Here is a 57,128-nt window from a genome sequence, read left to right as displayed (position 1 = left end):
GGATGACACTCCACAATGACCACAAACACAGGGATGATGTGGAGGAATTAATATGTCATATTTAACTTAACTTAATCTAATAATACAAGCCGCCTAAGAATCAACAGACTTCATGCATGTAAACATGCAGCTTTCTATCCATTGACTATGTGGAAGCACAAGAGGGGGATGAGGGCTATAGTTCAGAACATGACTGTGTACACCATAGAAGCTTTATTGTCCAAATCCTACTTTCTCATACCACCCACTTTCCAGGCCATCCATTAATAGACAAAACCCCATTTGCACTCCAACAACATTATCTTCACAGACTTAGTATGGCATTATATGAAAGACCACATTACTGCTGAGAATAGAATAGAATTTGCTTGTGAACCAATGAATCATGTCATTGATTCTTTTGGCTTTTGCAGCCCTGAGTGAGCAGAGGTTATTCAATATCGCTAGACAGTGCATTGCATTGCAGCCATGCTATTGAAAACAGTGTTTTCACATATCGAGGCTTCGTAGAAATGTACTTTTTTTAGAAAAAAAGATTGATGGACAGCAGTGTAGAGAGACCAGATTGGAAAACAATCTGTTACAGCATGGACACCATCAGAGCAGAGGCTGTTTTCACAAGCTAGCACACTATTTCAGTAGTAAATTCATTTGCAGAATATGATTTGAATAAAACCTAATAACTGTAACTGTCTGCATCAACACAGTGCAACTCGCAAAGGATTTCACTGTCCCAAACTCTCTAATCAAATGCAGCGTGACAGTAATTAAGAACAGCATCTTTTCTGTCTACAGCACAGACTGTACACCTGCATAATCAAACATTTTCAGAGAAACATACGCTGTGAGCTATCTCGAAAGCATCACTCTGGCCTTTTTAATATAGTCAGCTGAAATTAGAAGTTGTTTAGAGCACAGACTCACTCCTCCCGCTCCACCGTTTGACTGTGTACAGTAGTAGTGTGTGGGCGTTAGCTGGCCAACACTGTCTCTCCAGGGTGCCAGCAAATTCTCCAGCGGGCCAAGGAGCCAGCTCGAAATAAATAAATATCTGTTTTCAGCCAAGGAATTTTGAGGGCCTCTTGCTCTTTTGGCAAGCAACTGCAGAAAACTCCAGATGTGACTCAAACACCCAGTAGTTTATCAGCAATTGAGGTCATGATCTCATAAGTTTCATTTGGCTTTCTCATATCTTGAGAGGCTGGCATGGCGAGAATGTGCAAAACAACACTGGATCAGTTATTTGATGATTTGCAAGATACCATTTGGGCATGTGTATTTAGTCTTCAAAAAAGAGCATTCACAGTTTAATTCACTGAGTGAAAATTGGTAGCTAACTTTAAATATTGGCTTTCTTAAAGACCCAGGCTGACTGTTTTGAGCTTCTTACTGTGGGTGGTATGATCATGAACAGGAACTTTGCTGACGAAGTTCAGACTGTTTTGGTTGTTTTACATGAGCAAGTTTATTTTAGTTTTGTGCATGCTCTTGTCGTCTGGTGTTGGCGTTAATTAGACATGGCTTTGTCTGAGCCCTGATTGATACAGTAAATATGAGGCTTTTTCTGTTGGTAGTGAAACCATAATTCCAAACTTCGGCTAAAAAAAAAATTTCTTCTCCTTTCAGTGTTAAAAACACAAAATTGTCGCAGTGTGCTCACTCTAAATGCAAATAGTGTTCCGTTTTTTTTTTTTTCTTAGCATGTTTTTCTGGCTTGTTAGTCTGTGCTTTAGGCGTGTTCAATAGGAGGAATACTCATTTTGGTGTTTTAATGTGGACAGAAATAAATGCAGAAATAAACAGAAATGCCTAGTGGGCAATGCATGTTCTTAAAAATTATCCAGCTTAATGTAGTCTCAGTGAGTGCTCTTTCTACAATGTTTATCCAGTCTGACCCATTTCACTAATATTGTTCCTTTTCATTATTACCTATGCAGTATCTTGTTTGTTTACAGGTTCCTGTTACGTAGGTTCCCTGATCTGACCCCCAGTCTGCCAGATACCATGAATCCATATCACAGCAGGTACTGAGTGCACATACACATACTAGAAAACAAAGCGCACTTCATTAGGAGAGGTCACCACTCATTGTATTGGCTTTATTTATGCAACTCAGTGTGTCCATCTGCTGGTTGTTAGTGGGCCTACCATGACATCATCTTTTGGGACAATGAAGACTACTAACAAAAAGACAGTAAATCATAGTATGTTATAGTAAAACTGTTTATTCAAAAGCATCCCAAGGACAATCCTTTATCATAGCTTACAAACATGGCATACACAGAAAAGGGAACACAGTGGGTGAGACGCTTACAGAGAAACATGATACCTGCTTTAATTTCTGGGACAAAAAGAAAAATTCCAAATTTATTGGCAAACTAGATAACATTAAAATATGGCCTTATGTGAGGAACCTGCTGTGGTCCAGCAATGTTCTTTGTAAAAGTGAAAAGTCTGACAGTGCTACAGGAAGGAGGGTCAGCCTGTACTGTCATTTGTTGGCTTCATAAGCTCATACTATAAATGTTATTTTCGCACCTCCTCCCTTTCACACCAAATAAATTCAACACATTATTTATTTGGAAATTGTATAATCTAAAGCTTAGTACAGTTTTTCTTCAAACTCTAGTTTATTTAAAAGTAAAGTTTCACATAATGACTTAAATCTTATTTAGATGAACTTGTGTAATACTTCAGGTTTTACAACTCAGTCATAGTTTCACCAGAAAAAGCAAAAAACAAGTTAACATGTGCATTTTTCACATTTATAAAAATGAATGTTTACACGTATGGCCAAATACTGTAATTACCAGCTCTTTGCATCATGCTTCCGGTTGTTCCCCACACATAAGATCCACGTTGACTGTTTGCTTCTAGAAAGAAGATTATTTTGGCATCTCCACAAAGGAGGCAACATAGATAGAAATCGTCTTCAAACTGACAAGTTATTTTTTTAGATTTAGACAATACAAAGCATTTACAGATTTCATTAGTGACAGACCTAGAAACTTTGCCTGAAGCTTCAGTTGTCATGGTTCTGACAAACTCAACATGTGTCATACTGAACTGTTTCCTCTATGCCTCAGATTATAAGACAGTAATGAGGATAGATTGGATTTCAAAATGGGACTCAATATGAGGAACAAGAGAGGCTCATGATCTTGTGAGCAGGAGAAGCAGTAATAATGTACAAGACATGTCCAGGTCCAGAAGTACTTAACTCTGCACTGTAAAGACATGTCGTATCCAATTTTTTCTTTTTTAACCAGGCAGTGATGTTTAGCAGATAATGATGGAACATAAACCTAGCAGATGTGGTGATGCCAATGACCTGGCTTTGAACACAGATGTTGTAGGTTAAAGACTGATTGGTTTTAAAAAAAAAAAAAAAAAAGAAAGAAATGTTACAGATGTAAAACATACAATTAACAGTCATTTTTTCTATTTTAACTAAGCACAAACTGACATCATAAAGCTTCAATAAATAAACAGGACATTTCACTCACTGCACTTCATTTTGGGAAGACCGATCTTCTGGTAAGGCTGGCGTAGTTGTTTTTACATTCATGGGAACAAGACTGTTAGCTAAGTACCACTTCATACCACAGGTGTGACCACACGGTGGTACGAGGCACACAAGACACAAAGTACTTGAACTGCTTTACAATCAAGCTAAGAAAGGCACTGGAATAGTGTTAAACCACATTAGATTCTTAAGCTCTCAGTTTCCATCTTGAAAAAGATAAAAATCTAAAAATCTTTTGTTGGACATCATTTGTTTTTGAAAAATAAAGATTGACATACTTAGAAAAATTATTTTTTGCACCTTTGACTCATTTCAGCGAGGACAGTATACAAAAAGAAATTTGCTATAAAAAAAGAAAAAATGCTTATGGCATTTTGGTCATCAAATAAACATTTGACACTATTTGCACTAAAACTTATAAGAACATGATGACATTAACTATTCTTTTGTGCTGAGAGGGGAAAAAGTGAGTCCTTATGTCTCACTAAGAAGAAAAGACAAAACAAATATAAATTTGTGCTCTAGGTTGACAAATACTATCACAAGAGAGCAAGGAAGAGGAAAAAAAATGAAATATACAGTATGTGTGTGTACGCAATTGAAGGAAAAAAAATACTAGGTGGGTCACAGTGCTGCCCACTCGGACAGGGATGTTTCTGTTACCATAGGTGAAAAGGGCAGCGCTACATCAAACAGTGCCATCTTCCATGTGTAAAAACAGCACTTAAGGAAGTCACAGTCCTTGGCTGCTTTTGTATGAGAGGAGTCATTGGGTGTCCAGTCTGCTGTACTTCACACCGCGACTCCACAACGTGCGCCATGAAAACGGCAGCTGATAGTTACGAGGTACTGTGCTGCTGACATTCTCTTCAAAGTATTGGAACAGTCTATACCACCACACCCGCGAGAACAGGTTGTTTTGTGACGTCTCCTTCAGGGACTGACACAGAAGAAGAAAGGTAAACTGTCATTAAATATCTAATAACATTTTATTACCAATTAATGATACGTCTACTTAAACATGATGTACTGTAGCTAAATAACCAGGTGCAAATATGTTTAAATGGATAATATAGCTAATTAAATACCTGAACATTTAAGATACTTTATCACATTTGATGCAAACAAATCCTCGTCAACTAGATTAGTAAGCATGCTGTCCAAACTGTTTCTTTAAAAAGATAAATTAGTATGATTAGGTCTCTGACAGCTGTTTCAGTCCTATACCATAATGGTATATGCATCACCCTATATACCCTATATAAAAAGGTATATTATTTAATGCCAGTGTGGATGTCAAAAATGTACCACTTCTCAGAAGCATAAGGTAAATACTTATTCCACATTGCAGACAATGCTCCACCTGTAGCATTGTGTTTGCAACTTGTACTTCAAAATCGATTAACTATATAACCGTATGATGATGATAACACAGGAACTCATATGGCATATTTTCTTCATTATCAGGTAAAAAGCATGAGGTCTATTTGGTAAATGCACTGAATAAACCCTTGCACTTAGTTTAGTTCAAATCTAACAGAGTAATGTAACTTGTGCAGTATATTACACTCACCTGCTGGTTGGCCATAGTGTGATACCACCAGAAGAGCCGTGTAGTTATGAAGTATGCCACTACCACATCCACAGTGTAGTGGTCATGGGCTAGAAGGATGCAGAAAATCCCTACAGCACTCAAGGACCAACACAACCAGTGGTACCACCAGAACCGCTTTGGGGAATCTGTCAGTCAAAACATAAACAAATCCAACAGTGTTAATATGAAAGATTTAGGGAAGAGGCTGAAGTAGATTCAACAGCTAAATCAAGCTATTGTCAGCTATTTGATAGAAAAACATTGTATTTAGTCACAAAAGTTCAGATGGGGGCGCTGTTGCTCTTTGCAGAAACGCAAACCAAACTCTTCTTCTTTTAGTCACTAGATGTCAGTGGAGTATCATTCAGGTTTGTCAACAGAAACTTACTGGAAAAGATGTGCTGTAGCATGTGATGAATCAAGAGGAAAGAACAGTTTACTCAAACTGCAGGAGACATAGTATCTACAAGTTTGACTAGACAGTTACAAATTTAGTTTGAAAATGACTGTCACGCTTAGTGGTGGATCAAATCAGTAAGCAAACCAAACGTGCGTATGTAACAGAGATGACAGATGTAGAAGTACCACAGTTATTTTACATTTCCTGGGCGTCTACATTTCATTACACAATGTAGAGTATTGCAAAAGTTGGACAGCACTACATTTTGTTGGTGAGATGCTTAAACATCAGTTATGCTCTACCACGTATACATTAATACATTAATTACCAATGATACTCCACATTTACATGTATCTGAGTTAGAACCAGTCAGTCACCTTTTCTAATTAGTTTCTTTCAGCATCTGATCTGACTTTCTGAAGAACGTTTTCCACAGAACGCTATGTTATGGCAGACAGTTTGTCAAAATCATCTTCTGTATATTAGCAAATGTTAAGCTGAACTTTAGAAAACAACCTTTTCTGTATATTCTTGTTTCAGCTAAAGTGTAGTCATGGTGGAACTTACATTCTTTGATGAAGAGGTACGTTAGTGTTAACATAACAGTGTGGCCACTGTACAAATAATCTCCGCACATAGTGTGGGAACCTGTGATAGACAGGCCCCCGCCAGCAATCATCTTCATTATTCTCCTCATTTGTGCCTCCCAGTTCCCAAGTAGCTGAAAGAAACAGGCATCATCTTTAGGTCATTACTAAATCTCTAATAACTGATAAGGTTACAATACCTGCTACAGAAATATATAAGGTTTGAAAGTAGGATGCAGAGGTAGGTGACAGACTATAGCAGCCCAATGTGAATTAACCCACATTGGGGTATCCATTTCTTCATGGCACAGGTGAGGATAGCTATTATCAAGTTCTCCACTGAGTCAGAATTCATCTGATACTATCTCTCGCTTTTACTTTGCTTTTGAGATCATTTTAAATGCATGTGCAGTTTTCTTTTTAAAACCCATGAAGACTATGAATGAAAAGAGCTAAGAGACACACAGGCTGCATCTATTTTATCATCTATTTTTACCAGGACTCATTTCTCAAGAAAACAATCTGCACTAAGTGGCTTTAATTCAAAGAATATTAAATTGCTTCCTTAGTAAAGCAGCACAATGTTATCTAATTATCTAATGGGAACTACAAATAATGCAAACACTCAAAGTTCCTCTTACAAAGAAAATGCACATGCACATGTCAGTGGTCAATGTAGAGCACTCAGAGGCTTTCAGCCTAAAACAGTATTTTTTTGTTGAATTTACCCATTCAGCACATATGTTCCAAAAGCAAAACCTTTCATGCTTAACCAATCTGCGGTGGTGAGAGAAAAGTGCATGTATTCTACTGTACCTTTGGAGAGCACTTGAAGTGCATCCCTGGAACTGGCAATGTGGTGATGTACATTGTAATACAACGATACAGATAGAGTGTGCCCACAATGAAAAAGAACCGCCTGCCTATAATTGACCTGAAAAAATAAAAAAGAAGATGAATCATGACATTTTCTGTTTAGCTGTTAATTTAGATTTTTACCTACCAACAAAAACCTTCTGGTTGACCAACCTAGAGCGTACCTGTGCTTTAGTAGAATCCACTGTATCAACCAGAGTCCCACCAGCAACATGCCATTAATCTCACAGATGGAGAAAGCCCACTCTACCCTGTCAAACAGGTCGAAGAACTTATCAGGCAGTGGTGGGGTGTGGTCCTTTGGTGGTACTCTCTCGTGGACAACTGAAATGATGACAGTGGTGGTAATGAAGCACACCAACGCATAAACAAATGCTAAGCCCGTCTTCCCCCACTCGGCAGGGAACGAGGAGCGTGTAGCTTCCATTATGGGAATAGGAATGTGGACCATCTCCGTCCTGAAGTCCGTTCTCCCCAGAGTACCATTCCTCTGGGGTGTGCTAGTACCATTAGGTAGCCCACCAACATGCCCGTTTGCATGGCCATTTTTGTGAGCCTCTATTTGGGTCTCTAGCTTCAGAGCCTCCACTCGATCCAAAATCTGCTGCCCACCATCAGATGAAACCAGTGAGAGAGGGGGTCTCTGGAAATCTGCCTTGGTGAGCCTGAGCAGTGCAGGGCCATCCATCTGAAGGCAGGAATCTACATACTCCACCATTCCCTTTTTGCTCAGCCAGTCAGAGACGTCCTCTGCTGTCCATTCCATCACCTTCTTCATCTTGGCCAGTGGACAATGTGGAGGATTAGCAGAGTGGACTCAGACTATGAGGGAAGGTTCACAAGAGGTCTGGCGGTCTTACGAGGCAGTGGTAAGTCCTCTCCAGTTTTGGCACATTGTGTTTCTTGCACCCAGAGGGAGCCCAGCCTCCTCTTTAAGTGATGTGCAGAAAGCAGGTATTAGAGCCACTTGGAATAAGGGCCAGTAGCAGGTGAACCACAGTGGTGTCCTTTGGTGTTCTTCACCTCATCACTTTGGTCCATCCACACACTGCTCTCCTGTTAAAGAAAAATCAAATGCTGTTAGTCACAAACCCATTAATACATGCCTTTTTCCTGTTAAACTATAGTGATAACTACTGCATTTACTTCCAAAACACAACTTGATGTAGTGCATGATTGGACCTGAAAGTTGGTATGTATGCTCTTCCGTCAAATGGAGAGTAGCATGAGACACAGACTGTTTGGCCAGTTCTGCAGATGAAATCACTTAAGCTCCATTTCACAAACATGAAACATTGTTAAATAATTGACATCTTTCTAAAGCTTTTACAAGAAGAGTATGGTATGAGGACTCAATCGATCAGACTTCCTCTCTTCCTCAGAGCAGGGCCAACATCCTGACTTTATTAGCTCATTTATAAATGGCATACCTCCACAGATAAGAGTGTGAACAGATAAACAGTTAAATTGAATAATAATAATAATAATAATAGGTGGGATATGTGGAGAGAGAAAACATGTATGTGAGGCAGTAATTAACTAAATAGAACTGACAGCACCAAACATAGACGCATCGAATTTCTAGTCTGATAGTTAACTCTGTAATTCGATCAGTTAAGTTTGTTTCTCAGGTTTCAACGAGCAGCTAAAGCTTAACAAGAAGATGACCGTGCACATCTGTTGCATATCATGTGTTTGTTTATACGCTGCAATGTCAGCGGTAGACCCAGGGCCCTTCTTGTGTTCAGGGGAGTGTGAAGTACAGCTGAAAGCAAGTTATGATCTATTGCATGTATGAGAGGGGAAAAAAAGAGGATGACAGGGAAACAGACTGCAAGGAGGAACTCATAAATTAGAGTGAAGGTCGTGCTGTGCACTGAGACAGCCCCTCCCTTTAAAGAGAACAATCAGCCGGCAGTCAGCTCAGTTCAGGCCAACAGCAGCTAAAGACACAGACAGGACAGCCGATTGGTAGGACAACAAACTGCACATCAGTACCTCAGCTCTGCTCAGAGGCCTGTTCATTCAGGCCAACAAACTAGATCCACGTAAACGGGTACGTAAGCTGGGCCATCTACAACTCTGACAACACATTTATTCCTGCTGAGGCCCTCAAAACAGTCTGACCTGCTAAAACCAAGAGTCTAATGTAACACACGAACACTAGAGCCAGTGTAAAAACAAGCATATGGAAAGCATGCAAAGAGTGCAGCATGTGATTCCTCATTGCAACAGCTTAGCTATGTGACAACCCAGCTGTGTACCTTAATAGCATGAAGAGTGCAAAGGAGAAAACCTGAGACAAAGAGCGTTCACTTCAATTTGTTAACAGTGCCCGACTGAGACAAATCGGAGATTAGCTGTCACTGACTCAGCTGTGTGCTGAGGACCTTTGGCCTACAAATCAGCTTACAGCCTGATGAGTGACATCATAATCTTATTCAACTGAACTGATGGGGGGGGGGACTAATCAAAAACCAATCCTGAAACCTATAGGCTAACGTGTACTATCCAAGCACCTCTTTGTCTGCTAGGTTTAACCGCACACCTGAAGGCCAAATAGCAGATGTTGATAAAATGGCTGTGCCAGAAGTAAACAGATGGATATCTGGAAAAAAGTGATCTCAGCACAATATTGTTTGAGGGCAGAGAACTACAGAAACAGAGGAAAGTATAGAAATGTCCTTGCCTTATGATGCTGTGAATTTTTATGCAAGATAAGGCTAAAAGGAAACAAAGAAGCTCCACCATAAACAAACAGTTTTGACCATGAAAGCTTTTAGTTTCCCTTCTGAACTGCTGTAAATACAACACCAGAGGAAGACAACACAAAAGAGGATTGCCATGTGCACAAAGATTTTATTTTCCGCGTTGGTGTGTGTTTACTCTTTATGGAGTTTATTTTGTTGTGGTTACTTGCTGGAGGCCACCTCCTACTTGTGTTCATGTAGCTGACTAAGGTGTTGGTGTTTGGTTTTTTTGTTTGTTTTTTTTTTAACAGAGACATGCAAACACACAATGATCACACCTTTTAAGGTTTTTAGTGACAACTGAATTTTGAATCTTCAGACTGCTCATACACCTGCACACACTTAATGAAGTAGTAATGTATGAGGCAACAGAATGTCCTCAAAGTTCATTAGCAGGACAGCAATGACTTGTTGCAGAGAGCACGCACTTGAACTGGAGTCAACAAGGTTTGCTTTTATTCTCTAATGCTCCATTGACAATGCATGGCAAAGCTAACTTTGTCTTGCTTTAATCATACATAGAAAGCAGTTAAGCTGATGCTAAGTACAGAAGTAAACGTACGTCAATGCAATGTACCCTGAAGTGAAGGAAACACAATTGTATGTGTAGCAGCTGATAGGGACGCATTTCAAAACCATAAAAATTCAGATAGTGTCACTTCTTTTCCTTCACAAACTTATGGTGTTTTTACTGTCATTTCACAAAAGTTCACTTAAGTTGTAGGTAGTCCTTGACAGTGTTGTGTGATGGAATCACAGCCTACCTTGTGTTTCATATTGAAAAACTAATGTTAAATATGCAGATTATTCATTGATTTTTGTAACTATTATGATTTGACATATACACATAACCTAACCACATACCCTAACACTGGCCTCAAAGAAACATACCAGTCACGCTACTATAGGACTCCTGCAACCACATCTTGGTGAAGCAGTCTGAAATGCAACCTGGTCCAAGCATCTAGCACAGAGATAGGCCTTTGATGTTTTTTTTGGGTCACCACTTCCTTTTGTCATGCCTACCTCTGCTCCACACACCTTAATCACGCATAAGTGCTACTATACATTTTATAACTCAAGAACTTGAATTTAGAACAGTATTATCCTAACAGAGCACAAGCAACAGCAGCACTTTGAGTGAGACTAAGATTAGCTGTGTTCGCTGGAAAAGTGAATTTGTGAATGGGGGGGTCAGCACAAGGCTTTACATGTGACACCACCAGAAACAGATCCCACCCAGGAGTGACAATATGTCAAGCTGACACAAACATAAACACACCATGTGTAGCACAACTTTGGCAGCCATGGGAAGGACCAGATGACTCATTTAGAATGATTGTCTTTAATTCCTTTCTAAGACATGGAGAGTCAATTCAGATTGGGTGTAACCACTTCGAATAAGAACACAGACCAGCATTTCAAAACAAACTGGCTCTGTCTTGCTATATATTTCCAATAGATCTGCAGTCATTAAAACATTTTCTGACGGGCTGCAGCTACTTCTGTAGAAGTACCAAGCAGCTGTACATTGCTACAAAAAACATTTCTAATTTTACTACAGAATTTTTTTTTTCACTGATCACTCACGGTTTCATGTTTCTAAATTCCTTCCTCATTTCATCTGCTCAATAGCACTGGCCTCACAAGGGAGAATTATTGTTTCTCTGACCTGTCACAACCTTCTGTCTGTATTTCCACCTCTTCCTTCATTCTCCTCTCTGCCAACACGATCAGGATCAGGCATCTATTGACTGTACTTCCTCACACTCTTTTTTTTTAATATTGCTGCACATTTGTTTCCTGTCTTTGATTCATTGTGTTGTCTTTTTCTTTGGTACCCAAAATAATAAATAGATCTTGTGAGAATTCAAATCTCAAAATCTTTGTGAAAATAGCAGAAGTGCACATAAGTGAATATATTAGTGAGATGAGTGCATCAATTCACACTCACAAATACATGCACAAACATGTCAGCTTGAGCACGGATATAGCTGGTCTTATCAGTATGAGCACATCAGCTGGAATATGCCTTCAGAATTGAGTAAAAGCCATTGTAGACAATTTCTGATGATGTAGAGCCCTTAAGGTTACAGTAACAATCATTGACCACTCAGATACGAAAGTCTTTATTCCAAGGTACAACAGCTTGTTTGTACTTGTGCTGGTTGCTTAATTCCCAGCCATTCCAGTGTTTGCAAAAAGGGACCCTGATAAATGTAGGGCAGCATTATCGTGTAAAACTAGACTCATTCGTATGCAATGAGCAGCATCGATTAATTCAGCTTATAGGATGAACTGTAAACAAATTTACACACTGCTAAAAACATGGACCTCAACTAAACTAAAACTAATTGGAAATTTACAAAGATACCGATTAAACAAGCCCAAAAAGGAGAACTATGAATGAAAACTGAACAGAACAAAAAAAAGAAAGAAATACTGTGGTGGTTTTGTACATACATGAAAATTTCAACCGCCACAGTAAATGAAAAGTGTAACTTACAACAGCATGCAAGCAAACAAATTAGAGATGCAACAATATGATGATAAAATTACTGACTAATCCATAGTTAGGCACAGGTACGTGGTTCTCGGTTATCCTTTGATTATTACTCCTGCAGTCTGATTCGGTTTTCTTTTAAATTGGTAGAACCAGCAAAACTGCCTCATTTAGAAGGGCCATAGGAGCACTCCTGTACATGGTTTCACAGATTATTCTCATCTTTAATAGCTTGACACTGTACAAGCTGCATACAATGTCATATTGCTGCCTCAGAACAGTTGCTGAAATAGTAGTATTCTTTTACAGATTATTCTTCTCTTGTGACACAAACAGAGGGGAAACATGTTCTCACCTGTATTTCTTTACACCTATTATACACCTTAGCGGTTGACAATGCTTAGCAAATATTTACACAACTGGGCCTGCCTGGTTAAAGCCAAAGATATTCTAGTTAAAATTTAACTGTTTATGTTCCTGCTGGGAACGACAGCAATTGAACCCTATAGTTAGAATGAGCTTGTATACTTACAATAACGTTTATCAAATGTGATGCTGTGACTCATCCTGCTGTTTCTGCAAGTCACTGACCGGAAAAAAATCATGATTATCAAACTGAGCCCTGACACAACCTAAATAGTGTCATGCAGTTTAAATTTCTGGGATGCTCAGTGACAAAGCACCACATGGCCAATCTTTACTTGAACTATTTGGGAGGGATGGATTCAGTGATTCAACGTTTGGCTTCAGTGAACACAGGAAGGATGAATAACATGCTTGGAATGTGCAGCATTTTAGAGACTAAAGTGTATGCTCACCTAAATCAATCACAAAACAAACAACTTTTTTTAAGTTTTGTTCATCAACCTTTGAAATGTATCCCTCTGAAATATCTCCTATGTAATGGTGAACTGGCACTTCTCTAGCAATGAAAAACTTCAAGTTCATCATTAACGTGTTGCTTACTAAATAGGCCCAATAAAAACTTTACAAAAGAGTCTGTGAAGAGGTCATGTTTCTCATTTTCCAACCTAAAAAACTTTCACTAAATCAAGTTTGGATATTTCTGTGTAATAACATATAGATGTTTATCTCATCATTCTTAAAAAATGTAGTAGCCCACTTAGCTGCAAAACAAAATACTGCTAAGTGGTATGCTTGGCAGTTAAATAGCCTTCAGCAACACCAAATCAATATTTAAACCAAAACAAATGGGTGTCAGTACAAGATTGCCTGTAAAAAGTAAGTTAAATTAACATAGGCGCACATTCTTTTTTAAACTAGACTTCAAAATGTTCTTTCAGATTTAGTTTTCTATTGTGAAAAAAAAAAAAGTTTAACTTCCAGTTCTGTCAAGCGTGTGTTCTTTACTCGAAAGCTTCCATAAGCAACAGATTACACGTCACCTCAGGGAACGATGACTCATAGGGGTAATGAACTGGCACTCTGACAAACATGTGCATACAACAGATATAAAACAGTTTCTAGAGACAATACCAAGCATCTTGTGATAGCACATAAATCGGTCTTTATATAAAAATCTTCGATTTACAATAAATGCCTTACAATATATATATATATGCTATTAAAGTCACTATCACTATTCAGGGCAAGAAAAATAGAGGGAATGGTCTGATGACATGGTCTTGACATAGTACAGTGATGAAGTATGGAATAATCAATTTGTTATAACAGCTGACAACAGAAGCTTCAGCATCTGCATTATATGACATCTTCCTAGCACTGCCTAGTAATATTGCACATTTATTTAATAGATCTTTTAAAAGAAATTTTTTAAACTATGGCTGTAGGAAGGTGAACATTTTGAACATTAAATTTTAAGATTTATTTCAATGATAGTTTTAAGGTACTAAATACCTTAATCACTAAATTATTATTTCATAAATCATTTAAGCTAAAGTTCATGAAATATTAAAGGCTGACGCAACATTTTCCACTATCATGTCACAAAACCAGTATGCTTTTATTAAATTATGTTACTGAGATGAATAATATAAAATATACAATGTCACGTAAATGTATACACAGCAGTATATGTCCAATAAGTCTATAAATTAATACACCAAGGTGTTTGGCCAAGGGTAAAGATGAGACGGACCATAAAACACTGACAGCTCTTGCAGAAGCCTCTAGGGAGCCGAGGTGCTTGGCACAATGACTGGTAGTTATCTACTAATGAGAAAACCACCCACTACTTCACTGATGAGGGGGTCGGGCCCCCAGAGGACCGACATCCAACTTATCTGGACTCAGTTCAGTTTAGAGCCCGACAGATAAATTGGCATGCTGATAAAATAGGTCGATATGATCTTTCTGTGGATAAATTGCTATCAGCGTTCAATGTCATACTTCAGTGTCATTCAAGTACTATTCAAATATCTTTCAGTGCTGTTCAATATCAACCAAACAAGTTTAGTTTTTCAATCTGCATTATGTCATGTTGTCTTGGTGAAAGGGAAAAAAATATTATTAGCCATTATATGAGCATATCAGTATTGGTATTGGTCTTAAAAATCATATAAGTCAGACTCTAGCATTTGGTGCAGACACCTTAGAAATATAGAACAGCACAAATGGAATTTGTCAATGCGGAGTAATTGAGTGTGCAGCTCAATATGTAGCCCATCTTTTCTTATGTCAACAATCTGATCTGCGAGGGACTGTGGTAAAACTGACAGTTTAACATCCACACCTTTACATAAACACACAAGTGTTTATGTAAGGGTGACAAAGGGAGTAAACCTAGAAACCCTTCTTTCCAACAATGTTAGCACTCTTGAATGATCACTGAAAAACTGTAACAAGGGCTGGTAATAGTATTATCAATAAATACTACGATTTACTTTCTTTCACACAATACAACTCATCCTTTTTGTTGTAATTTTTATATGAAGTTGCAATCTACTGTATATACTTAGGTACAAATCCCACAAAAACACCTGTTTATATGCACCACAGAACCTTACTGTTGTCCCAAAGAAAAAAAAAAACACACACACACAATTGTTTACAATATAAACTATGTTCATAAGCATGCACATTAACCTGACTTATAGGAACTACCCTCCAGACCCCATGAAAGTCATTGTTAGTCTGTGGAGCTGTTTAAAGATAAACCATAGTGCCAATATTTTTCATAATAAGGAAACATGTTACCCAGTTCAACAGTGGAGCCTATGGATGAGTTTTTAATGGTTTTTGGAAATAATAGCGCTCTACAGCACAGACAAACCAAATTTGTATCTGGATACAAAGAAAATACTTGTTGAAGAGATACAGTCATCCTTGCTTTGGTCTTTTCATGAGATTTTTTGACAACAACAACAATCACCATAGTATGAAAGCTAAGGAGAATCCTCTTTCTCTAATAAGCACAGAAATAAAACTACACCAATAGTTAGTAGTTCACCCACTCGTGGATGGAGGCACATTCATGCAACTGGAACACTGCGACAGTGTGTAACTTGATAAATGTGATTGTGTCATCAATGTTTCCACTTGTTTCATTCATGTTATTCAATTATGTAAACATTCATGCTGCATTTAAACATGCTGCATTCTTTTCACAAAGCATAATCAAGACTTAAAGGGGGTTAGTTGAGCAGAGTCAGGGCAATTCCTGCAACCACAGAGAAAGGTATTACATCACATACACGCATACACGCTTTCCTAATCTCTGAGTTTTTTAGATCTACATATGGAGCAGGTCTCCTTTCACAGAGGCAGCCATGTTGTGAACAGACAAACTAAACACTTGCTCTAGACAGAGAACTGGGTTTTGTTTTAATGGTGATGGTCATCATACTCTCCCTCACGCCTCAAAACAGGTGGGGTGTGAGGGATGCACAGAAGGTTGCGTTCAGCAATCTCACCACTAGTTGCCGCTAGGTCTATCAAATTTTTACGCATTGCATTTTAATGTGTGTTTTTTCTTCTAGTGCGATCAAGTCCAGCCCAGTCCTGGTGACCTTCTATAAAATAAGCAGTGTATCTAATGCATGGATGGATGGATGGTTTTCCTTTCAGGATGTCTGGAAATACAAAATGGAAGAATGGCCTGCCAGTCATACCGTTTACCCACAAGATATCACCATGTTTTTATTTGGCACTTAAAATAGGCCAATCCAGGCAAAAATGAGGGCAGGAGTGGGTCTTCAGCAAATAGCTCACTCAGGTGTGTGGTTTACTGCTTAAAATTGTCACACGAGTCTCCCTTAAGTTGAAAATGCTTTCACTTTATCTTTATCTAAACCAAAAATCTTGAAAAGCCTGAAGTGGAATGCAGCATGATGTCAGAATTAGTTGAAACAGGTCAACAGTAGAGGATGCCCAGCTCATGTATAAACAAGATAGACAGTAGCACAAAACAACAAAAGAATCTGGCTTTATCGGGGCTGGTTGTACTACTTAAAATTCCCAGCAACCCCCACACTCCACAACATGCATTTGTTACATACCTGCATCCTCTAGTCAAAGATAAAACCTTACATCCTCATTTTTTAAGTCAAATTGGGCCAGATTCATTAGACAGTCATTGATTCGGCTATTTAACCACTGCCCTTATGACGCATAGAGAATATTCAAATTTAATCTCATATTTTGACATAATTTCTTTTTTGAAATGAACAAAATAGACTATGTTAAAGTGCTACTAGCCTAGATATTTTAGTTGTAGGCCATAGGAAACTGGGGCATCCTGTGATGAGTGGTAAAGCTTCATGTGTTTCTAATTATGGCAGAAACAAGATTAAAAACATTCCATATTTTTTCTCTGGAGGCAAACCTATGATGGATAACAAAATGATCAATGGTTCCTGGCTGGCAGTAACACTGCACAACAACAAACAGGCCAAGGCCATTGGGTAATAGCATTATAGCTAACCTATTTAGACTCAAATACACTGAAGAGGCACAGATACACACATTTGCAAATGTCACTTTAGAAATGTTCAGTATGTATTTCAAGTATCAAACATATATCAATTTTAGAATTTAATTAAGACCCCAAGAAGTATTTTACCTTTAGTATCTAAGGCTATTTGACCAGTAACCTATTAAAAAGCAAATTGTGCAACAATAACACTTACTAGGGTGTTGCTATGCATTATTTGTTAAAAATAAAAACATTTTTAAATAGAATAATGTACCACTGGTGGGCAAGGACTGTAGAAACATATCTAGAACAGGTCTGAGTGTTACCTAAACCTAGTTTGAATACAATTTTTCCAAACTTTACAGAGCGCAGTAAGATTTTCCTAAACCAAACCACTTCACTGAGATAACATGACTAAATTTCTTTGGCATTATTTCATCATCTTTAAATGCTGCAGCCGCTATTACTCAAAACTCACACATGCAGGTGTCTCCACAGAAACGACCACAGCTTAAGTTACTGCTGTAACTACAGAAAACCACTAACGCAGGCATTCGGGTGACAATGTTAGTCTTGATTTCCCATCATTCAAACAAGAACTTTAAACAAATCTGAAATATAGTGCAGCCCTACCATTAACCCAAGTACATTACTAATGGTCCGATTACATCTGTGGAGGCAACACTTAAACAGGACAATAGCACACAACACATAAAATAAACCTGTTTTAGGTCAAATGATCCAACGTGCACTCAGTGGCCATTTTATTGGGTACATGTGTAAACTCTAAAGCAATATAACTCTTCTGCCATAAGTCCACTTTTATGATTTCGATAATGTTCACTACTGGTTAGAGGTTAGAGGTGTTTATTTTATTATACGTTTTAGCACTGAGGTCTTGGTAGGTGGTGGCATTGTACTGATGTGGATTACGATGCCGTATGTCTTCTGATAGTCTTTCCTGCTCATTAATGTCAATGGGAAGGACAACAAATTAGAAACAGGGCTCAGTATAATCTAGTCCAACATACTTTCCTGTAATTTACACACAATATCAGCATAAAGACACATGGCATGGCACAACTGTTGGACTCGATTGCTTTACAGGTATACCTAATTCTCTATTGCATAGATCTCTATTATTGTCAGTGAATTTATTTTATTTTTCTCAAATATCTGGGTATTTTTAAACTAGCTTTAAATGTGGAAAAGGCCACTTGAAAGTGTAATTTACATTATATTGAAGTTTATGGTGATGACTAAAGTAAATGATTCACTGAACTTGAAGTTATTAAATTTGCTGAGACAGTGTTTTCATCTAAATGTTAGGTAACCATGGCTAACATTTAAGTGCATTGCTCAAGTGTGTTCTGCTCAAGCAGTGGAGAAGTGATTAGTCAAGTGTTTAGGGCATTTGTGGGCACCATGAATACATCATAATGCCCTCAGATTTTTACTCACCTATATAAACGTGTAGTTGTTTTTTTTTGTTGTTGTTTGTCAATAGACTACATTTGTATAAAAATCTGTAGTGTGCAATGACCCTTTTCCTGTCTCTCTGCATCAGCTCTCATCTGTTTTGGTATCTCTCCCATGTCCAAGTTGCTATACAAGTCTCATCTCTCTCCCTCATTCCATCCTGAGGAGATCTGTGTCTTGTAATAGCATTCCTAATTTCCTTCTACTGTTTCCATTTCTTTTAAAAAAACAAAAGAAAAGTCAGCAGTCTGCACAAGCTGCCACTAACATGATGCACACATCACTAACAGGGCCTCACCACCTAACATTATATCTGAAGCTCCGATTTTGTAAGTGGTACCTGTAAAGACATGCAGGTTCCAGTCATAAAAAATACATTTCTCTTAAATATCACTAAGTGATCTGCAGGTTATGAAATAAACCAGCAGCCTCCTGACAGAAGTAGGAGTGGGTGGACTATCCAGTTAGAGACAGGTGCATTTCAGAAGCACTTCTGCATATCACTCACAATGCACAGATTCTACTCTCTGCACACAATATCTTGATAGTGCTTTTTTTCCCCAAGCCAAAGGAAGCTGAAGCTCTAAGGTACTGGTGGTTAGTGGGTTTGGCTGTCAGTTGAGGTCAACACTCATCCTACAGAAAACTCCTTTTATCACTAAAAATCAAAAAACTCTGTTGTACCTTGCATGTCACACATACCCGTTTGCTTGACAGTCAGACATGCTTTTGCTTTTCTGCAACTGGGCTGCATGCAGGCACAACACTAAACCCTACTGGCTCACAGTAACACAGATCATTGTTTGTGTTGATTTATCTGGCTGTAGAGTTTAACCGTGACCTCAGGCAAAACGACACAAATGTTCAAACACAACACAGCTTTGCTGTGATCAATTTGCACCCTCTTCCCCCCCATAAATGCGAAAGAAGACGTGTGGAAAACATTGCAAAATCAGGTCACCCGCTCCGCCCTGTTCTTAGACGAAGAAAAGATATGTAATGTGATCCTGCCAACAGGCTCGGAGCAGGAAAAATTGTTTGACTACCGCTAATAATGTAGGTTAATATTTACAGAGGAGGATCACCTGAGAATACGGCTAAGTTATTCACTGCCACTGTAACGCTATCAGGCATAACGTTACCTGTAAGACAACATTAACTACAGAAAAACCCGGCCTGACACAGGTGGCTTAACATGCTAAAGCCATTCTTTCATTCACATTAAGGCCTCGACAGCCGCTGTATATAGTGCTGCTTAAGAGCTTATAGTCTGACCCCCTAAAAATAGACAGGCAAGCTGGCGTCTTCAGTATTTTAGCTACGTTAGCTAGGTCGCTAGCTAATATACTGCCTACACTGGGCTGTAGTAAGCTGTTTTGGGATCACTATTCGCTAATATGGCTGTGTATGACAATGCTGGAAAATGTTTATTTGTATATGGAACCTGAATTTTAACCAGCTATACGTTTTTTGCTCACGTCAAAATGTTTATACCGGGAAGTGGGTGTAGCGCCCCTTCCCATCACGGTGGATCGGGAATACGGGCCAATGTTTTAGGTGTTTCTCCGCTAATAAAATGTTTGAACACAAGGCCGGTGGCAGCGTTACTTAGACTTTCTTGTGTTTGACACCAAAGTGGCCAACTGGACTGACTAACGCTAAAGAAACGCAGCTTTAAGGATGATACAGCACAGCGCTGTTTATCTCAGTGCTACAGCATGTCACATTAACTAACCGTTACATTGCCACGACTTGGAGCCACAGTGTTGACTAACGAGCCTGAGGGGGGGGGGGGTCAGTGGAAATGTAGCTTTGCTTTCGACAAAACAGTAGTAAGGATGTGTATAATGTACTCACCTTCTTGTCGAAATGTTAAAGGCTGCTTTCTATAATTCGTAGTAGATATCGCAGCAATGTGGTACGCCTGTGTGAGTATGACTGCTGTTTTCATAGGTAGGCGGTTCGTGACTGGAGAGGGTATGATGGTCCGTCGTGGTGGTGCTGCCTTCAGGCACCATCACAAACCTCGGTGAAACAATAGATACCTCAGCCCCTCCGTACGACGAAGCGAGGGAATAACGCGCGGTAATAGGCAGCAATACTTTAGATCCCAAATAAAACGGTTCCACGAGGAACGGCATATTTCATTGTTTTTATTTAGAAGAAATGCGCCACAAAATTTTACATATTGGAACTCTAAAATCAGAGATACATCACACAGCGGGGGATTTGAACGCAGCAAGTGTAACGACTGCGCAGAAAATGCAGCTGTGGACAAGCATAGGCCAAGACCCTGACGTATATGAAGCCATCTGTTGGTGAAAGTTTGAAAATGACAAATATCTTTTTATATGGAAGCATATATGTACTGACTTTTCAACAAAGTAGGCCAATGCATCGAACACTAACGTGAAAGGTTCATACATATTGTTAGTTTCCAAAATTCAGGGGGAAGAATAAGAGTCAAGGAGTGGGTAATGTATTAATGTGGGTAATGTATTGTGGGTATGTATGTAATGATTGAGCAGCAGTATGGTTGAAATAAATACCACAATATTGATAAACTTTTTTTGCAATATACATTTAGTAAAGACAATCCAATCCAAATCATAATAAAAACTGGTGTTAAATGCAAACATCTGTGTTAAAAACGAAAGCAAAACATTAAGTCACTAATTTTTTGTTTGGTTTCAATTAGAATTTGCTTTAAAGTATTAAATTAAACTTATGTAAAACAGTAGCATGTGTGATGAAATCAACATGAATTACACTGTTGATAAATGATTACACAGAGTTAGGTAGGGCAGTATTTTCGAAGGACATTTTAAAAGTCAAGGTCCTAAAAAGTCTTGAATGTAGTAAACTACAATAAAATGAAGTGTAAAATACAGTCTGACCTTTCACTAAGTTCACATTTTATTTATATGTTTCTGCTCTTCATCCATTCCCTTTTTGATAACACTGATCTACTTATCCTGCTTGATGAGCAAAGATAAGTGGATTGGCATATCTTCAAAGCCTAATGAGTACATTTCCTTCTGCTTAGTCTGACAGAGTATCCAGTTTTTCTACAGTATGTATCAACATTCTTTTCAATTTTCGGTGATGGGTGACCCCTTCATGGAATATCAATGGGTCTGTTTTATTTATCACTGAGAACACCATTTGTTTAGCATGAACTTGTTTTCTTTGAAATCTTTTCTCTGTAATGCAGGTAATGCCACAATGACCTGCACAGGACAGCTTTTGTCTCAGTGAAATCACTGTTGTCCTGACAAGCAATAGAAATCAAAACCAAGCAAAAGAATAGTTCTACCTACCAAATACAAATACCTTCATATTGTTATCACTCATATCCTTTTCTCACCTATGGACATTTGTTGATTGACTTAAGGAAAGCAGACCCAATAATCCCAGTACTTATTTCCCCTTATTGACTACTTCTATGGTTATTGAATGTGACAACCTGCAGGTCACTGTAGAGTTTGTAGTTTTCCCTGTGTAGACAAAACTGATGATTGGCGTAGTAAATGATTAATACCAGACTAGTATTTTACCAGTAATATATAGGTCTATGGCCAGAAAAGCAGACTTATAACAGAATGTACCTTTAAAACCAAATTATTACAAAAGAGCATATAGGCAACGTAAGTATAACCACAAGAAAATAAGAAGTGAATCACCAATAATGTTGAGTGTATGAGGAAGGAAATGACAAAATGGAAGTGTAGCTACAATTTTTTGCATAAAGACATGTTTTACTAAAATGTCCATATCATGCTGCATTTTCACAAGTTCTTATACAGGCAATTTTAATTCTGTATTCTGTTCTTCTATTTTCTGTTACCTTCTCCAGTTTTCCTTTAGGGTTGTTAATTAATAGCTATGGTGTAAACACAAAACATGTTTACTTTACATTTTAGGAAATCCTGTGAGGAAATTAGGCTAAACAAGCTGGACTGGACTCTGCTCAGCCACGTAGATGTTTTGTATTTGAAAAGGTTTGGTGAACAGCTGCTATAAAAGCCTCCTCCTGGGTGCATCATGCTGACTTTTCTTTGGAAATTCTCTGTCTTTTATTTCTTTATCATCTGGGCTTTATTTAATTATGTCAACCCTGAGGACAATCTGGATATACCAACAATCGCCAAATACTTCAACACAAAAGGGAGGTATGAGGAGGTGAACCCTTATCTCAGAGAGGACATACTTGCTGTTAATCGATCTATCCTACAGCCTCCATCTCCACAATGTCAGGAAATTCACCTGATTGCCATCATAAGACATGGCACAAGATACCCGACGACCAAAAACATCAAGGACATGCAGCAGCTTTACAACATTGTTATGCACAATGCCTCAGGTGAAGCAAGTTTTCTGCGTGAAATCCAGACCCAGTGGGCGATGTGGTACACTGAGGACATGGATGGTCGACTCGTCCAGAAAGGTGTGAATGAACTCAAGCATCTGGCTGTCAGGCTTTCAAAGCTGTTCCCTTCACTGGTTTCAGAGGAGAACCTTCGAGGTGGACGCGTCAAATTCATAACCAGCTCAAAGCACAGATGTGTCAACAGCACATTGTCCTTTAAGGCAGGACTCACAGAGCTATGGGCTATTAAAGGTAAGACCATGGTCACATAGTATACTATTATGGACTACCACTTATATGCATTGGCAATAACAGTGTTTTTTCTCCCCAGATCAGGAGTTCGACCACGAAGTGAATGATGCTTTGATGAGGTTTTTCGACAAGTGCGCCAGGATTGTGCAGGAAGTGGATAACAGCCCCTTGGCTCTGGTGGAGATCAACAATTTCAAGAAGGGACCAGAGATGAGGAGGGTCCAAGAGAAGATAGCAGTCCGTCTTAGAGTCTCATACAGTCTCATCACACATGGTCATATCTCCAGAAAGACTCTCTTTTTAGGCTGATGACTGTGTTGCATTACCATTTATTATATCTCCCATCTCCGCTTTCAGTGATCCCATACAGTGGGTTTAAAATGACTGATGAAGACTTTATATGTATCACAGGTCTATTACAGTCACCTATATGAAAAGAGTAATTCCATATTTTTGAGCATTTGTCTTTAATGCAAGCATATGAAACATATTTAATCTGCACTGCAGCCTAAAAGAGTTATACTGAACCTTTGTTACATTCATGTCCTAGAATTAGTATTAAAAGCTTTAAATAGGTTCAGTTATTAATGCAGACATACTGTAGGTGCTTCAGTTTTAGACTTTGGGAGGACCAATTCTAGTGTTATTTCATAGCAGAAGATGTACTGGTGTTTATGGTGGAATTATGCACTCTCTCAGTGCTTTCTAGTGTGAGAGAATATTACTTTTCAGGCATCTTCCATTTTAAAAATATCTCAATTTCCTGTGTAATCTCAACACTAATCATTTTATGCTAACCTGTCCCTTGCAGATATGGCTGAAGCCGCATTTTACTTGTGTGCTTATGAATTTGCTATCAAGGCAGTGAACTCCCCCTGGTGTCAGCTCTTCGATGAGGATGATGCAAAGGTAAAGGGGATGAGCAGTCAGCTATATGTACATTTAGTACTGCAGTTTATTTTAATTGGATTATGACATTAATATGACTGACAAGTTATCCAGGAGATATTTGTTATATGTTATAATGTCAAAATGTCTATGTTCTGCAGCTGTGACAGCAAGTTTAATTTCTATTTTGCTTATTCCTGGATTGAAGAATCTTCAATCTAGGAACAACCTTTCTTAAAGGTTTTGGCGTTACGTGCCCCCAGTAGCAAAGACAACCTCTAAAATACTTGAACCAACAGGTTATGGAGTATGCAAGTGACCTAAGGGAATTCTGGAAAAGAGGCTATGGTTATGATATCAACAGCAAGTCAAGCTGCATTCTCTTCCATGATGTGTTCAGCCGACTGAACAAAGCAGCCAGCGAGAACAAGTAGGTGATCTTTAAATGCCCTTCAGGTTATACAAATAAAATTTATGTTTGCTGAAGACTACCTCTCCAGGGTGTACCCCTGCCTTCCACCCGAAAGAGAGCTGGGATATGCTCCAGCAGAGCCCCGTGACCCTGGTTAACCCCTTATGTCCTGTAACCGTCAGATCTGGCCAGCAGGTGACTGAAGCTGTGACAGTCCAGGTCGGCCATGCAGACACCTTGCTGCCACTACTTACCCTGCTGGGCTTCTTTAAGGACAGCGAAGCCCTGACATCAACCAACTATGCTACACAGACCCAACGCTCCTTCCGCACCAGCCACATGTTGCCCTATGCAGCTAACTTACTCCTGGTGTTATATGACTGTGGGGCAGGAGACCTGAGGCTGCAGCCACTGCTCAATGAAAGGCCTGTCACATTCCCAGGTTTGGCTGACCAGCAGGTCTCCATGCCGCTCTATGAAGATGTCAAAGAGCACTACAGGGAACTGCTCCAAGGCTGTGACTTTGAGAATGAGTGTCAGCTGTTCAAGCATCCTGCTTAAGTTCAGACAGGAACAGTAGATTCTGGAAACAATTATAGGCATTGTGGCTTTATCCTGTTTTGTTTGTAAAAACAACAAACATTATGCTCTTACAGTGTGAGGTTGTCTGTCTTTGTGTGTCTATATGTGGCCCTGCGACAGACTGGTGACCTGTCCAGGGTGTACCCCTGCCTTCCACCCGAGAGAGAGCTGGGATAGGCTCCAGCAGATCCCCGTGACCCTGAACAAGGAAAAAGCGGGTATAGAAGATGGATGGATGGATGGATTATGCTCTTACAATAAAAATGTCAGTAGTCCAATAAGCATTTCCCCTAACTGTTCTGCTTTAGAAGTATAAAGTATGGATGTCTTAAAGGTGCAATGTGTAAAATGTAAACGATTTAGCGGCATCTAGTGATTGAATTACAGGCGTGAGGGAGGGCATGGTGGCCGTTACCCTTAAAACAAAACACAATTTCATGTGTAAAGCCAGTGTTTGATTTGTCCATTCTGTGTAAACATGGCAGTGCAACATGGCTGCTTCCTAGAAAGGAGACCAGTGACAACATATTTATGAATACTATATTCCGTTTCTGCTAATAGATCACTCTAAATATTATTATATTGTAGCTATTAAACCTTTAATTTAGCATTTTGCTGCTTTCCTTTTTCTTTAATCAACATTTTCAGGAAGGTCTAAAAGGTTTTGTGAACTACTGAATTCAAATTAAAAATATATGTATTTTGAGATGTGGTTTTGATACTTATAGATATATTTCATATATGACTAGAGAAAATATAGTAGGAAAGTTAACTTTTTCCATTTAGATGCCTAGAGCTGTCAAAGATATTGCAGGATATTTCAAAATAACTAATTGTTAATATGAACAGAGTACTGTGCAGAAGTTTAAGGCATTTAAAAGTTTTAGATCCTTATTACACAACACCATCACATGTCTGATTGATCCCAGGTTCATTGTGCAGCCCACTGTGCAGGACAACAAATTCATGAAGAACCCACTAGAGTTCATTACTTTGAGAGGCAAGTAGAGCCAGGGGTTCTGTAGCAGATGGTCCGACCCCCACAGGGCCCTGATCTCTGCAGCGTAGAGTCAGTCTGGGACACGAAGAGGTAGAAGCGCACAGGGACAGCCTGAATCTACAGTAGAACTGCAGCAGCTTCTCCAAGGTGCTGCAAAGTCCCAGGACAAACTGCGTGCAGGTCAAAACAAAGAGAACTGCTGCTGCTTTAAGGACAAAAGGAGACTGTTGCAAATACAGATTAGATTTATGTAATTTATGTTAAAATTGACCCTGAGTATTGTTAGTGCATAAACCCTTTGCACAGTACTGTACATGTGTAAGACTAGATATTTTTAGTTCATATGCAGTAGAGTTTTAACTAGTAGAGAAAATTGTAGCCTGTGAATTGACTGAACTGGCTCATAAAGCACAAATTGTTGTTGTTTACCTACTGAAGTCGCTATTTTTACAGTAAACATTAAACAATAACAAATGGCAGAATAGTGACAATATTTCATAGTTGACAGCCAGGATCATTTTTAGTGACTCAACAAAAGAAAAAGAGGATATGCTAAAAAAAAAAAAAAAAATAGTGTGGTTTTTGTCCATTTAGGAGCTTTAGTCACTCAATGCTTTTCAGATAAAAGTTTACCAAAATTTATAAGGCTTATTTTGCTACTACAAAATGTTGTATGGAGCTGGTGTCACACCAGCTCCAACATTTTGTATGGAGCAACGTCACTCAGTGTTTTTTTTTTGGGGGGGGGGGTTGCACACGGCACACCAGAGCCTATAAGCTCTTTGGCTACATAATGTCGATCATATTATGGAAAGTCCTTGTTGTTCACCTCACTACTGTGATTGGTTTTTCCTGCGGTTTCCGGAAGAATCCCTGGGACAACACAGAAATACCAACAATCGCCAAATATTTCAGCACGAAAGGGAGGTATGAGGAAGTGAACCCGTATCTCATAGAGGACATACTTGCTGTAAACCGATCTATCCTACAGCCTCCGTCTGCACAGTGTCGGGAAATTCACCTGACTGCCATCATAAGACATGGCACAAGATACCCGACGACCAAAAACGTCAAGAAGATGCAGCGGCTTTACGATCTCGTCAAGAGCAGGGCCACGGGTAAAGAAAGCTGGCTGCGTGAAATCCAGACCCAGTGGACGATGTGGTACACTGAGGACATGGATGGTCGACTCGTCCAGAAAGGTGTGAACGATCACAAGCATCTGGCTGTCAGGCTGTCAAAGCTGTTCCCTTCACTGGTTTCAGAGGAGAACCTTCGAGGTGGACGCGTCAAATTCATAACCAGCTCAAAGCACAGATGTGTCAACAGCACATTGTCCTTTAAGGCAGGACTCACAGAGCTATGGGCTATTAAAGGTAAGACCATGGTCATATAGTATACTATTATGGACTACCACTTATATGCATTGGCAATAACAGTGTTTTTTCTCCCCAGATCAGGAGTTCGACCACGCAGTGAACGATGCTTTGATGAGGTTTTTCGACAATTGCGCTAAGTTTGTGAATGAAGTTGAAAACAACTCCTCGTCTTTGATGGAGCTGGACAAGTTCAAGGAGGGACCAGAGATGAGGAGGGTCCAGGAGAAGATCGCAGACCGTCTCAGAATCCAGTACAACAACATCACAGATGGTCAGTGATGGAGGAAGTATTCTGATACTTTAAGTAAAACAGACCAATTACAAGTAAATGTCAGGTTTATATTAATCACAGGTAATTATATTTTTGCAGAAACCCACCAGAGAAATTATGTGAGGAAAGTCAAAAACTAAATTATCATTATTGAGGTGTAAGAACTAGTTTTTTGAATAAACGTAGATTTTGTACTTTTAAGTGATGCATTTACATGTTAAATAAATGAATACAAATGATTTTATATGGAGGATAATTAAAACGTGGAGCGTTATTAATTGAGGTCAACATATGTTCTGTTTCAAAGGAATTTCCATAAAAACTGCTCAGTTTAAAGCCATAGTTGATTACTCATTACTGAAATGTTTTTCCATAAATGTGGAGTCATATGCATGCCCGTCAACAAATTTCACATCCCTACATGTATACAATATATTTTAGGGAGTAGTACATGTCACATGTGATCAGGTGTATCTGAACAGTAGGTGGAGCCGTTTTCCAATGTGAAAAATGCCCTTGCTCCAAGTTATCAATTCAATGAGCTTTAGTGTGTGTTCATTCAGTGCAGTGATTAAATAGTACATTCTGTGTTTAGGTTGCAGGATGAACAGGGCAATTTCACAGAGCTTTTGACTGTGTTTTAATTAACTGCTGCCTGACCTGTCTGAATGCTCTACTTAACATTTTAGTGCAACCTTTCCCCTACAGATATGGCTGAAGCTGCACTTTACTTGTGTGCTTATGAGTTTGCCATCAAGACTGTGAACTCCCCCTGGTGTCGGCTCTTTGATGAGGTCGATGCACAGGTACGGGCCTCAGCGGAATTGTTACCTCACATTACTAAAGACTAAAGGATTACTGTGTTTTTTACTCTTTACGTAAAACTCACCACATATCTAGACTGCCCATGGTTTGTCTTTACCTATTCAACAGGTTATGGAATATGCAAACGACCTGAAACAATTCTGGAAAAGAGGCTATGGTTATGATATTAACAGTAAGTCGAGCTGCATTCTCTTCCATGATGTGTTCAGTCGACTGGACAAAGCAGCCATTGACAACAGGTGAGAAAAACCTTTATGCCTCTCAGCACATAAGAGCGGAGGGTTGTGGTTGTGTAACTCTATATTTTTCTGATTGTCCAGGAAATCCCATGAGTAAAGAGCAAAACCAGCAACGCATTAGTCTTCTCGAGTGCTTACCCTAACTCTGGCTGTCTGCCTAGAAACATTTGTTCCTACTAAAAACAAAAACTGTTTGGGCATTTATTAGGGACACTGCAGTGTGTACATGGCAGTATGTGCAAAAATCTGGCTCACTGATACATTTGAATACATTTTAGGCAACAATGAAGGTCTACAGAATTAACTTTTTTTATATATGTGCATAATACATATTAGTAATATCAATTCATTGTGGTTTTTGTCTTTTCATGGGTACTGGAGATAATAAGAAAAATATATAATATTTCCAGCCATTTTTCCTGCACTACAAGTCTTACTCAATTAGTTGTTACATTTTATAAAACAAGAACACCACATATTCTGTTTCCAATTTCTCCAATTTGAGGATTTGTTGTTTTTGTTTTCTGTCATTGCAAAATGAATATCTTTGGTGTTTTGACTGCTGATTGCACAACTGAAGACTATGAACAATTTTACTTTACCTTTTTTTTTTTTACTACTGTCTGACACGGGTGACCCTGAGGACATTAGCAAATGAATAACAAATTGTGTTGAAGTTCATGAGGTCGTGCATGTGTTTGAGCATTTGAGTGAGTTGAACATCATAGATTTTTTTTTTTTTTTTTAACTCCATGAACATCTCTTTGGTTCAGCTGTTGCTCCTGCCAAGGCATTATATTCCTGCATGAAACTCTCTGTTTTTAGCCTAACACTCTGTATATAAACTTGCCATATCCCTTAAATATTACAGATGTACACCAATGGTGGTATCGTCATCTCAGTTTCATGTATGTGTTTTCTTACACTGTGCATTTTCACCTGTTAAAATAAGTCTACATTTTCCTTAAAAGTATTTTTTTAATGTGAAATTAAGCAGGCTGGAGAAAAACATTACAGTTCTTTCCTTCATGCAGATATCAATATGAACCATTGGAGTATTAGCTGCTAAATGTATTCAAACTTTTATTTGCTCTTCTCTTTAGATTTTCAAGAAACTACTGACCAAAACCTGATATTTGAGCAATCTGACTAAATATAAAGTCATAAATAGGCATGTTTCACGTGATAGGTACTAAGGTCAGAATGATTCTTTTCATTATTGAATAATCATTGTTTTAGGTGAATTGTTTAATCTACAATGTCTTATGTGATATTTTAAGATGTCTTGTTTTTTCAACTAAATGGTTGAAACCCTCTAAAAAGCAGCCACATTGTCTTGCGAGTGCCCCATCCCGTCCGATCTTGAACGATAAGCAGGGCTGAGGGTGGTTAGTACTAGGATGGCAGACCACCTTGGAAGACCAGGGGCCATTAGCCTCAGTCACAGAGGTTGCACAAGCCAGTGTGGTCTTAGTGTTGGTCGCAGCCCGAGTCAATGAGACTGGTTGCGTCAGAAAGGGCATCCAAGGTAAAACCTGTACCAAGTCATTCATGTGGATCAATTGATCTGCTGGCCACCCCTTGCAGGAGCAGCTAAAAGAAAGCTGAAACCCTCTAAAATGTAAAATTTTCAAATATTAAAAAATGCTCACATTTAAGAAGGTGTAGACAGAGATTTTTGACACTTTTAAATATTGTTGATTGTTTGTTAGACCTGAGAATAATGTATGTGCTGTACGGCAGATCTGGCCAGCAGGTGACTGAAGCCGTGACAGTCCAGGTCGGCCATGCAGAGACCCTACTGCCACTACTTACCCTGCTGGGCTTCTTTAAGGACAGCGAAGCCCTGAAATCAACCAACTATGCTACACAGACCCAACGCTCCTTCCGCACCAGCCACATGTTGCCCTATGCAGCTAACTTACTCCTGGTGTTGTATGACTGTGGGGCAGGAGACCTGAGGCTGCAGCCACTGCTCAATGAAAAGCCTGTCACGTTCCCCCTTTTGGCTGGCCAGCAGGTCTCCATGCCGCTCTATGAAGATGTCAAAGAGCACTACAGGGAACTGCTCCAAGGCTGTGACTTTGAGAATGAGTGTCAGCTGTTCAAGCATCCTGCTTAAGTTCAGACAGGAACAGTAGATTCTGCAAAAGAAGGCTTTATAGTGGCTTTAATGTGCTTTATTGGCAAAAGGGAGTGAAAAATGGAAGCATCTAAGTCGGACATCTCTAACATAAACCATGAATCACTGTTTGAGGTGGACTTATCCGAATCAATCATTTTCACTCCCTCTGTCTTATGCCTGAGAAAAGCGTGTTGTCTCTGAAAAGCACCATTATCCCAGCCTTGGAATTTAATTTCAAGTTCACCTTTATCTTTGCAGTATTACTGCTATTGCTTAGCTTTGCAAGGTTTCTTTCCATTATTGCATAACTTAGAGCACAAATTAGAGAATTTATTTTTGCAGTGTACATATTTTATATAATCTGCATCTGAATTTTCTACATCCATCTGCAGTATTTTGCTTGTTTCTGTTTTTCAATAAATGCATTTCCTTTTAACTCTGCAGGCAGACCAGAGTCCCACATTCTGAGTGCAGAGCATTGAATTGAATATAAGATTTAAGGAAACCAGAAAGGATTGAAAGCATATGACCATTTAGCATTTCATGTCATTAGAAATATGTTATGGTCTGTCAGCTGAAGTCAAAAAACAAAACTCAGCCTGCTTTTATAACTGTCCTTAAAAGTTAAATGTGTAATATTTGGAAAGATCTATGATCATAAATGGAATATAGTATATTCCATATAGTATTCATAAGTAATTTGTCATTAGAGTGTAATCACCAGAAACTATTGCGTTTTCTTAATCTAGGGATGAGTCTTTTAAATCTTCTAGGTTGCCTAAAATGCATTTATTAACATTTACAACATAAAACTCTTTGATGACAACAGCAAACCTGATGGCTTATTATATAGATCTTCATTTATCAACATGTATAACTGATATCAAATAGAGGATCAGCACTTGCCACACCACTTGTCGTTACTATATGAATGGCTTTACTACACAGAACTAATCATTTACTACCCATCTGTACCATTACTTACTCACATCATAATATTATTACTATATACCTGTTAATCATTTGCTTAGAGATAAGAGTCTGAATCTGTTGACAAATGTAATAATAATATGAAGCAGCATCCAGACAGTTTGTGGCATGTCCATTTATGACACAACAATATGCTGCATCTAATGTACTAACGTTATGAAGCTGCTTGTGTTATTGTAAGTTATAACCTAACTTTCAGAGCTGCTGTTTTAATATAGGCTCAGTGGTGGAAAGTCATTGACCTTTAACAGTTGGCTTTAATAAACATAATGCATAATCCATGTAAGCCATGTAGAGAGTCGGACCTGTAACCCCAAAGTTGCGGGTTCGAGTCTTGACAGAATTGTCGTTGAATAGCCAGTGGCTTTCCACCTTCAATACCATGCCTGAGGTGAGACCCTTGAGCAAGGCACCAAACCCCCAACTGCCTGGACTGTTCCAGGTGTGTGTTCAAGGTGTGTGTGTGTGTGCGTGCGTGCGCGCGCGCGCGCTGTGTGTGTGTACTTTGTGTGGGTAATGCAATTTCCCCATTGTGGACTAATAAGGGTAAATAATAAAGTAAATAAAACGATATATACAAGTTATTATGTAAGTAAATACATGTAAAACATGTAAGTAGTGGAGAGGTTAAGATGTCAGATGTATTTTCACTCTTCTGATTGAATCTCTGCTCCTGCAGTTTTCTGTCTGCCCACCTGCTTCTTGAGCACGAAGGTTGCATTTGTTTTAAGTCTCCGCGCAGCACGAATGGGTGGGCGGTTGATACTCCTTATTAAAGCGACACAGTGGCGGTGAAACGTGGATGCGCTAGACAAAAAGGAGCGCTCCCAGAATTTGTAGAGGAAAATGAGAAATGGAGGCTCGTTTTGTCGCCGTGAACGCCCAGTGGGGAGGGAGGGAGTAGTTAAAAAATAAGAATAACAACTAGCTAGTGGTAACTGTTAGTGTCGATAACTGGGGAATAAATCCGCTCACTCCTTTTAGTAACTTCGGCTAAATAGCTCGAGGTATTTCCAACCAGAAGAGAGTTGCCTTAACTTTCTGCCATTTTGCTAGCTGCCAACTACCCAAACTGACATGAGCTATTTGAGGTCATTTAGCCTAATTTACTACAGTTTAATTGAGGCTGACTAATGTGTTTATAGCGATTCAGCTTCAATCTGGCAGCCTAGACAGATTTTCTAATCTGCTCTGACAGGGTTTCCTCCAGCGGAGCCGACCAAGCAAAATGTGAGCAACAAAAGCTACACTTAAGATTTCTTGGATAGACTGTTGCTTATTTAATACAAGGCGCTCCCAGCTTGACATTGTAAAGAACGTTTTCAAGACTAACCTCCGACCTAGTCTTGCCCCGGTTTAGTTGGGTCCTCTCCCCCGGCATGTCGTTATGCCTCGGTATTGGCTGCCGTCCGCCGAGGTAACGTTATGCAGATTTCTGTGTCTGAGGAGGAGGGCTGGAGGCTGGCCCAGCAGATTGCTACGTGTCTCGGTAGTCCCTCTTAAAACCCCTCATCTTCTTCGACAATCTTAGCCAAAAGTTTGGTGGTTACACCTCGAGACACCGGCAGACTCCACCACCATCGACCCAGGCCCGTGTGCTCGAACCCGGTGCTCGAACCCGGTGCTCAGCAGGCAGTCGGCGGTGTGAGACTCCTTCGAAATGTCCGGAGTTAAAAAGCTTCGCTCGGTAAGTAGATCCAGAGATAACGGGGGTGAAATAGCTCAAATCCAGTCTGTCATACAGATTGGCTTTATCTGTTTGTTAAGCGTCTTATTCAAACACAATAATAGTATTTGGGATATTCAATGTTCTCCATTATTAACCTTATTTTTTTGCCACTGATGTCTGGGCTGATCGCACAGGAAAAAACCCTTAGGTTAGAAAACTTCTACTTTCTCCTTCAAAGTAAGATTAGCTGTGACTTGCTGCTTTAAAGCGCGTTAACGCCGATTATTATTGATTATTATGCCTCTTTACTGTATTTCCAGGTGTGATGGTTACAGACATGCTTTGACTCTGAATAGGCTGCTTGTCCATGTCAGCTTGGCCCATTCATAACACAGGGTGTCCTGTGAGGGGGAGAAAGAAGCCTCTGTGACACGGCAGACCTCCACATATGTGGACTTTTCCCAAGCAAGCTGCGTTTTGTGTCCACTGTTGCAGACAACGTGACACTGATCAGTCATATAGTTGCAGCTCTAAAATCAGCTATGTTTAATACATACTTTGGTGTGGGGTTGTTCCCTTACCCGAAGTGCTGAAAAACTGTCCTTATCATTTCCATGATTGCATGAATGTCTGCACAACTTACCTTTATCTGTTGTGATTTCCTGAGGAAGAGGATGTGTGCTCATTCCAGAGCCAGAGAAAAGAGTGACAAAGTTTTTTTCGTGGTTAATGATAAGCATTAATACAATACATGTAGTTGAAAGTGCTTTCCATCATGGTTAATCAATGTTAAAGTAAGTGAAATGAAATGATAAAAAATTGAAAAAATAAAAATTAATCAAAATAAAATAAGATTAATATGTTAAGTAATGGTTTTGGATGGAGACATTTCTAAACAAAAAAAAAGGGATGTTGAAGTTTTCTCTTAAGTAAATCTCTTAAGTGCCAAATAATACATCATGTTCCCATGATGTTGTAAGGAAGGAAGGGAGGATAAGAAGCAGTATATTACCAGTTGGAGTCTGTGATGGAAGGAGAGAAGGCTCCTCTTGTGTTGGGAAGAATAGGGCTGTTTGTCTATAGCTTACTTACACTGTGGGGTATGTACATACCTGTAGGCTGTCTGTGTTTTGGGGAAGATCATGCTCGTCTTTAGAGCAGCAGGTTACCTTGAAATGCTGTTCAAGTTAGATCAACAACACATTTTTGTTTAACTTTGTAACTTATTAATTTGATCATGTGGTGTAAGTTCTTATAGTTAGTATCAGCAATGGCCAGATTGGTTATGTATAAACCCAGCAGATTTATGAACTCCCCACTCCCCAATACAAACACAGTTGTGAAGTATAATTTCATGTGTTGAGCTTTCCACATCCTTGATCGAAACACACCATGTGTGCTCTGTAAACGTCATTGATTTTTATTGTCATGCCTCTGTGTGTGTGTGTGTTTATGAAGAAGAGCTTTTTAAATGTGAACTCTTAAATGGAAACGGAAGCCCTGCCAGGTCAAGCAGCAGAGTCCGACAGGTTAAACTGCTGTAAAACTAATAATATGTACTGTAGGTGTTGGAAGGCACGTTGTTAGACAAAGGGGATACTGAGCGTGAGGAGGAAGGACGATGAGTATGCAAAAAGTGAAGCCATGGGATGGATGCAGGGAAGAAGGGCAAATGAGCACAGAGGGTGAGCGTGTGTTCGCGAGCACTGCCACATCATCGCTGGGCTGCCGGCAGCACACTGGACACATTGTCCAGTCAGTCCTCTCCCTTCCATGCCTCCCTCTTCTCCTCCTCCCCTTTACAAGTCAATACAGTCCCATTTATCCCAAGCCAGGTCCACACTGTCACTTTGAACAGGGCATGGAAAACCAGTCATGCTGTGCTACACTTGTAACTTGTAATTGCTGTGTAAAGTCCCATGATGTGAGCTTGCATGACATGACAGTAAGTCTTATAGGCTCAGGCCTGATGATACTGTACTGTATGTCTCTACTGTTCTTCCAAGTGGTAATGTGTTAGCGTGCAGATGTTACTGGACTTGAAAGACTGAGCAGGGCAGACGCAGCAGAGGTGGGACCTATGTGTTGCATAACATAGTTCACATGATCTGAGCTGAATACATTTAGATGTAGCACAGAAAGATTGCTCAATCCCTATTTGTTACATCATGCTATCTGTATCAAAAGTAACACCCCATAACCACTGTATTTTCTCTGTGTCTGAGTCTGTGTTCTTCTACTTCAGGATCTTAACAGGTCAACCAATGTGGTGTACCAGGCCCATCATGTAAGCCGGAGCAAGAGAGGCCAAGTCGTGGGCACCAGGGGAGGCTTCAGAGGTTGTACCATCTGGCTCACTGGTAAGTCTAGATAGATAGATAGAATTTGAAAAGGAAATGTCTGCATCTCCATAGTCTCCATAGTATTAAGTCTCTGTAGTATTATATGGTATGCACCCATTGGTAATAACGTGGTTTATTCTGGTGTGGACCCCTTTAAACACAGTTCCTCATTCGACCCACCGCTGTGCTGCTTTGTTTGATATCTGCTTATTTAACAATTTTCCCACTAGGTTTATCTGGTGCAGGGAAGACTACCATCAGTTTTGCCCTGGAAGAGTACCTCGTCTCCCATGCTATCCCTTGCTACTCACTGGACGGAGACAACATTCGCCATGGCCTGAACAAGAATCTGGGCTTCTCTGCTGAAGATCGTGAGGAGAACATCCGTCGAGTTGCCGAGGTGGCCAAACTGTTTGCTGACGCTGGACTTGTTTGCATCACTAGTTTCATCTCTCCTTTTGCCAAGGTCAGAAAACATTAACAGTTATAGTTATGTGTCAGTACATGTCTTTGCATTTAAATGACATTATCTGCTGAAGATGAATACCAGGCATTAAAAGTCAACGCACTATAATGCTTTAAACTGTATAAACTATATTATTTTCTTGCACAGGATCGAGATGAGGCAAGAAAGATCCACAGAAATTCCGGACTACCATTTTTTGAGGTGTTTATTCATGCTCCTCTTGAGGTGTGTGAGAGCAGAGATGTAAAAGGACTCTACAAGAAGGCTCGTGCTGGAGAGATCAAAGGTCTGCCAGTGTTTTGCAGGCAACTACTCTATCAGTTATATAAGTAATGCCCAGCCTGTCCTAACCACAGGGTAGTTCACTTTTTGTTATACTGTGTCTTGACACAGAAAATGAAATCTAGAGGCTGATAGGGTTTCATTGACACTTATTTTTATGGTTTTACATTTGTCACCAGGATTTACTGGGATTGATTCAGAATATGAGCGTCCTGAGGCACCAGAGCTTGTACTGAAAACGGGAGAACTAACAGTGAACGAATGCCTCCACCAAGTATTGGAGCTGCTCAGGGACCAGGTTGGTGTGAGACTTCCTAAAATCAAACGGTGATTCTCAATACATCAGTACAGATTTTCCAGTCTAGTCATGAAGACTGTAGCATGAAATGGGAGGGCTCGTAACAATTTGCAAGAGATGAAGAACGTCACGTCACAAATCAGATGCTGTTTGGTTGATTACGGCAAATAATGATTTCACAGTTGCAGAAAAAAATAATGATTCAGCTGAGGTGAGACAAATCAACTGATGCATTATTATTACATCTACAATTAGCAATAATAATAGTTTTTTAAAATTCTTTTGCTGTAGAATGTTGTAAATTAACCTACAGGAAGTTATTCTTGACATAAACTGACGTTCACATGATTGCACCTTTGTTTTGTCACTAAATCGCAGTAAACTGGACAGACAGGTATAATAATGAGCAAGAGTCATCAAATTAAATATTTGTTCTTCAAAATGAAAAGATTAATTGGTCTATGTGACTATTCAGTCTGCACTGAATTGTCTATTATGACAGAGTGAAAATGTTTTTCAAAATCCATTAAATTTATTCAAAATCAAACACTGAACTTTGTAAATTACACAAGTGTTCAGGCCTTGTGCAGTGGAACTGTAAATTGTGGTCAGTTAGATTCTGTTTGGTTAGATTACCCATGAGATTTTATAGAACTTGGCTGAAGTCCACCTGTAGAAAATTTAGGGTGTACCCACACTAGACATAGTTGCCTTGTACCATGTCTAAACACAATTGCTCCCCCTCCCTACTCCCCCGCTGGCCTCTACTCACACTGCACTTCAAACAATCCGGGCCAGAGCAAGCTTACATCACTATGATATAGCTGAAGAGAAACACTCTGTTACAGTACATAGTGTTAGTGTTCCAGGTCCATGCACGGTTAGGGATCACACTGTGTGTATCATGGCCAAGTCCAAATGAGCCATGCCCAGCTTCTTCAAGTGAGCGCAGCACAGAGCACTCACACTAGTTAAACGAACTGGACTTTGAGCATCAAACATGCCTTGTCATCATAAATATTTGCTAGTTTGAGTATACCCCTATTTCACTGGATATTGTTTTGAAAGCCACACACCTATGCATAAAAGGTTTCACAATTCCCACTGCATGTCAGAACAAAAAAACAAATCAAAAAGTTGAAGGAAACTTCTGTAGTAATTGTGCTAAGGTACGGATTAGGTCAAAAAGTGTTTTATTAAATAGAAAACATTTGGAACCACCAGGACTGAATTAAGTGTCTGAATACTTTTGCAAATGAGAGACTTCAATCTTTGATTACATTTGCATTAAAAAAAAAAAAAACATTTTCACTTTGTTGTTGGTGGTTATTGAATGTGAATAAATTTAAAATGAAACCTGCAAAACAATAAAATATGCAAGTGATAAGGTCTGAATATTATACCACTGTACAGCAAATACAAATACATTTGAAGGGCAAAAAGTCATTGCTTTTGCTGCCCAGGTTTTGCTGAAGGAAAAGTTACTGATAAGGGAAATGTGGAAACATAAGTGTTTTACAGAGCTGTCACTGAGGCACAGGTTTCAAATAAAACAAGTTTCTTAGAAGACTTTCTAAAGTTGGCCCCTGTCCGTAGTAGTTTATAAGATTTATTTGCACTATTTTATAAATGAATCTCCCCGTGTTCTGTTGAATTCCATAGTATGCAATATATTATTCAGGTACTACAGACAGACCATCGCTGAGATGTATTTGCAAGCACCTGTTGAGAGGTCCACATTTAAAAAATTGTAAAAGAAATTGAGATTGTAATTGCAGTTTTTAATTCAACAAGAAGAAACAGGATAATGTATTTAGTGTATTTAGTAGGGAAATAGTTCACAAACATGCTTTTACATGCCTCTAATTGCGTTGCTGGTAGATGCCCCAAGCAAAGCTTTGTCATCCTGTGTCACAGTAGATTTCTATGAAGTTGAGTAATTTCCACGTCTTCCTTGTTCTTGGGGCACTCCATGTTGTGTCTGATGTGCTTCATTACGTCAACGGTTCCTGTTCCTTTTGAAATTTCACATGTAGTGGGAGAGAAATGACTCAGTGTAACTGTAAGATTCAAATGCTACATGCTGTCATTAAAGTAATTGGTAAATGCTTATTTAGCGCAATAGCCTATTATAAGGAAACTGTCGATATAAGTGAATTTCTAGAGCTGTGCATCCATCCATCCATTTTCTATACCCACGTATTCCTTAACCAGAGTCACAGGGATCTGCTGGAGCCTATCCCAGCTTTCTTTCGGGTGGAAGGCAGGGGTACACCCTGGACAGGTCACCAGTCCATCACAGGGCCACATAGAGACAAACAAAGACAAACAACCACACACTCACACTCCTATGGGCAATTTAGAGTCACCAATCAACCTAACATGCATGTTTTTGGACTGTGGGAGGAAACCAGAGTACCTGGAGTAAACCCACACAAGCACAGGCAGAACATGCAAACTCCACACAGAAAGGCTGGGTTGCAAACACAGGACCTTCTTGCTGTGAGGCAACAGCGCTAACCACTCAACCACCATGCTGCCCTAGAGCTGTGCAAATTTATTGAAGCATCTATTTGTGTGCTAAAGCCCAGTGCCAGTAATATGGTATGAAAGCCAGTGGTATAGGAAACTGACAATGGTTTGACCAAATTGCAGCTAAAGTGGGTGGTGGATTTTTGAAGTTTTCTCTGTGCCAGAGGATCAGCAGGGATTTTTCAGTGTAGGATTGAAAACTATCAATACCCTGGGGAGCAAAATTAGAGAAGCTACTGTAGCCTGAAGGTCATAGAAATATGTCACATATTGAGTGTATTGGCAATAGTACACAATAGAAGGATCAAATTCCATAAAATTTTATTAAACATTTGACAGTTCATTTTCCAGACCATTTATAAAAGAGCCATAGGTTTACAATAGGTCCATTGTAAATGTAAATATAACTTGACATATTTAATAATGAAAATCTGCAGGAGAGAAGATGGAAAACAGGTTAAGTTCAAGTCATTTTTGAATATACATTCATTTTTCTAGCAAAAGTTTTTTTTGTGTGTTCAACTTCCTAAATGTAAATATTTTCTGCTTTTTCTACACAGATGATATTAAATGAAATATGTTTGAGTTTTAAACTCCCTAGAATATTGTGATGTGCATTTATCTCTTTAAATAATGATTTTATATGCCAAGAATGAAGATGAAGAAATTAATTAATCAATGAAGACGTTAGTTATAAGATTATAAATAATTGTAAGTGATAGCTCTACATTATATAACCTTATCTTGCTGTAATATAAATACTCCTCTTTTTCTTTGTTTATAGAATATTGTACCAAGCGAGATCATGGAGGAGGTGAATGAACTCTTTGTTCCAGAGAACAAACTGAAGCTTGCTATGGCTGACGCAAACACGCTCCCCACCATCAGTATCACCAAGGTAACCCACTGCTCCAATATATACTGTAGTCTTCGTTTTTATCACAACGGGACAAGGGGGTCAATACTGGACTTGGCAGAGAGCTGTTCATGATGAGCCCATAAACATTCCCCAGTGCTTGGACCTTGCGTACTAATGAACTGCTCTGACTTCCCTGGGTACTAATAAAGACGTAAAAGCCTATCAGGCATGCAGCAGTGTGTCTGAAGCACTGAAACGCACACTAACAGGATTATCTTATCAAATTACCATTCAGGTCAGTTCCCAGGAGGTGAGTGAAGTTGTCTACCTGAAGAAGAATAGATCTTTGTTTGTGTTTTTATTAAGAATTTACCTGAGAGAAACTAAAGCATCACTCTAATACCTTTAGCAAAATAATGTATGACAGTTTATAATGACAGTAAAGCAATTTGATCATTCAGGGTGAAGCATATCTAAATACAGTAGTGAAGAATGAGAGTTTGTCCAAACTTTTGACTAGTAGTGTATGTGTATCTATGAGTCAATGAAAAAAATTAAAATAATGTATCAGAAGAATCAGGGCAGCACTTCAGCCTTGCCCACATGCACATTTGATAGAGGGTCAGGTTAAATTGTTATTATAATTTCAGTGTTTGAAGTGTATTGTTTTGACTATAGCTCTGATGCATTTACTGATCTGTGGTCTCTGTGGGAAAGTATAGCATGCTCAACTTACGCATGTGTTTATTCAGTCTTATTAAGTTCAGTGGACTTTGTACATGTAAACTAACTTTTATTTAAGCTGTAGTGTGGGCAAGTGTGTAAATATAGTAATCATGAATGTGATAATAGTAAGTTATTTTATTTGTCATAGGTCCGAAAACAACAGTCTGTCTTTCAAAGCTGTTCATGCATGTTATCTTAGAACATCTCATCGTGATTTAGTGAGGAAGTTAGTATACCGTTTTAATGATAAATACGTCAGCAGCAAGTGTTTGTTCAGACAAAGAGGCTTTTGCATTGTTACATAGAAAGGTCATAAGGGTTAAAACCTATATGTGTGTTTTTAAAAGAAAGCAGATGATTGGCTGCACGTGCTTTAAAAACATTCTTACATCCTTCATTGAATTTTTCATTTATAGTATAATTACAGACCTGCTGATTAGTTTATTTAACATTTGCAATATACTGAATGTCAGCCAACCAATCCATATCTTGGGCCTTCCTGAAGTGGAAACACATACTGTATATTGTGTAAATGTCACCAGGATCAATTTGTTTTCATGCTGATTATAATGAGTCATTATTCTTTGTCCGCAGTTGGATCTACAGTGGGTGCAGGTTTTGGCAGAAGGCTGGGCTAGTCCTCTGAAGGGCTTCATGAGAGAGAGAGAGTTCCTTCAGGTTGTACACTTTGGCAACCTGCTGGATGGTAAGAGACAACCACACTGGTTTCTTAATCCTTGTTCAATTTGTTTTTAAATAATGCAAAAATGTGTATGAGTGAATGAAACTATAAATAAAACTAAATTTAAAAAGTATGGCAATACGTGTATATTTATATATTGTTAAATGAAATAATTATTTATATTTCTTCAAAGTAATTATGACCCTACACAATCCCTCTGGTAACTGCAGAAGTGCCTGTTGGAGTCTAAAGTCTACTGTTTCTGACTCATTGCTCCGTATCCCCAGACATAAAACTTTTTATGGGTGATGATGAGTGGGAAGTGCATCATATTTGTTTTTTTAGTGTTCATAGTTTTCTGCACATGACATGTTTGAAATCACTTCATTCTCTTCTGTCTTAGATGGAGCCATCAACTTGTCTGTCCCCATTGTCCTGCCTGTTAGCACTGAGACCATGCAGAAACTGGATGGCAGCGCGGCTGTAGCTCTGGAGTACCAAGGTTCAAGAGTGGCTATTCTCAGGAACCCAGAGTTCTACGTACACCGCAAGGAGGAACGCTGTGCCAGACAGTGGGGCACCACTTGTCCACAACACCCTTACATTAAGGTAATAAAGCATACATCAGATGTCTACCGGAGAAAGACCCTGGCACCTACGTCACTGTTTATTTTCACTGTAGCAACACTGATCTGGTACTTTGCAATTTTATGGCAAACAGAAGATAAATCAAACCTCATTTTAATGCTCAGTTCAGGTCCAGGTAGATATTTTAGAAATAACTGTTATCCTCTGTTCATCACCTTGTGCAGATGGTTATGGAAGGAGGTGATTGGCTGGTGGGTGGTGACCTGGAGGTGCTGGAGCGAATCAAATGGAATGATGGCCTTGACCAGTACCGCCTTACTCCACAGGAGCTCAAGCAAAGGTTCAAAGACATGAAAGCAGGTTAGAAAATCTAAATGACTTACAAAACTAAAAGAGCAATCATGGAACACAAAATGGCATGTCGGTACTGATGTGACACAATTATCCATCAATCCATTATCTATACCACTTATCCTGCATCGTAAACCACTGTGCCGCCACCATAGTGATTAATACCATAATTAAAATATCCATCACAACTGGAAAAACAAACATGAAAGCAACATATTTAGCAGAGCACCATTTGTCTTTCAGAACAAAAGGACTGGATGAAAAAATATAATGGTAAATTTAAAGCTGCATGGTGATGTTTGTGATCTGTCTTCACCTGATTTCCTGTTTTTACTTTCTCTTACTCACTCACTCGCTCAATACTGAGCATATTGTATGTATTAGTATATGTTAGATCAGCACGAAATATCCAACAATCTTCATGTTCATGGTAAAGGTATTTCTACTATTAATGCAACAATGAGGCTCAGGGATGCTGTACAACAGAGGAATCTAGGCCTTACTGCACAGTAAATACTTACTAGGATCAGTTCATGCTTAGTCTTATTGTGAGATTTGTTGAAAAGTGCCAATTTGTCCTTTACCAGTGTAAAGTTACTTAGAATGTTACTACAAATACTATTTTGTGTTCCTCCATGTTGTCTTTCTTAGATGCAGTATTTGCGTTCCAGCTGCGTAACCCAGTCCACAATGGTCACGCCCTCCTGATGCATGACACCAAATGCTGCCTGCTGGAGCGAGGCTACAAGAATCCGGTGCTTCTGCTGCACCCGCTCGGCGGCTGGACCAAAGATGATGATGTGCCTCTTGACTGGCGGATGAAGCAGCATGCTGCAGTCTTGGAAGAGGGCATCTTGGACCCAGCTAACACCATTGTTGCCATCTTCCCCTCACCCATGATGTATGCTGGACCCACAGAGGTGAGAAGCAGTGGTGGTTTGTTTAGTCTGAGGTTGCCAACAGTTTAGCCTTTGATTATTTAACCATTTACCCATAATATACAGTATATGTGTAATTTAATATTAACCTTGATCCTTTTCAATTTCCCAATAGGTGCAGTGGCATTGTAGAGCTAGAATGATCGCTGGAGCAAACTTTTACATTGTTGGCCGGGACCCTGCAGGCATACCTCATCCAGAGACTAAGCAGGACCTGTATGACCCCACCCATGGAGGCAAGGTCCTCACCATGGCCCCAGGCCTCACCTCTGTGGAGATCATCCCCTTTAGGGTAGCTGCCTACAACAAGACAAAGAAGGCTATGGACTTCTATGACAAAGAACGGTGAATGAAAAAAGATTTGCAGATTTTTTTTTTTATCCTCAATTTGTAAATATTGAAATACTGGTAGAGTACATGACACATCTAATGAACTCCTCACTGTCTCCATACCAAACCTACTCCCTTCTCACCCTCTTAGACATGCTGAGTTTGAGTTCATCTCCGGAACCAAGATGAGGAACTTAGCTCGGAGTGGAGCCAACCCTCCAGATGGTTTCATGGCTCTGAAGGCCTGGAAGGTGTTGGTCCAATACTACACCTCTCTTCAAAAGGACCAGTAATCACTCTCAGATCATCAGTCAATAGAATACTATAATTTATATTTTATGCATTCATTTCATAGGAGTATTTCAGATATATTCATCTTTTATCATGGAGTATATAATCAGAACATAGACTGCTCACCTATAGTGATGAATTACTATTACAATTACTATGAATTCTGTCATGCTGGTAGATGTTTTGTCTTCACCAAAAGATACGGATAGATTAGACTTCACTTTTTACGGTGTTTTATGTCAATTATATAACTGTCTGTCAACTTATTGGTATTACCTGAATCAAAGTTACTGTTTTTAACAAATAGAGTGCCTATTTGGTTTAGATGTATGGGTTAATTAATTAAGCATTAATGTTTCATATTATTCTGTAATACAACATAGATTTTTTTATGTTGTTAAAGTGCCTTTCTCTCAAATTGTTACAAAATAGACATGTTTTTTTATTTCCTGCTGGTGCCTAAATTAAGATTTGTGTGATGTTATAAAGGGACCATGTTCATTCAGGCAATAAAGACCTGCAATTTTAGGAAAAGGCAATGAGTTTGTGAGTAATAAAGAAAATAGTTACTGTGAATCACAGGTGCCTTCCTACTGCTAGGATATTGTCTGTCATAACCTTAGCCCGATGTCCCTTAAGATAATGGATTTAAATGTTTTCTGTTATACCTCTGACCTGATTTTATCCATGTGCCACTGGTTATGCAACATACCTTAAAGTAATTTCTGTCTGTACAAGGTGCATACTTATTCATTTAAGGGTACAGGGTTAAAACTGTAATGTGGCCAGCTGAGGCCGCAAAGCCAAAAGTGCAATGCTGCCCTCTGCTGGTACGTATTGGAACCGGGAATCAAAAACAAGTAGAAACTAATGTCAAAGTATGTAAAAGGCCATAGGCACATTAGGTTTGTCTGACAAGAGGTAGGTTTGGTAACTGCACTAATTTTGATCATTCCTACAAAGAGGGCTTGAAACATGAATCCAACCTTTGCCCAAAAAAAAGTCAGATTTTCTGTTAGTGAATTTGGAATAGGACCAGCCGGAATCAAAAGTGGTGATGTTCTTTAAAATGGGAGGAAATATGCACATAATTTGTTTGCATTGAAAAATTCTGGGTTTGGCCCTGAATTGGCTTTGAGAGCTATATCTTTTATAAGAGATTAATGAGATCCTGAGATGCTTTCAAATTGCTCTTAAGAAATGGTTGAGTGAACTGATTAATTTTGGCAGTCATTAAGCTGCAAGAGCTTACATTGCTATGAGATGAGTGCACTATGAGAAGAACCCGTCTTCTCTGTAAGAAGCATATTCCTAATTAGCCTTACATGGGATCAGATCATTTAATCTGCGATGTTCCAGGTAACCCCATTTAAATCTGCTGAACTGCACCCTCAGGATGTTATGAAATCTCTGACTACTGTACATCCAACATGTAATGCCACTGAGAAATGGCAAGATGGCTACTGGTGTAAGCTAGTTGCTTCCTACAGACCTAATATTTCTGAATATATACTAACCCTAGATTATCACCCCCAAATGCGATGTTGTACCTGCTGGAACACACTCACATTTCCATTTAGGTGTTCAGAGCTATTATGAAAGTTAATGTGCAAAGCTGCTTATTTAAAGATGAAAATGTAAATGGGTTGTTGCAGATTTTATTTCGTTTGCACAGGTTGAGTAGGCCTTCTTGGTACCAGATCTAGGTTGATGTTTGCTCAAAGAGCTTGTGTCCTCAGTTATATGGCATTATGGATATGAAGATCATGGATGTGAAGCTGCTCTCGCTGGTGCTGTTTGACTATATTAGTAATGGGCCCACTCCCGGCCCACTTTCTGAAAGTTGAAACTCAGATGCAGTAATTTTAGCATGCGTCGTAGAATTGCGCCCATACTAGTACCACAGCTGACAGCTGTTTTGTTATGAATAATTTTCCAGATAGATAGATAGATAGATAGATAGATAGATAGATTCATTGATTTAGCACTTTATTAATCCTCATGTTACAGTAGCGATGAAAGTAGTTGAATAGTGGCAGATTATTCTAGGTTTCTGTGGTTGCTTTAATGTAATCATTACTTCATCGCTAATAAAACCTTTCCAAAACCACAGCGGGTACTTTGCATAAATAGACTCTTTGGTAGTATGTTCATAGTCAACATTTTTGATTGAAGGTTTGTGTATTTGTAAGCTGTTTGTGTTATTATTAGTGGTAATTATGGTATTATTGTCATTACAAATATTATCCTACACATTTAGAGTGTACGGATGAATCTTTTAATTCTATCATAAATACTGTTATGTTTGCTACTATCCGCTAATTAAAAACAATGTAAACATTGCTTTCTATGGCCCATGCAATTAACGGATTGATTTAACAGGATTGTATGAAGGAGGCATTAACGGTACTGTAAACATTTTCCACTGTAAATATAGTAAATGCACGATATATTTGCAGAGAGCTGCAATGACAGCTTAAACCGCGAAAAGTGACATTATGTTGGAAACTTCCCTAATTACAGTCACACGTGATCACTTTGACAGAACAGATCGTCACACGCGGACTCATTTTATCCTTCCGCCAGAAGCAGTAACGGGCTCGATTGTTGCGCTTTGGGCGCATTGAAACAATTAGATATGTAAGTGTGGGTTTGTTTGCATGTAATAATAATTGTTGAAATAATATTAATTCATATTGCATTTCCTGTTTTGTTTAGGTTGTGGAACTATATAGTAAAGGCGGCAGGATATTTGTTCTAAAATCCCAGCCTGCTCTACCTTCTTTTTTCCTTCGGCGGAGGCCATGATGGGAGCCTGAGTTCAGCTGGAGCGAGAGGAGCGAGAAAAGAAGATGATTTCCCCGGGACGGAGCTGTCAAACCAATCTGTGCACATTTCTGATTTTTGTATAGTCTATATACATCTGAGGTGGAGCCTGTCACTTTTTTCAGATGTGTTCCTGGCAATCAGTCGATGACAATGTTGAATCGTTAGGAGGCTTTTTGGGTCGAAAAAGGCAGCGTTAGCTATTGTTGCTAGCTAGCCGTGCTAGCTAGCTGCTTAGCTAGCGAGCTAGCTCCGTCTGAGTGACTGGATACGGGTTTCGGGAACCGGTGAGCGCCCTGTCCTCTCGCTGTCAATCGCAGCTGCGATTGCGCCATCGGCTTGGACCGTGCCTGACATTTGAAGGTTTATCTAAGGACAACTGCATGTGTTTTATTCGGGTTGGTTGCAAGACGAATTGCAGGATTGGGAAAGTCGGGCCTCCGCGGAGGAGCAGAGCAAGGCCCGTCTTTATGATCCAAAGGAAGCCTTTCTAATCCTACCCACATCCACTGCTAGCTCTGCGGGCTAGCACTTCTCTGCGAGGACCTGCAAAATTCAGAGAGCAGAACCGCTGACTGCATATACACGGCCAGAGAGCCAATACTAGAAAAACCTGTTCTCATCATTTACCCTCACAGACTCCTTCACCTGCCACAATGGCTGCGATTATAAAAGAAATAGTCAGTCGGAACAAAAGGAGATATCAGGAGGATGGGTTCGACCTGGACTTAACATGTATCCTTTCTTGTGTCCCTCATTTTCACAGCACCCGGGCCATTGATTAGTAACGTGCAACCAATGCATTGATGAGTACAAGTGGAAGCAGAAATGTCAGCTTCCCTGTTACTTAGTTCTGCTGTCACCCAGCTGGTTTGGACGATGGTGGATGTGTCACACCAGCAGGCATAAATGTCACAGTCATATTACAACTGGACAGCCCTGTTCAGTTGAACATTAGTGTGTGTCCTTGTAAAAAAAAAAAAAAAAGAGGGGCATTAAACTTGCATACCAGTCACCCTGCAGTGGACCTAGCTTGAGCTTGTGAAATCGTTGGTGACAATTGTGCTTTGAAGGCTGGGAAAGTTAGATGTCTGGTTTTTATCTTGGTTTGTATTTCTGTTTCCTGTTTCTTTATCTTAATACATTTAGTTCAAATGGTAGGATTCTTGTGACAAATTGTACAGATAGCTGAAATGATAGCATCCCTGTCTCTCCTCCCCACCTGGGCTTTCTGTGGTTGCATGTTCATTGATGGACAAATCAAATTAACATTTCCCTTTAACTTCATAAAGATCTGCTCATTTCCAGATTCAAGAATTACTTTTTCACTTCCTACTGCATGGCTCATTCTCATCTAATAATACTGATAAAGCTTGACCTGTTTGCCTGATGCAGTGTTGTTAGTACCTATTTGGCTGGTTAGAAACTAGATAATCAACTAATATGGTTGACCATGGCCATCTAAATGCAAACTGGAATGTATGACAGTGGTGAGAGTGGCTTGTGGTTGCACTGACTATTCGTTTTACACCTTTTGGGTCTTTTTTAAGGCCAAAAAGTAATTATCAAAGTAATTTGATATTTTTGGGTTTAGCTCGGTAATAAGTAGCTGATTAATCAAAGAGTCTGCTGGCAGAATATGAATCTATAGGGTTGTGAATTGAATGTTTCAATTTATTGCTGAAATCTGAAAGTGTTCTGATTTACTTGAACTTATACGAGAACTAAATGAATGGCTTTTGGTTTTGGCAGAACAAAATTGGGCTTTGAGATATTGTTATAGGTGCTTTCTACAATTACTGACAGATCAACAGAAAGGTGTTTGGCAGATTTGATTGTGAAAATAACCAACTTCCAGTCCTGTGCTGAGTGAGTTGCCTTGATTCCATCCTGACATAATAGATAGAAATATTGAACAGACCTAAGGCAGAGCTGTCAGCTGTGACATATGTGTGACTGCAGAAACATTTGCATCACACTTTTTTTCCTCACCTGGTTTTGTAACGTGGTAAAGCATGTGTTATGTCTGTCAGTGGTGGGGCTGTGGTCTATCTTTAAAGGTTTTTGCAGGTGTTAAGGGGCCACGCCACTCAAAACTGGTACCTTTCTTTCACTCCCCTTGCTCAGATGTGGGCCTTTTCAAACTATCCCTTTTATCATTTTTGGCATGTTGTCTAAAAACAATATGGGCTCTCTGCAGTTATGTAATGCAGTATCACAGTTCTGGGAATTGCCCTTAAAATAGAGTTGCCAGTGATCTTGTATCAGCGTTGCTGTCTGAGTGCTCTCTCTCTCTACCCACCACCTCTCCTTTGCTCTTTTTCTTTACTACTCCCACTCTAATTCTCCCTCCCTCCGCTTGCCCCCTTTCCTCTGCTCTCCTCCTTTCCTGTCCTCCCCACCCCCTCCTTGCTCAGCAATTGCCGGTTCCCACTCTCCCTTTTCCCCCCTCTCTCGCTCTCAGTTGTGGATTTGGCATATGTATAGAGTCAAGGCAGGGCTTTAAAGAAAAGGCGTGCCTAAAATGGCAGAATTTCTTTATTTTCCCTCCTACTTGGTGCTTCCGCTGGGGGTCCCGCATGTGCGTTTCCCCGCCAGCTGCAGAGACCAAGCCCCCCACGCACTGGACTAAGGCTCTCGTGGGATCTCTGGAGCTCTCTTAAAACACTTGGAATAGTCTGACTGAGATCACTTTGCCAGTAGGTCCAAAGGTTAGAGTAGCCCATTAAACAGCATTTTTACCTGTATTTGATTCCTAATTAGGTCTTTGAGGCATTAATGGATGGGATTATGGCATAGACAGATGTTTTATGAGCTATAGGGAAGTAGGTTGCCAGTATGCAAATAAATACCATAAATTTGTTATTGGACTGGTTCAATGCATGTTTCAAACCCTGCATTGAACATATCTTGGCTGTGCGAAGCTGCACTAAGGCACTTATTGAATTCCTCTCACGGGATTTTATTGACAATCACCATTTGGTTTTTTTGGGGTTTTTTTTTTTTTTTTTTGCAGCAAAAAATGGTTGAAATTGCGTTATTCTTTCCGTATGTGTTCTTAATAGAGTTGACCTCGTCTTCTTGTTCTGGATTCCAACATTTACCCATGCTAGCAGGTCTGCTGATTGTGTGTATTTTTACATGTGTAGTTAAAAACAGTGTTGTTACCGCACTTTCTCACCAGAGTTGTCAGGTGCACGTGTGAAATTTTTTTGACCAGGTAAAAAGTGATTTAACTCTCAAAATAAGGTCTACCCAAAGTGAGACAGACACATCCAATTAACAATATTCAGCTTTTCTATTTCTGACACCGTGGCACAGGAAGTGTAAGAAAAGGTTACCCTTTAGTCAGTGGTTGAAGTGTGAAATCCTACAGCTTATGGCAACAAGCAGACTTCAGTTACAGGTAGGCGTTGCATCTGAGCCTTGAAGACATGGATGCTAGCTCAATTATTCTTTTTGCTGCAACATGACACTGATGTGTACCTTTATGATTGTATGTATGTCAACATATGCTGGGCCATAACATTTTCTAGGCTGTTCTAAAATGTGGAGACAATGATGTGAGGCAACGCTAAACGCAGACAAGGTGTCGGAACGAGCAAAGTAGTGCAACCATAATTAAAGCTTGGAGTGGAATCTGGTGTGTGTGGTTCCACTTGTCTCGTCCTTCACTTAATGTCACAGAAACACAGCTGCTTTTTGCTGCACCTGCAATGGGGTGGTCACGAAACAAAGCATTCTTGTCTGATGCAATGTTTTTTTCCACCTGTGTATCTTTATGATGCCTGTATTTGATCTTACAGATATTCAAATTGGTCCAGTCGAGCTCGAAAAAGATAAGCCGAACATTTGCAATCATCCCAATATAACTTTGGGCTCTAAAAATACATGCGGGTCAGGGAGCGAACTCTCCTCATGCAAGTGGGCCTGGCTCGTGCAGGAGCGATGTTACTCCTGGCCCCTCTGCTTCTCACTGTCAAGACCATCTGTCACAACACATACACACCAGCGCACTCTGATCAGCGCTCCTCATATCTATGCATACATACAGTGACACCTTCGTTGTGACATTGGATAAAACATTTCCCTGCTAATCTCTACATTATTGTAATTGTGCTTTAATGGCGGGTTATTATACATTGTAAGTTCTTTTTAAGAGAAGCTTGTAATTTTAGTCCTGTTACATGTTAAAAGCACAGGTAGTAAAGGCTTGATTTACACAGGTATGGAAAATGTGCATTTTCTTGACCTCTCCCTGAACAGATATCTACCCAAACATAATTGCTATGGGCTTTCCAGCAGAGAGACTCGAAGGCGTGTACAGAAACAATATAGACGATGTAGTACGGTGAGTATTGTTGCCTCTGCTGCTGCTAAAAACTTTGTATTATACAGTCTGTTTTGCTCTGGAATTTGATCTCATATATTGGGCTAATAAATATTTTCTCTATCTGGGTTTGTTCTCGCCCACAAACAGGTTTTTGGATTCAAAGCATAAAAACCATTACAAAATCTACAACCTGTAAGTGGTCGACATATTTACCCTGCTTGAGCTGCTCTTTGTTTACTTGATTACTTCCTCTGTGTGATTGCTAACTGGGTTTTGTTCTTCCTATTTCAGCTGCGCAGAAAGACACTACGATGCTGCCAAATTTAACTGCAGAGGTAGGATGAATTTTTTTCTTTAACGTGTTCTCTAAATGGCTTCCCTCTTTTAACAGAAAGTCTGACTTTAAAGCCTGATGACACACACAAGGTCGCTAAAATCCGCCTTATGTCCTCTCTGTCTTCTCCCCATCCTGTCCCCTCTGACCTCTCTGTCACCGCGTTCCCATCCCACAATTCTTTCCTCTTGTTTAAACTTTGCGTGGGCCTGCAACCCATAACACATCAGTTGCACAGTATCCCTTTGAAGACCACAACCCTCCTCAGCTGGAGCTAATTAAACCGTTTTGTGAAGACCTGGACCAGTGGCTCAGCGAGGATGACAATCACGTGGCGGCCATCCACTGTAAGGCCGGGAAGGGCCGCACCGGAGTCATGATCTGCGCGTATCTCCTTCATCGAGGCAAATTCCTCGAGGCCCAAGAAGCACTTGACTTTTACGGCGAAGTCAGGACAAGGGACAAGAAGGTGAGATGTTGATGTCTAAACACAGCAGTCAGCATTATTTTCTTTAATTGTATTGTTGGTTTAATGTCATACAATATTACATTGGCTGCATAGAGTCCAACAGATTATAGCTTATAATGACATAAAACAATGAAAAGCAGAAAAGACTCAATTTGAAGAAGATGGTTCCATTTGGTGTTTTTGCATAAGTATATCAGCTATTGAACGGACACAGAAAAGAGAACACTACTTGTCCCTGCAGGATTTAAACATTGTTACTGTCATTTCAGGGAGTAACAATCCCGAGCCAGCGCCGCTACGTCTACTACTACAGCCACCTACTGAAGAACCAGCTAGAGTACAAGCCGGTGGCGCTACTCTTCCACAAAATGGTGTTCGAGACTCTCCCTATGTTCAGCGGGGGCACCTGCAGTGAGTCACGCTCATGTTCAACTTTAACTCCAAACTAGGGCGTAGGCATGCATATGCTGCTGTTCAAATGGAACGAGAGCCTTGGATGGTGTAGTGCTCACCCACGCTACAGTTCAGCACCACAGAACAGAGCAGGTCATCTATGGTTGTGTTGTCCTCTGTCAGGGTTTTTAGACTGTTTGGATTTGCTGCACTACTTTTGGACCTTTTGACAAACTAGGGCAGCTTCTTAATAAGTCATCTTGTTGCTTCTTCTCACAAAGCTGCACGAGAGAAGCGTGAGGGTTGATTTGGTTACACATAACCAGGAAATAACTAAACGTCAATATAAGAATTAATGTTTTGGTTGCTGAGTTTATTTTTACATGTAAAAACACAGTGCTCAGAATTAACAAGTCAGCACAGTTAATTTTCAGCCACTCAGTCACACATATTTACGAGTATCACTGCGTGTTTGCTGAGAGAGTGAGCAGCATGACTTGTAAATGTGAATGGTTGGTGTATGTGAAGGGTTGTACTTGTCCCCTGTGTTGAGTGGCAGTGACACAGACACCAAAGTATTCTGACTCGTGTGCTTGATTTTTAACCACACCAAACGTCATCAGTGTTTTACTCTATATAGAGTAATTGTTAGTGTTTTGATAGTGCTAAGTGCACTATTAAAACACTAACAATTACTCTAATGATGTCTAAGGCTTTAGGAAGTAAAAACAGTCAAACAAATCTTTCTTTTTTTTTTTTTTTCTGCTCAAGTCGCACAAGAGTATGCTTTTGTATCTGAATTTGTCAATTTTTGCCTGTTGGTCAGAAAAAGAACCTTTTCTGCTTTCATTTCTGTGGCTTTGTCACACTTAACACCTGACTCTTCTGAGCAGCCTTGACTGTATTGATCCTTCTTTCCTCCTCTCTCCCTTGAAAAAAAAAAAGGCCCTATTCTGAGTTTGACGTCTTGTAATACGTGAACACACACACATTACTCTTTCTAGCCTCAGGTTTTAGCTTACCACAACAGTAAAAAAGGAGAAGCTACTCTGATAATTCTTACAAATAATCCAACGTGACACATTTCTCTCTCACAGTTAAATACACCACAGAAACTCCAATGTTTTATGGTAATTTGGGATTTTCAGCAATATCAAGTTTCCCCTTTTTTCCTTCCCCTTTGTGTATGTCAAAGCACACTAGATCCTATGTCAAATGTATAAGATGCACACTTCTGCTTTAAAGCCACATGTTGTATGTTGTAAAAAAAAAAAAAAAAAAAGTCTATGTAGCTGCAAATATCTCTAAATACTTGTGTAGAGCTCTTGTGTTTGTGCCTGCTGTGCTGTCAAGCCCCTGACAGGCCAGCCAGGCCCTGAATGTGATAATCTCCTTCTTTCTCTCTAAGGGGACAGTACCGTTAAAAACAGGAGCGAGCCGACCCCTCAGGGCTTCAAGAAAGGGAATTGGCATTGGGGTAAATGAGCCTTTCATCCATTATTATCATTTCACTCATTTGCTTTTATATGGCCCCAGAGATCCACCAGGCAGGAGCAGTCTGACGTAGACATGTTGCCTAGCAGGATAGGACTAGCTTTCAGGCATATGAAGTCATCTCCAACACCACAACCCCCCCCCCCCCCCCCCCCCCAAATTTTGACAAGGAGAAGAAAGGGTTAAAATTCTTATTCTTTTATTTGTTGAACTGGTCCAAGACCAAACTGTGACTGTCTATCAGAATAGGGTCCTGTGTCTCTGGTTCTGGGTCTCTTTGGTTGTTACATTTTGTGGTCTGTAACTTTCCCTTTCACCTCCTTAATTTTAAAATAATGTTTCGTGACTTTTTTGCACTTATTCGGTGGGGGGGAGGGGTGGTGGTGTGCTGTTCCTTTGGTCAAACTCATGAAATAACACTGGTATCCTGTCTGGCTCTCTCAACTCACTCCCTGCTCCTCTGTCATTCACTCTCTTCTCTTCTCTCTCGCCACAAATCTCACAATCTCGCCTGACCCCTCCATACCCCCAAACCCCTCCCTGTCCAATGCCTACACTTTTTGCAGATCCCCAGTTTGTGGTGTACCAGCTAAAAGTCAAAATCCATACGTCGAACCCCACTCACACGCGGCGCGAGGACAAGCACATGTTCTTCGAATTCCCCCAGCCGCTGCCAGTTTGCGGAGACATCAAAGTGGAGTTCTTCCATAAACAGAATAAGATGATGAAGAAGGTTGGTTATGTTTCTGTGTGTTCAGGGTGTTATGTTGTAGCTTAATGTGCTCGGTCCTTGTCACTGAAAAATTTCTTGTCATTACAGCTGTTCATTTTCATGATGTCTAAGTCAAAGAATAGCAGGCACTGCAATTTACTAACTTGGCTGGATAACGATTATGCTGGCAATATCATTTTTTTGATATTTATTTTCTACAAATGCCATGGAAAGACCAAAATTGGAAATGTAGTATTTTACTGCAATCTGATAATTATTAATTTCTTAAATTAGCTGGTTGTTTTAGGATTTTTTGTTTTTAAAAACGACACTCTTTGTGAGCAATTTAATATTTACATCTTGACTGGAAGCGAAAAGGTGTGAGATTGAATGCAAAGTAGTGAAAGCAGAAATTGAGAGATAACACGTTGTTGGTTTTGGTAATTTATTGACGGTATAAAAAATATAATGGCAGCTTTAGTACAGAGGACTGATCCGTAAGCAAAATCAGAAAGTTAATATATTACTCACTGTTTTCATCGAATACTATTGTATTTTGGCTGCTTTCCTTTATATCTCCTTATCACCGCTGCCTTCCAGGACAAAATGTTTCACTTCTGGGTGAACACCTTCTTCATCCCTGGACCAGAGGAAAGCGGGGACAAGATGGAGAACGGTGCAGTGAACAACGCAGAGAGCCAGCAAGGAGGACCAGGCCAGGGCCAGCCACACGGCCCTGAGGTCAGGGAAAGTGACAGGGACTACCTCGTCCTGACGCTCACTAAGAACGACTTGGACAAGGCCAACAAAGACAAAGCTAACCGCTACTTCTCGCCAAACTTCAAGGTAAGCAGTGCCGGGAGCTGACAAGATTTCGATCGAATTTAGATATTAGTTGGATAAAAGAAATGATTATCTAACAGCACAGCACGTAGCTTCCTCAATAACAGACTTACCAATAGTCAGTATGTGATAATTTTCATTGCAAGGACTTAAGTCAGGTGTCTTAATTTGGGATTCCAGGTGAAGTTGTATTTTACAAAAACGGTGGAGGAGCCTTCAAATTCTGAGGCAAGCACTTCGACATCCGTCACCCCGGACGTAAGCGACAATGAGCCAGACCATTATCGATACTCTGACACCACTGACTCTGATCCGGAAAATGAACCTTTTGATGAAGAGCAGCACACGCAAATCACAAAAGTGTGAACTCTTTTTAAACAGGAAAAGAAGAAATTATACACAAGAAAAAAAAAAAAAAGGAGAAAACTTGAATATAAACTCAAAAGAAGTACCTTTGTCCCTTCCCTCCCCCAGATGGCAATAGAATATCATCATGTCAAATGCCAATTTTAGGGAAAAAAAGATAAATATCCTGACCAATATATTGTTTTTTTTTTTTTTTTTTTTTTGTTTTTATTTTTTTTTTTTTCTTTGGAACGGCCATGTACCATGTGCAAGGTATTGACACTGTTGCCCCATGGGAAAAGGTGCTGTAGCTATCAAAATGTGTTTTATATATTTATATACATAAATATATGTATGTACATATATACATGCATATATAAGCAAACTTTTGTGTCAAAGACAATGGAAAGAGTACCACAATCAGGAGACGGGAGTTGAAGTGTGGGAGAAGTTAGAATGATGTACCAGGACTATGCTGCTCCTTCTCCTGTCTAAACCAAGGCCAGTGCTGCAGTCACTTTGTTTCACTCTCCTCCTCTTCCTCCCCCTTCACCTCTCATCTTTTACTCTCCCTCCCCTCCATCCTATCCTCCTTTACTGTGAATGCTTCTTGTGCTCTTTGCAGGCTGTCTCACGTGACTTTTGGCCTTTGTGCAGTGCAAACTGCATGCGGGCAGTGGGTTGGGGGTGGGTGGGGTTATGAAGAGGCTGTGATGATGTCTAAAGCATTGCCATTCCTGTTCCCACTGTGTATACGTTAAATTATGCAGAACAAGGCATCCCATGTAATTGTTAATGTTTTTTTTATCCTAAGATAATAAAAATATAATACACAAAACAGCAGGGAGACAAGTGTTTGCAATAATGTCAACACTACTTTTAAAGGACAATGGTGATTTTGCATGTATTGGAATTGGCGTCCAGCCCTAATAAATGTATGCAATGTTGTCTTTTCTAAGAAATCCACTTTGAGATGGCTCTGCTGCGTGGGTTTCCCCAGTGCTTTGAGTCATGGTCAGAAAATTACATCGGCGGTTTATATCTTCTCCCTATTTGCAGTTAATGATCGTTCTACAGAATGAGA

At 39.6% G+C, this 57,128-nt stretch overlaps 5 protein-coding genes across 6 annotated transcripts; 4 read left to right on the top strand and 1 right to left on the bottom strand.

The window, feature by feature from the left end:
* Nucleotides 1-3,792: 3,792 nt before the first annotated feature.
* sgms1a (sphingomyelin synthase 1a) lies at nt 3,793-20,616 on the bottom strand. The gene is made up of 6 exons (XM_026309716.1): nt 20,467-20,616; nt 7,148-8,039; nt 6,924-7,041; nt 6,088-6,241; nt 5,100-5,266; nt 3,793-4,466 (listed from the first exon to the last, which is right to left on the bottom strand). The coding sequence occupies exons 2-6, from the start codon at nt 7,759-7,761 to the stop codon at nt 4,293-4,295; spliced, it is 1,227 nt and encodes a 408-aa protein (XP_026165501.1). The 5' UTR covers nt 7,762-8,039; nt 20,467-20,616; the 3' UTR covers nt 3,793-4,292.
* Nucleotides 20,617-21,896: 1,280 nt separating this feature from the next.
* Nucleotides 21,897-31,405, top strand: LOC113132085 (multiple inositol polyphosphate phosphatase 1-like). The gene is made up of 6 exons (XM_026309905.1): nt 21,897-23,230; nt 23,310-23,504; nt 24,042-24,139; nt 24,418-24,548; nt 24,713-25,110; nt 30,968-31,405. Exons 1-5 carry the CDS (start codon nt 22,654-22,656, stop codon nt 25,089-25,091), a joined length of 1,380 nt encoding a protein of 459 aa, XP_026165690.1. The 5' UTR covers nt 21,897-22,653; the 3' UTR covers nt 25,092-25,110; nt 30,968-31,405.
* minpp1a (multiple inositol-polyphosphate phosphatase 1a) lies at nt 26,849-31,392 on the top strand. Its single transcript, XM_026309906.1, has 5 exons — nt 26,849-27,488; nt 27,568-27,762; nt 28,471-28,568; nt 28,696-28,826; nt 30,570-31,392. The coding sequence occupies exons 1-5, from the start codon at nt 26,906-26,908 to the stop codon at nt 30,946-30,948; spliced, it is 1,386 nt and encodes a 461-aa protein (XP_026165691.1). The 5' UTR covers nt 26,849-26,905; the 3' UTR covers nt 30,949-31,392.
* A 1,987-nt stretch (nt 31,406-33,392) lies between the features above and the next one.
* LOC113132144 (bifunctional 3'-phosphoadenosine 5'-phosphosulfate synthase 2-like) lies at nt 33,393-45,937 on the top strand. The gene is made up of 12 exons (XM_026310045.2): nt 33,393-33,628; nt 35,856-35,970; nt 36,183-36,418; nt 36,566-36,704; nt 36,880-36,998; nt 40,315-40,428; nt 41,710-41,821; nt 42,201-42,406; nt 42,610-42,745; nt 43,388-43,656; nt 43,790-44,019; nt 44,156-45,937. Exons 1-12 carry the CDS (start codon nt 33,602-33,604, stop codon nt 44,295-44,297), a joined length of 1,845 nt encoding a protein of 614 aa, XP_026165830.1. The 5' UTR covers nt 33,393-33,601; the 3' UTR covers nt 44,298-45,937.
* An 893-nt stretch (nt 45,938-46,830) lies between these two features.
* On the top strand, nt 46,831-56,884 carry ptena (phosphatase and tensin homolog A). Of its 2 annotated transcripts, XM_026310047.1 has the most exons (11): nt 46,832-46,935; nt 47,014-47,856; nt 51,388-51,472; nt 51,602-51,646; nt 51,746-51,789; nt 52,019-52,257; nt 52,527-52,668; nt 54,059-54,127; nt 54,711-54,877; nt 55,457-55,702; nt 55,880-56,884. In XM_026310047.1, exons 2-11 carry the CDS (start codon nt 47,778-47,780, stop codon nt 56,063-56,065), a joined length of 1,302 nt encoding a protein of 433 aa, XP_026165832.1. In that variant the 5' UTR covers nt 46,832-46,935; nt 47,014-47,777; the 3' UTR covers nt 56,066-56,884. The 2 variants fall into 2 exon arrangements, with proteins under 2 accessions (XP_026165833.1, XP_026165832.1); XM_026310048.1 differs by lacking the exon at nt 54,059-54,127 and having other exon boundaries at nt 46,831-46,935.
* The last annotated feature ends 244 nt before the right edge of the window (nt 56,885-57,128 follow it).

The sequence above is a fragment of the Mastacembelus armatus genome, chromosome 15 (genome assembly GCF_900324485.2).
Source record: "Mastacembelus armatus chromosome 15, fMasArm1.2, whole genome shotgun sequence".
Classification (NCBI taxonomy): Eukaryota; Metazoa; Chordata; class Actinopteri; order Synbranchiformes; family Mastacembelidae; genus Mastacembelus; species Mastacembelus armatus.
Note: the sequence above shows the minus strand (reverse complement) of the source record. Positions and strands in the feature narration are given on the sequence as shown.

Coding starts and splice junctions, on each gene's coding strand:
- sgms1a (XM_026309716.1), bottom strand. CDS start 7,761: ATGAAGAAGGTGATGGAATGGACAGCAGAGGACGTCTCTGACTGGCTG. Junction 7,042..7,147: donor TGGATTCTACTAAAGCACAG/GTACGCTCTAGG, acceptor TTATTTTTTCAG/GTCAATTATAGGCAGGCGGT. Junction 6,242..6,923: donor ACTTCAAGTGCTCTCCAAAG/GTACAGTAGAAT, acceptor TGTTTCTTTCAG/CTACTTGGGAACTGGGAGGC.
- LOC113132085 (XM_026309905.1), top strand. CDS start 22,654: ATGCTGACTTTTCTTTGGAAATTCTCTGTCTTTTATTTCTTTATCATC. Junction 23,505..24,041: donor ATACAGTCTCATCACACATG/GTCATATCTCCA, acceptor TGTCCCTTGCAG/ATATGGCTGAAGCCGCATTT. Junction 24,549..24,712: donor AAAGCAGCCAGCGAGAACAA/GTAGGTGATCTT, acceptor TGTAACCGTCAG/ATCTGGCCAGCAGGTGACTG.
- minpp1a (XM_026309906.1), top strand. CDS start 26,906: ATGTCGATCATATTATGGAAAGTCCTTGTTGTTCACCTCACTACTGTG. Junction 27,489..27,567: donor AGAGCTATGGGCTATTAAAG/GTAAGACCATGG, acceptor TTTTCTCCCCAG/ATCAGGAGTTCGACCACGCA. Junction 28,827..30,569: donor AAAGCAGCCATTGACAACAG/GTGAGAAAAACC, acceptor GCTGTACGGCAG/ATCTGGCCAGCAGGTGACTG.
- LOC113132144 (XM_026310045.2), top strand. CDS start 33,602: ATGTCCGGAGTTAAAAAGCTTCGCTCG. Junction 43,657..43,789: donor TGTATGCTGGACCCACAGAG/GTGAGAAGCAGT, acceptor ATTTCCCAATAG/GTGCAGTGGCATTGTAGAGC. Junction 44,020..44,155: donor GACTTCTATGACAAAGAACG/GTGAATGAAAAA, acceptor TCACCCTCTTAG/ACATGCTGAGTTTGAGTTCA.
- ptena (XM_026310047.1), top strand. CDS start 47,778: ATGGCTGCGATTATAAAAGAAATAGTCAGTCGGAACAAAAGGAGATAT. Junction 47,857..51,387: donor GTTCGACCTGGACTTAACAT/GTATCCTTTCTT, acceptor CTCCCTGAACAG/ATATCTACCCAAACATAATT. Junction 54,878..55,456: donor AGAATAAGATGATGAAGAAG/GTTGGTTATGTT, acceptor GCTGCCTTCCAG/GACAAAATGTTTCACTTCTG.